The sequence below is a fragment of the Rutidosis leptorrhynchoides genome, chromosome 3, assembly GCF_046630445.1.
Source record: "Rutidosis leptorrhynchoides isolate AG116_Rl617_1_P2 chromosome 3, CSIRO_AGI_Rlap_v1, whole genome shotgun sequence".
Classification (NCBI taxonomy): Eukaryota; Viridiplantae; Streptophyta; class Magnoliopsida; order Asterales; family Asteraceae; genus Rutidosis; species Rutidosis leptorrhynchoides.
Genome location: NC_092335.1, coordinates 694,406,115 through 694,478,203, shown reverse-complemented (window position 1 = coordinate 694,478,203; position 72,089 = coordinate 694,406,115). Strand labels below are relative to the sequence as shown.

The 72,089-nt window shown below is 31.3% G+C and overlaps 2 protein-coding genes across 2 annotated transcripts; one reads left to right on the top strand and one right to left on the bottom strand.

Annotated features, from left to right (window-relative positions):
- Positions 1–36,276: 36,276 nt before the first annotated feature.
- LOC139899546 (sodium/hydrogen exchanger 6) lies at positions 36,277–44,950 on the top strand. The gene is made up of 22 exons (XM_071882376.1): positions 36,277–36,457; positions 36,731–37,127; positions 37,243–37,354; positions 37,473–37,497; positions 37,588–37,673; positions 37,776–37,887; positions 38,794–38,856; positions 38,978–38,997; positions 39,106–39,200; positions 41,013–41,041; positions 41,424–41,455; positions 41,547–41,594; positions 41,703–41,763; positions 41,858–41,955; positions 42,069–42,144; positions 42,245–42,264; positions 42,423–42,520; positions 42,637–42,746; positions 43,077–43,169; positions 43,686–43,792; positions 43,907–43,998; positions 44,590–44,950. The coding sequence occupies exons 2-22, from the start codon at positions 36,938–36,940 to the stop codon at positions 44,631–44,633; spliced, it is 1,611 nt and encodes a 536-aa protein (XP_071738477.1). The 5' UTR covers positions 36,277–36,457; positions 36,731–36,937; the 3' UTR covers positions 44,634–44,950.
- A 493-nt stretch (positions 44,951–45,443) lies between these two features.
- Positions 45,444–47,954, bottom strand: LOC139899545 (pentatricopeptide repeat-containing protein At2g13600-like). The gene has a single exon (XM_071882375.1). It carries the CDS (start codon positions 47,931–47,933, stop codon positions 45,813–45,815), a length of 2,121 nt encoding a protein of 706 aa, XP_071738476.1. The 5' UTR covers positions 47,934–47,954; the 3' UTR covers positions 45,444–45,812.
- Positions 47,955–72,089: the final 24,135 nt, after the last annotated feature.

Below are 72,089 nucleotides of genomic sequence, written 5' to 3'. Positions count from 1 at the left end.
ATCCATACACCAACGACCAAAAACACCTACAAACACTTTCATTCTTCAATTTTCTTCATCTAATTAATCTCTCTCAAGTTCTATCTTCAAGTTCTAAGTGTTCTTCATAAATTCCAAAAGTTCTAGTTTCATAAAATCAAGAATACTTCCAAGATTGCAAGTTTACTTCCAAGTTTTCTAAATCCATTCCAAGTAATCATCCAAGATCAAGAAACCTTTGTTACTTACAGTAGGTTATATTTCTAATACAAGGTAATAATCATATTCAAACTTTAATTCAATTTCTATAACTGTAACAATCTTATTTCGAGTGGAAATCTTACTTGAAATTGTTTTCGTGTCATGATTCTGCTTCAAGAACTTTCAAGCCATCCAAGGATCCTTTGAAGCTTGATCCATTTTTCTCATTTTTATTAGGTTTATCCAAGGAACTTGAGGTAGTAATGATGTTCATAACATCATTCGATTCATACATAAAAAGCTGTCTTATTCAACGTTATAAACTTGTAATCACTAGAACATAGTTTAGTTAATTCTAAACTTGTTCGCAAATAAAGTTAATCCTTCTAACTAGACTTTTAAAATCAACTAAACACATGTTCTATATCTATATGATATGCTAACTTAATGATTTAAAACCCGGAAACAAGATAAACACCATAAAACTTAATATACGTCGTCGTAGTAAAACCAGGGGCTGTTTTGGTTGGAATAATTAAAAGCTAAGAAGAACTTTGATTTAAAAGCTATACTTCTGGAAAAATGATTTTTCTTATGAACATGAAACTATATCCAAAAATCATGGTTAAACTCAAAGTGAAAGTATGTTTTTCAAAATGGTCATCAAGATGTCGTTCTTTCGATAGAAATGACTACCTCTTTCAAAAATGACTTGTAACTTGTATTTTTGACTATAAACTTATACTTTTTCTGTTTATATTCATAAATTTAAGTTCAATACGAAACTGTGGCCACTGGAATCACTAAAAACGGATTAGAAACGAAGAAATGGCGAGTAAAACAAGATTGATAAAAACTACTCATTTTACCTACGTGAAAGTTAGTAATAAATCTATTCCAACCATAACCTAATCAACTTATATTGTATATTATGTAATCTTGAGATACCATAGACACGTATACAATGTTTTGACCTATCATGTCGACCCATCTATATATATATTGCGGAACAACCATAGACACTCTATATGTGAATGTTGGAGTTAGCTATACAGAGTTGAGGTTGATTCCAAAATATATATATAGTTTGAGTTGTGATCAATACTGAGATACGTATACACTGGGTCGTGATCAATATTGTACATCTAACTTTGGACAACTAGTTGTAGGTTACTAACGAGGACAGCTGACTTAATGAACTTAAAACATCAAAATGTATTAAAAGTGTTGTAAATATATTTTGAACCTACTTTGATATATATGTACATATTTGTTATAGGTTCGTGAATCAACCAGTGGCCAAGTCTTACTTCCCGACGAAGTAAAAATCTGTGAAAGTGAGTTATAGTCCCACTTTTAAAATCTAATATTATTGGGATGAGAATACATGCAGGTTTTATAAATGATTTACAAAATAGACACAAGTACGTGAAACTACATTCTATGGTTGAATTATCGAAATCGAATATGCCCCTTTTTATTAAGTCTGGTAATCTAAGAATTAGGGAACAGACACCCTAATTGACGCGAATCCTAAAGATAGATCTATTGGGCCTAACAAACCCCATCCAAAGTACCGGATGCTTTAGTACTTCGAAATTTATATCATGTCCGAAGGACGATCCCGGAATGATGGGGATATTCTTAAATATGCATCTTGTTAATGTCGGTTACCAGGTGTTCACCATATGAATGATTTTTATCTCTATGTATGGGATGTGTATTGAAATATGAAATCTTGTGGTCTATTGTTACGATTTGATATATATAGGTTAAACCTATAACTCACCAACATTTTTGTTGACATTTAAAGCATGTTTATTCTCAGGTGAATACTAAGAGCTTCCACTGTTGCATACTAAAATAAGGACAAGATTTGGAGTCCATGTTTGTATGATATTGTATAAAAACTGCATTCAAGAAACTGATTTCGATGTAACATATTTGTATTGTAAACCATTATGTAATGGTCGTGTGTAAACAGGATGTTTTAGATTATCATTATTTGATAATCTACGTAAAGCTTTTTAAACCTTTATTTATGAAATAAAGGTTATGGTTTGTTTTAAAAATGAATGCAGTCTTTGAAAAACGTCGAATATAGAGGTCAAAACCTCGCAACGAAATCAATTAATATGGAACGTTTTTAATCAATAAGAACGGGACATTTCAGCTGGTATCCGAGCGTTGGTCTTAGAGAACCAGAATTTTGTATTAGTGTGTCTTATCGAGTTTGTTAGGATGCATTAGTGAGTCTGGACTTCGACCGTGTTTACTTGAAAAATGATTGCTTAACAAATTTTGTTGGAAACTATATATTTTTAACATGTGAATATTATGTGATATATTAATCTCTTAACGTGTTTGATATTATGTGATAGATGTCTACCTCTAGAATAAGTCCCATTGACTCCCCTAATAATAATGAAGAGTCAAATGTAAATTGGAATGATTCATGGACTGATTCACAAGTTCCCGAAGAGGAACCGGAAGAAGAGTCGGAACCGGAAGAAGAATCAGAACCGGAAGAAGAATCGGAACCGGAAGAAGAAATAGAACCAGTGGGGGAAATAATAAAATGGTTAAGTAGAAGAAAATCCTCAACCAACCGACCAAAGTTAATTATGGTCAATGGTGTTTCCGCCAAGGAAGCAAAGTATTGGGAGGATTACCAATTCTCCGATGAATCGGATCCCGACAAGGATTCCGATGATGTTATAGAAATTAACCCAACACAATTTAATAAGGCAAAAGAAAACAATAAGGGAAAGGGCATAAAAATAGAGAAATTTGATTCCATACCCGATGAACTTTATATGTATCGTCGACACCCGTATTTCTTAAGTTGTGACAATAACCCGGGAACCTCTAAACCACCAGGTTTTTCTAAAGTTGTGTAATGGCTGATCATCACGACTTGGTTACTGTTCTTGGTGTGTTCTTGAGTACACCAATGTTTCGAGTGGTTTGATTAGGTGGATATATATATATAAGGCTCGCCGAAAACCGACACCCGGGGCTCAAGATACGACCCGATGAACTTTTAATTAAAACTTATGGTTAATTATTAAAACTTATGATATAAATAATGATTTTCATTATTATTAAATTACTTATGATATAAAAAGTAATTATTATAATTTAAGACTTATGATATATAATTATTATATCATTATTTAATTACTTATGATTTAATTAAACTTTTAATTAAACTTATGATTAATAATACTTTTATTATTAATGGAAAATACTTATGATAAGTATTAAACTTATATTATGAGATTATTATTATAAGACTTATAATAAGGATTAATTAATTATTTAATTATTATAAGGCTTAGTTATTATGTAATTATAATTTAATTATTAAATACTTATGGTTTAATAATTATAATTAGAAACTTATGATATGATTAATAATTCATTATTAATTAATAATACTTATGATATGATTTAAAACTTATTATTAATTAATAATACTTATATTATGACTAATATTTAATTAACTAATTAAATACTTATGTTATATTAATTATATCATTTAAACTTATGTTAACTTTATTAATTCATTTTAATTTAATTAAACTTATGTTATGACATAATTATACATATTTAACTTTAATTAACATTATAACTTATATTATTATTACAACTTACAGTTTTAAAATTAATGTTGACTATGTTTGACCAAGTTTGACTTTTGAGTTGACTTTCAGTTGACTTTGACTTTCAGTTGACTTTTGTTGACTTTCTAATTAAGGAAACCTTCCTAACTCAAAATCTTTCTAAAAATAGAAACTTTCTAAATATGAAAACTTTCTAAATTTGGAAACTTTCCAAAAATAGAAACTTTTCAATAATAGAAACTTTCCAAAAATAGAAACTTTCCAAAAATAGAAACTTTCCAAAAATGGAAACCTGCTAAAAATAGAAACTTTCTAAAAATAGGAAGTGTGTGTTCGTACGCTGTTCCGATCAAACCGATGCATGTTGAGTATTGTTCTATGTCTACTTGCAACAAGTACTATAGCTATCATACTAAGACTTGACCTAAGTTAGTTATTTATATCGACCTGATTTATTTATAGGTCGGCGTTGTGATCATTCTTGATCACTTACTTCATTTGTTGCTCGCATTTTTGTGTGGTTACTTCGTTTGCTTTAAGGTGAGTTATAGTCCCAGTTTTTCTATTTTAAATCTTTTGGGATGAGAATACATGCAATTTATTTTATATTTTGGACAACTGAAAGTTGGTTTAAATTATTCATTATGAGTCGAACATAAATATTCCCTAATCTGGTAATTGTAATCACTGGTTTCTAATTGGAATGTTTAGTACTTCGTAATTAGTTGAAGATACACTTGTTCAGTGTATATATATTGTGTTTGGCAAGGGTAAATAAATGGTTAAGTGGTTACCAGGTGGCTCACGGAAAATGGAATAATGTTTTTATATGTTTTCGAGCATATAATTTTGTGGTCCAAAAAGGAGTTTTTATATTTTCAAACATAAATTTTTATGGTTTAAATTAAATATTGTTTGCAATATTAAACCTATAATTCACTCAACATTTTTGTTGACAGTTACTCGCATGTTTTATTCTCAGGTTCATGTTTGATTGCTTCCGATGTGCTTAGAGAATCTGCATATTTATGATGGCAGCTTTTGTTAAACAATAACTTGCATTCTATTTTGATACATTTAATAGTGGATGTTGTTGACTTTGTTTTGGTCAACTTTTGGTTAAGTAATAATGTATGGTTTTTCTAAACTTACATATTTTGATAGGTTTCCTTTATAGGAAATCATTTTTAAATAAAGAATGCAAGGTTATTTATTAAATTCATATAGAGTTATGATCAAGCTGTGGGACCAAGATAACGATGGTCGTCAAGTGTACTTTGACGGGTCATTTCAAAATCCGATTATGTTTTATTTGATTCGGGTGCGGATAGAAGCTATATGAGTAGAGATTTTTGTGCTAAACTAAGTTGTCCACTGACGCCTTTGGATAACAAATTTTTACTCGAATTAGCAAACAGTAAATTAATTACAGCAGATAATATATGTCGGAATCGAGAAATTAATTTGGTTAGCAAAATATTTAAGATTGATTTGATACCAGTAGAGTTAGGGAGTTTTGATGTGATAATCGGTATGGATTGGTTGAAAAAGGAGAGAGCAGAAATCGAATGTTACAAAAATACAATTCGCATTGTACGAGAAAAAGGAAATCCCTTAATAGTGTATGGAGAAAAGAGCAACGCGAAGCTAAATCTTATTAGTAATTTAAAGGGGCAAAAACTAATAAGAAAAGGTTGTTATGCTGTTCTAGCACATGTCGAGAAAGTACAAACCGAAGAAAAGAACATCAATGATGTTCCCTTCGCAAAAGAATTTCCCGATGTATTTTCGAAAGAATTACCGGGACTGCCTCCACACCGATCTGTTGAATTTCAAATAGATCTCGTACCAGGAGCTGCACCAATAGCTCGTGCTCCATACAGACTTGCACCCAGCGAAATGAAGGAACTCCAAATCCAATTACAAGAACTTTTAGAGCGTGGTTTTATACGACCAAGTACATCACCATGGGGAGCTCCTGTTTTGTTTGTCAAAAAGAAGGATGGTACATTCAGGTTGTGTATCGACTACCGAGAGTTGAACAAACTTACCATCAAGAATCGTTACCTACTACCGAGAATCGAAGACTTATTTGATCAACTACAAGGCTCGTCGGTTTATTCGAAGATCGATTTACATTCCGGGTATCATCAAATGCGGGTGAAGGAGGATGATATTCCGAAGACTGCTTTCAGGACGCGTTACGGTCATTACGAGTTTATGGTTATGCTGTTTGGGTTGACTAACGCACCAGCTGTGTTCATGGACCTCATGAACCGAGTGTGTGGACCATACCTTGAAAAGTTTGTCTTTGTTTTCATCGATGACATACTTATTTACTCAAAGAATGATCAAGAGCACGAAGAACATTTGAGAAAAGTGCTAGAGTTGTTGAGGAAAGAAAAACTGTACGCTAAGTTTTCAAAGTGTGCATTTTGGTTGGAAGAAGTTCAATTCCTCGGTCACATAGTGAACAAAGAAGGTATTCAAGTGGATCCGGCAAAGATTGAAACCGTTGAAAAGTGGGAAACCCCGAAAACTCCGAAGCAAATACGCCAATTTTTAGGACTGGCTGGTTATTACAGGAGATTCATCCAAAAATTTTCCAAAATAGCAAAACCCTTGACTGCATTAACGCATAAAGGGAAGAAATTTGAATGGAATGATGAACAAGAGAAAGCGTTTCAATTATTGAAGAAAAAGTTAACTACGGCACCTATATTGTCATTACCTGAAGGGAATGGTGATTTTGTGATATATTGTGATGCCTCAAAGCAAGGTTTCGGTTGTGTATTAATGTAACGAACGAAGGTAATTGCTTATGCGTCTAGACAATTGAAGATTCACCAGCATAATTATACGATGCATGATTTGGAATTAGGCGCAGTTGTTTTTGCATTAAAGACTTGGAGGCACTACTTATATGGGGTCAAAAGTATTATATAAACCGACCACAAAAGTCTACAACACATATTTAATCAGAAACAACTGAATATGAGGCAGCGTAGGTGGATTGAATTGTTGAATGATTACAACTTTGAGATTCGTTACCACCCGGGAAAGGCAAATGTGGTAGCCGACGCCTTGAGCAGAAAGGACAGAGAACCCATTCGAGTAAAAGCTATGAATATAATTATTCGTACTAACCTTACTACTCAAATAAAGGAGGCGCAGCAGGGAGTTGTAAAAGAAGGAAAGTTGAAGAATGAAATACCCAAAGGATCGGAGAAACATCTTAATATTTGGAAAGACGGAACCCGGTATATGGCTGAAAGAATTTGGGTACCAAAGTTTGGAGATGTGAGAGAAAAGGTACTTAAGGAAGCACATAAAACCAGATATTCAATACATCCCGGAGCGGGGAAGATGTACAAAAATCTCAAGAAACACTTTTGGTGGCCGGGTATGAAAGCCGATATTGCTAAATAAGTAGGAGAATGTTTGACGTGTTCTATGGTCAAAGCTGAACATCAGAAACCATCAGGTCTACTTCAACAACCTGAAATCCCGGAATGGAAATGGGAAAACATTACCATGGATTTCATTACTAAATTGCCAAGGACTGCAAGTGGTTATGATACAATTTGGGTAATAATCGATCGTCTTACCAAGTCAGCACACTTTCTGCCAATGAGAGAAGATGATAAAATGGAGAAGTTGGCACGATTATACTTGAAGGAAGTTATCTCCAGACATGGAATACCAGTCTCTATTATCTCATGTAGGGATGGTAGATTTGTTTCAAGATTTTGGCAGACATTGCAACAAGCATTGGGGAGTCGTCTAGACATGAGTACTGCAACAAGCATTAGGGAGTCATCTACAAACTGATGGGCAAAGTGAAAGGATGATACAGACCCTTGAAGACATGCTACGAGCATGTGTTATCGATTTCGGAAACAGTTGGGATCGACACCTACCGTTAGCAGAATTTTCCTACCATTCGAGTATTGAGATGGCGCCGTTTGAAGCACTTTATGGTAGAAAGTGCAGGTCTCCGATTTTTTGGAGTGAAGTGGGGGATAGACAGATTACGGGTCCGGAGATAATTCAAGAAACTACCGAAAAGATCATCCAAATTCAACAACGATTGAAAACTGCCCAAAGTCGATAAAAGAGCTATGCGAACATTAAAAGAAAAGATATATAATTTGAGATTGGAGAGATGGTCATGCTTAAGGTTTCACCTTGGAAAGGCATTGTTCGATTTGGTAAATGGGGGAAACTAAATCCAAGGTACATTGGACCATTCAAGATTATAGACCGTGTCGGACCAGTAGCTTACCGACTTGACTTACCGCAACAACTCGCCGGGGTACATAATTCTTTTCATGTCTCGAATTTGAAGAAATGTTTTGCTAAAGAAGATCTCACCATTCCATTAGACGAGATTACAATTAACGAAAAACTACAATTCATTTAAGAACCCGTCGAAATAATGGATCATGAGGTTAAAAGACTTAAGCAAAACAAGATATCAATTGTTAAGGTTCGATGGAATGCTCGTAGAGGACCCAAATTCACCTGGGAGATTGAAGATCAGATGAAGCTGAAATACCCTCACCTATTTCCAGAAGATGCGTCAACACCTTCAACAGCTTAAAATTTCGAGACGAAATTTATTTAACGGGTAGGTACTGTAGTGACCTGAACTTTTCCATGATTATATATTAATTTAAAACTATATTTGCATGATTAAATGTTTCCAACATGTTAATCAATCAAACTTGTTAGGACTTGATTATTTGAAATGAGTTTCATGTAGACAATTGACCACCCCAAGTTGACCGGTGATTCACGAACATTAAAACTTGTAAAAATTATATGATGACATATATATGATTATATATATAGTTAACATGATATTATGATAAGTAAGTATCTCATTAGGTATTTTAACAATGAGTTATATACATAAAATTGAGTTTATTGAATTAAGAAACTCGAAACGATATATATAACGATTATCGTTATAACAACGTCTTACTAAATACATATGAATCATATTAAGATATTGATACACTATGTTTAATCATGATAAATGATAAGTAAACATGTCATTAAGTGTATTAACAATGAACTACATATGTAAAAACAAGACTACTAACTTAATGATTTCGAAACGAGACATATATGTAACGATTATCGTTGTAACAACATTTAACTGTATATATATCATACTAAGATATATTAATATATCATAATATCATGATAATGTAATAATTTAACATCTCTTTAGATATAATAAACAATAGGTTAACAACATTTAATAAGATCGTTAACCTAAAGGTTTCAAAACAACATTTACATGTAACGACTAACGATGATTTAACAACTCAGTTAAAATGTATATATAGGTAGTGTTTTAATTTGTATTCATACACTTTTGAAAGACTTCAAGACACTTATCAAAATACTTCTACTTAACAAAAATGCTTACTATTACATCCTCGTTCAGTTTCATCAACAATTCTACTCGTATGCACCCGTATTCGTACTCGTACAATACACAGCTTTTAGATGTATGTACTATTAGTATATACACTCCAATGATCAGCTCTTAGCAGCCCATGTGAGTCACCTAACACATGTGGGAACTATCATTTGGCAACTAGCATGAAATATCTCATAAAATTACAAAAACATTAGTAATCATTCAGGACTTATTTACATGTAAACAAAATTACACATCCTTTATATCTAATCCATATACCAATGACTAAAAACACCTACAAACACTTTCATTCTTCAATTTTCTTCATCTAATTAATCTCTCTCAAGTTCTATCTTCAAGTTCTAAGTGTTCTTCATAAATTCTATAAGTTCTAGTTTCATAAAATCAAGAATATTTCCAAGTTTGCTAGCTTACTTCCAATCTTGTAAAGTGATCATCCAACCTCAAGAAATCTTTCTTATTTATAGTAATATATCTTTCTAATACAAGGTAATACTCATATTCAAACTTTGATTCAATTTCTATAACTATAACAATCTTATTTCGAGTGGAAATTTTACTTGAACTTGTTTTCGTGTCATGATTCTGCTTCAAGAACTTTCAAGCCATCCAAAGATCCTTTGAAGCTCAAGTTATTTTTTCATCATTTCCAGTAGGTTTACCTACTAAACTTGAGGTAGTAATGATGTTCATAACATCATTCGATTCATATATCTAAAACTACCTTATTCGAAGATTTAAACTTGTAATCACTAGAACATAGTTTAGTTAATTCTAAACTTGTTCGCAAACAAAAGTTAATCCTTCTAACTTGACTTTTAAAATCAACTAAACACATGTTCTATATCTATATGATATGCTAACTTAATGATTTAAAATCTGAAAACACGAAAAAACACCGTAAAACCGGATATACGCCGTCGTAGTAACACCGCGGGCTATTTTGGGTTTGATAATTAAAAACTATGATAAACTTTGATTTAAAAGTTATTCTTCTGGGAAAATGATTTTTCTTATGAACATGAAACTATATCCAAAAATCATGGTTACACTCAAAGTGGAAATATATTTTTCAAAATGGTCATCAAGACGTCGTTCTTTCGACTGAAATGACTACCTCTTACAAAAACAACTTGTAACTTATATTTCTGACTATAAACCTATACTTTTTATGTTTAGATTCATAAAATAGAGTTCAATATGAAACCATAGCAATTTGATTCACTCAAAACGGATTTAAAACGAAGAAGTTATGGGTAAAACAAGATTGGATATTTTTTTGATTGTTTTAGCTACGGAAAATATTGTAACAATTCTATACAAATCATATCCTAGCTAACTTATATTGTATTATACATGTATTCTAATATATTATGTAATCTTGGGATACCATAGACACGTATGCAAATGTTTTAACATATCATATCGACCCATGTATATATATTATTTGGAACAACCATAGACACTCTATATGCAGTAATGTTTGAGTTAGCTATACAGGGTTGAGGTTGATTCCAAAAATATATATACTTTGAGTTGTGATTTAGTCTGAGACGTGTATACACTGGGTCATGGATTGATTCAAGATAATATATATCGATTTATTTTTGTACATCTAATTGTGGACAACTAGTTGTAGGTTACTAACGAGGACAGCTGACTTAATAAACTTAAAACATAAACGTATTAAAAATGTTGTAAATATATTTTGAACATACTTTGATATATATGTACATATTTGTTATAGGTTCGTGAATCGACCAGTGGCCAAGTCTTACTTCCCGACGAAGTAAAAATCTGTGAAAGTGAGTTTCATTTGCCTTTTTTACCCTTTATATTTTTGGGCTGAGAATACATGCACAATTTTTATAAATGTTTTACGAAATAGACACAAGTAATTGAAACTACATTATATGGGTGAATGATCGAAGCTGAATATGCCCCTTTTGCTTGGTAACCTAAGAATTAGTAAACCGATCTACTAATTGACGTGAATCCTAAAGATAGATCTATTGGGCCTAACGAACCCCATCCAAAGTACCGGATGCTTTAGTACTTCGATGTTGTTTTTATCATGTCCGAAGGATTTCCCGGAATGATAGGGGATATTCTTATATGCATCTTGTTAATGTCGGTTACCAGGTGTTCACCATATGAATGATTTTTATCTCTATGTATGGGATGTATATTGAAATATGAAATCTTGTGGTCTATTATTACAATTTGATAAATATATAGGTTAAACCTATAACTCACCAACATTTTTGTTGACGTTTAAAGCATGTTTATTCTCAGGTGATTATTAAGAGCTTCCGCTGTTGCATGCTAATATGTGGACAAGATTTGGTGTCAGCATGCTTGTATAATATTGTTTAAAACTGCATTTGAGATTTATTTTGTTGTAACATATTAATATTGTAAACCAATATGTATTGGTAGTGTGTAAGTGTGATATTTTTAGATTATCATTTCTGGATAATCTAGGCGGTATCTTTTTAACCTTGTCGATAAAATAAAGGTTATGGTTTGTTTTAAAAACGAATGCAGTCTTTGAAAAACGTCTCATATAGAGGTCAAAACCTCGCAACGAAATCAATTAATATGGAACGTTTATAATTGATATGAACGGGACATTTCAATTTACAGGTTTTTTTTTTGTTCATAGCATCAGGTGCGTTTTGTAAAGCATTTTGTTTATTCACTCTGAATTATGAATATTGACTTCATATATTTAAATTTGTTCAGTATTAGTCAAGTATTTTGTATAGCCACTGCGACATGCTAGAGGCGAACTTTATAGCGTGAAATTTATCGTGTGACGACCCGGGAATTTATGACCAAATTTAAACTTAATCTTTATATAATTTCGATACGATAAGCAAAGTCTGTAATGTTGAGTCTCACAAATTTTTGAACTGTTTACATGAATTCATTTAACCTTTAACTACTTCCGATGATTCACGAACCATTAATTGTAAATAGAAATGTATATATGTATATATGTATATATATATATATATATATATATATATATATATATATAATTACATATGTAAATAATTATATATTACAAATTAAATTATTATGTGATTTAGTTATAATGAAAGATAACTTAAGATAAATTTAAAATCTATTATTTAAAAACTGTTCAGTTAATTATAGAGAGTATATTGAATGTAAATGAATTTGAACATAAATTATGAACGTTAACAAAATATAAAAAATATAATGTTATACTTTAAGTTTAATTGTCTTAATATGTATAATTAATACGATCATCTAAGTAATAAAAATTTGACATTTAAAAACATAATTATATATAGAAGTTTGAATATATATATTACATAATTATTATTGTTTGTATATTAATAAAATATATATATTAAATATATGTTACTATAAAAATATTAAATATTACATGATTAATAAATTGTAATATTAATATATTAAACATAATTACAAGGATAGTTGTCATAGTAATATTATTATTACTTTCATTTTCATTATTAATATTAATTGATATCAATATCAGTATTATTAATATTATTATTATTATTATTATTATTATTATTATTGTTATAATCAAAAAGTTATGATTATTAAAATAAAGATGTTAAACATAAATATTATTATAAGAATGATTAAAACTATAATTTTAAATATTATGATTATTTTATTATTATTTATTATTATTACTAAAAATTAGCATTTAAAAATATTATTATTACTTTTACCATTATCTTTATTGTTATAATCATATTATTATTATCTTTATTATTATTAGAAATAACATTATTATTACTAATTATTATTATTATTATTATTATTATTATTATTATTATTATTATTATTATTATCATTATTATTATAATTTATTATTAATATTAATAGAATTATTATTATTAATACACTTATATTATTATTTAGGATACTGATTAAAAAAAAAGAATTGAGTCAGTGTAACATCCTTATCCAGCTTTTACGTTTTGTTGTTTTTGTCTTTTACTTTATAAGATATAATTGAATCAGATACCCACCGTGATCTAGCTTTTTATTTTATATTATTTTCTTTTTTTTTTCCTCTGCTCGTACGATCTTGTCTCAATATTGTTACGCGTCCATATCAATTTACAATGCAAACAAATTAGGGTCGATTATAAGTGTTAAAATTCGTTCATTCACTCAAACCCATTCAATATTCACTATAATTTGAGAATTAAACAGAAAATAAAGAAGCATCCTCTGTTCTTAAACTTTTTGGGCAAATCGTGATTTTCGTATTAAAGTTCAAAATGTATTAAAGCAGTTGTATTTCTAAACTCTATTTCAAACTATCTGTAAAGCCTTAAATCCCAATTTCTATTATCGAATACGAATTTTGATGTCAAAGTTTTTGAACTAAAAAGTCAAACATTGTTCTTCAATCAAATTCGAGTTTTCTGTTGCAATTCAAGTTAAATTAATAATTTGTAAAGTTTACAGGTGGTATTTGAAACCTACTTTATGTTGTAAACATAGTCTATTACGTGCTCGAATTCAAAAGTCGATTTTTTTTTCTGAATAACCGCGACACAGCAGCACCTTGAAGTCTTTTATATTTTTTTTTTCCTTTTCTTTTCTTCAATCCATTTAACCACTCATTAATTGTTTATGTATCTATTTTAAATACTAAAACCAGTTAGTAACACAAGTAATCAGTTTGATCCTTTGGTCGATTTACTATTAAAGAAGAAGATGAAATAGGAACACGAGAGCAAGGGTTATAATTAAATGGGTTGGATTAATTTCAGAAAAACAGGGAATGGAGGAGTGGTCGTGGGGGTTTTCGGGTGAGCGAGAGGTCTCGGGTTCGAGCCCGGTTCAGAGAAATTCTTTTTAGAGCAATTTTTTAAAGGGTATATGTGACGACCCGTACAAATCCATCTGGACGAACACGTCATTCATTGATTTCATTGCGAGGTATTTAACCTCTATATGATACGTTTTGTAAACATTGCATTCTTTTGAAAAGGCACACCATAAATGAATATTTAAATCAAAGGTTTTCGACATATGATGATTTCTACATATAGACAATCACCATAAATAATAGTTTACAACAGTATTTCCGTTGACAATGCAGTCAAAATAAGATACATGGTGATGATTTGGTGAATGCAACGTTTCCTTGAAAAATATGTCATGTAAGACTCCATGCACATAGCTTGTCTAACATCTAAGCAAACAGCGGAAGACTTCTAGGGAACCTGAGAATAAACATGCTAACAAGTGTCAATACAAAGGTTGGTAAGTTCATATTTTTAATGTTTTGCATAATCTGTACATAAAGGTGGATCACAAGATTTCAGTTGTTTCATCCAGAAACGTTTATCAAAATATTCTACGAAATTGACCACCCTGGTAACTAAACTTAACGTATATATAATTTATACCCTTTGTATAATCATCTTAATAATACACGCAAACCAACGTGTACGCTTCTCAAATAGCATACGTCCGTTAAAAGGCTAGTGCTCTAGCTCGGACGGGGATATCAAGCCCTATGGATCCATATACTACTACTCGCGCCCACCAGTTCTTATAACTGGCAGTTAACAGTTACCAAAGCTAAGGGATTTTCGGTTCAAACTCAGTGTAGAATTTAGTATGTACTTGTATCCATTGCGTTTAAAATAAAGTGCATGTATTCTCAGCCCAAAAATATAGATTGCAAAAACAATTAAAAAGGGAGCAAATGAAACTCACCTTAGCAGCATATAAAGTCGTTCACCAAAATGTGATCGAAACACGGATTACCAAATAACCGTAGATCTCAACCTAGAGAACATATGTTGGTCAATAAATGTCTATCAAGCTAGGTCAGGTCATAGTGTATCACAATCCTAATGCTCGATATTGACATACAAAAGTTATCCAATGTTGTTTCAAAAAGTCAATTTTGACAATAGTTTAACAAAACGAGATGTACCTTATATAAGGATTCATTTACTCGGTTGGTAATATTCAAAAATCCAATTTATCAATCTCGTAAACAAGTTGTTTAAATCTTAATTGTAGATTCAAAAGCAATTTCAATTAACTTCAATCATAATTCAGTTGCTCATATCTTTTAATCCGTTCATCGAAATTATTCGATATCTAAATGAAAAGCTATTGATTTTTCGTCAGCTTTCCAAAAACATGTATATCATATACCTTTTACCAGTAATATATGTATTTAATTTGTGGTACATCATAAACTGTTTAGCGACAAAATTTAGCATACAAGCATGTATAAATATATATACTCGAGCACTAGTCATGGATACACTATTAATATATAAAAGATAAAATATAAATGCTTACGTATCAATATTGTGATTCAATATTTCAGAAAAGTACGTAGACATAACGGAAATGATAAACACTAGGTTTGATTCACAAATATACCCCCGAACATTACCCATAACCTCCTTGGCAATAACTCATAATTTCCTTAACTCTGCCCCGCTCGTAAAACCCGTTTTTAAATTACTCGAACAACACTCCGTCGTAGTATTTTATGTATAATACTAATAATAATAAGATTAATAATAATGTTAATCTTAATATTAATTTTAATAATAATAATAATAATTATAATAATAATAATAATATAAATATTATTAAAATAAATAACAGAGGGAGGTATGTGTGTGTGTCAAATGCCAGAACTCGATCGCGTTTTATAATGTTTCCTGAATCTTGATCCCATGCGATCGCATGGGTAATGTGGGTTAGTGCCATGCGATCGCATGGCCAGCTGTTTGGCACCCAATCTGTTTTGTTTTCATTCTGTCGACATATTTATATATATTATATAATATATATATATATATATATAATTTAAATAATTAATTATATATTATATTAAACTCACGTGCATAGTTGACTTGTAATTTTCGTCCCGATAATTCGTACGTTGTCACTTGACTTATGCCCCGGTTCCGGTTTCTCGAACGCATTTTCGTATGCTTAGAAAACTATCACTTTACGTTTCGTGACTCATACCTTTGTCAAAATATCGTCTTAAATTATCAATAAACTATACCACTCGAGGTATAACTTATACATTTGAGTGTTTTGGTCATTTACTTCTATAAATCATCGTCTCGCTATTTGTTAATATATATATATATATATATATATATATATATATATATATATATATATATACATACATTTTTCATTTTGAAATAGTGTTTTACTGTAGCAAAGTAATTTTTACTGTAGCAATTCACTGTAGCAAAGTAAATTTTACTATAGCAAATAGTGATTTTCGAAAACACTGTAGCATTTTGGGTAATGTAGCAATTTGAAAATACTGTAGCAAATTAGTGTTTTACTTGTTTATCTTAAACGCTTTAGTTAACTTATCTAAATATCAATCGAATCAATAAACGAATGTTACTATCGTTTACTAAATAACTTGAAATTATATATATGTATATATACATAAATCAGTTTTTAAATACACATTGGAAGTTATTTATAATTAATTTTAATAATAAATATTTCAACTTATCATATATATTCAAATAGATATTTAAATCAATAAGTTTAATGTACGATATCAAACAATTATTAAATAGTTACTTTTTCAAGTTATAGTATATATGTATCTATTTACATATAATTGTTCGCGAATCGTCGAAAACAACCGAAGGGTATTTAAATATATAAAGGTAGTTCAAAAATTTTGAGATTCAGTTTTACAGACTTTGCCTATCGTGTCGGAAATGTTAATCATACAAAGATTAAGTTTAAATTTGGTCAAAAATTTTCGGGTCATCACAGTATACAATTCTATTTTATTTTCTAATTATTATTATTATTATTATTATTATTATTATTATTCATTGTTAATATTAATTATTATTATTATTTTGATTATTAGTAATGTTGTTATTATTATTAGTATTATAATTATTAATATTTTTATTAATATTACAAATACAAGTATTAATTACCATTATTAACATTATTATGATTATAGTTACAAAATTGAATATTATTATTATTATTGTTACTTTATTTATTATGATTACTAACATACTACAATTTATTATTATTATCATTAAATATTAGTAATATCATTATAATTACAATTGTTAGTATCATTATTATTATTAAAAGGATTATTGCAATTAGTATCATTATTATTATCACTAGTAATATTATCCCTAATATTGTATTAGTATCATGTTATAATTATCATTGTTATTATTATAAATAACATTATTATTATTATCATTAATACAATTATTAACAATAATACCTTATTTAGTAATATTAAGTATTATAATTATTATCATTTTTACCAATATTAATAAAATTTTAGTATTACTAAAATTACTATTTTTTAACAAATAAATGATAAATAACATATATAAAAATATATTTAATACAAATAACATAACAAAATTACTAGTTTTATATACAAAATGAATATATGAGGCGTATATAAATTATTAATATAAAAATGATATAATTAGTAAATCATAGATATATAAACTTATTCGATTACGATTATACTTTTTAATATATATACAAATGATATAGGTTCATGAATCCAAGGCCAACCCTGCATTGATCAGTTTCGTCGTATCAATATTTTTACTACAAAATATTGTAGAGTGAGTTTCATTTGCCCCCTTTTTAAATGCTTTTGCAATATATATTTTTGGGACTGAGAATACATGCGCTGCTTTTATAAATGTTTTATGAAATAGACACAAGTAATCAAAACTACATTCTATGAGAATACATGCGCTGCTTTTACACACGTTTGATTTCTTTTATTATTATATTATTATTTTATTATTATATTATTACTTTATTATATTATTATATTAATATATATATATATATATATATATATATATATATATATATATATATATATATATATATATATATATATATATATATATATCGATCGATCGCAGAAAAACACACACACATACAATTTACATACTTCGTAAGAATTATTAATATTTATTATTAATAATATTGTTATTATTATTAATCTTAATATTATTATTAATCTCATATAATTATTTATTAGTTATGTATACATAAAATATTACGACGAGGTCATGAGCGAATTATTTTTAAAACGGATTTTCGAGCGGGATGAAGCTAGGGAAATTATGAGTTATAGCTATGGAGGTTATGGGTATTGCTTGGGGGTTATGATCATAAGTCAAAGGTCAACCTAACGTTTATCATTTCCGTTACATCTACGTACTTTCCTGCAATATTGAATCACAATATTGATACTTGAGCATTTATATCTTATCTTTTATATATTAATAGTGTATCCATGTCTAGTGCTCGAGTATATATGTTTATGCATGCTTGTATGCTTTAATTTTGTCATTGGATAGTTTATGATAAATCACGAATTTGATACATATGCTACTGATATAAAGTATATGATATGCATGTGATGTGTGCGAGGTGTGGTACGAAATAGTATTATTTTTACTACAAAATACGTTACAAATTACACAAGTTTTAATTATTTATTTACAGATGGGATATACCTAAACTTTGCTACAACACTATAGGCAGTGTACCTAATCGTAGAGTAGTATAGTTTTTAGTAAGTTCGGTTCATTCCACAGGGAGCTGGCTTATTTCACACTATATTTTAATTAACTATATTTGTACAAAATATATATAATTATATATAATAATATATAAAAGGGGGGTTTACCATTTAATGACCGGTTTGTCGATTTTATATTTTAAGCGAAGCGTAAAGTAAATTACGATATTTAACTAACAATATAAAATAAATAACAATAATTAAAATGACAATAAATAAAAGTACGAGGAAATATGAAATAAAATATATTATGCTTATTTAAACTTCCGTAACCATGATGTTTGACGTGTTGATTTTAGTTTATTCCCATGAGTTAATTGTTCTTTGTCCTGGATTATTTAATATGTCCGTCTGGTTTTTATCCATAACAGTCCATCAGTCATAAATATAAAGTGCGAGTGTCCTCGTCAAATTATCCGTATACCCGAAGTTAAATATTCCAACTAATTGGGGACTTAAACTGTAAAAAGGTCTTAATACTTTGTTTAATAATTACACCGGGATATCGACTGCGTGTAATCCAAGGTTTTAATACTTTGTTATCAATTATGCCAAGTGTCCTTGTACATAATTTCACCCCTGTTTTAATAATTCCATAGACTATTAATCCATTCCCGTGTCCGGTTAAATGAACGATTATTCGTACATATAAATATCCCACCCATCGTGTCCGATCGAGTGTATATGGTTATTTATACGGACGTCCAATTGTAAATCTTTATATTAAAATTAACAAACTATCATTTAGTTAAACAAATATAAAGCCCATTAATAGCCCATAGTCTAATTTCCACAAGTGTCGTTCTTTTGTCCAAACCCCAATTATGGTACAAAGCCCAATTACCCAATTTTAGTATTTTAGCCCAACATCATGATTACTTCATTTTAAATAAGCATAATAATAACTTAGCTACGAGACATTAATTTAAAAAGGAGAACATAGCTTACATTGATTATTTATCGCGTAGTGTTACACGGACAGAGCTCCGACTTTAAAACCCGTAAAATAACCTTTGCATAACCCAAAACTAATCTAATATAAAACTACACTATACTATATATATAATATATATATATATATATATATATATATACATATATATATATTATTACAGAGGAGTATTATTATTATTATTATTGTGTTGAACTCGGCAGCAAGCTCGTGCCTTTTATAGGAAATTTTGATCCTGGTGTGCTCCGCGATCGTGGAGGTTTAAGCCTTCAGAGCTCCGCGAGTGTGGAGCTTCAGAATCCAGCTCACCAAATTTTGGATCCTAGCTTTGTCGACATATTTATTATATATATATAATATATAAATAATTTATACAATTATTTAAATATTATATTATATTCTTGTGCATAGTTGACTCATAATTTTTAGTCCGTTGCGTCGGGCGTTGATAGTTGGCTCAGGTCCCGGTTCCGGATTTTCGAACGTCCTTTCGTATAATTTAATATCTTGTACTTTGCGTTTTGTAACTTGTACTCTTGTCATTTTTAAACGTTTCTCATCAATAAATTGAACCACTTGGATTGTATCTTGTACATTTGAGCTTTTTGGACATTTGCGTCTTCAATTCGTCGTTCTCGCCTTTTGTCTTCGCACTTATTTAATATAAACGATTGCAACTTAAAATAGGACAATTACAACTAAATAATTTACATATTGGGAGGATATTGCTACTAAATATATGTTCATTTGGAGCACTATCAAATATCCCCACACTTGAGCGTTACTTGTCCTCAAGCAATACAGAACTTGAAATTAAATTACACGAATCACTTCTTTATTCTTCACACTTTATACATCAGTGATTTTGATACGGCGTTATAAACAATGATAGTAACGGTGTGGTTTACAGTCCCACATGACTATTAAAAATTTAGATCCTTTAAGGAAATTGGATCTTTATGAAAACATTTGATCTTTTGAAAATTCAATCTAGCTTTTACCCTAGATAAGTTTTTCGGAATAACCCTTCACCGGTGTTGGCAAAATATTTTTGTGGGTTTTGTGGGTTTCAGATTTTAACATTTTAGCTCAAAACTTACGGTTTTGTGTCACCCACTTGCTAACCTTGTATTAGGAAAGCAACACGTCCAGTATACTTGCTCCGTATATTACCTTTCGATAAACTACCGTCCGGTTGTAAAGAAAAGCGTTGAACAAGCAACTGTTAAGGCAATGTCCCCTGACATGCTTTTAATTATGGCCTATAACGTGTCGGATGCAATTACTATCCTTGGTAGGAGCAATAGTAAAGCTCACCCTTATAATTTTTCGGTCTGGCACAAGGTCATGTCTTTGACCATGCTATGCAACCACCGTTCTTACGGTTGACACCCGATTTGGTTCAGGTGACCTAATGAATTCCAGGTGAATTTCTAGGATTTTACGTTCAATGAACGCATTGAAAATGGGTTTTCAGAAAACAAATCGGTTTTAATTTGATCAAAATATTTTTTCGTCCAAGCTCGAGTTTAGATATCATCGAATTCCATGAGTTTGTAATTCTCAATCTTTAAGGTCAATCTCTAGGATTGAGTAATATCAGGCTTAAAAGCTGATTTTTGATCTTTTAAGGATATTATCCTTTCTGGAGATCTGATTCATTAGTCTTATCTAGCTAATTTGCACGGCATTCTCCCCATTTTACAAGACTGATCCTCTCATGGTTAGGATAAGTCTGACCACTTGGCGACCCTGTTTGATGCTGAGGTCCGTGGATTTCCTGCTGATTTTAGAGATGACTTTTCTAGATTTTTCGTCAACCTACAGCTGGTCTGGACGACAACTTCTTGACCTAAATCAAGAAGCGCGTGTCTTTTACGGAAGACTTTACTTCTTTTAATGATGGAATTGATTCATCGTGTAGATCCATCTTTCTTTCAAAAGTATTACAATAAATCGGGTAAAACAGTTAATTTAGTCCAAAACAAAAGCACCTGCAATAACTTTACAGAAAACATGTGATAGATAGTTTTTAATTGAATAACTTGGTACATTCTCCCCACACTTGGCTTTTTTTCATGCGTCTTTTTATATCTTAATAAATAAATTCAAGCGTTTTAGTTGTTTCTCAATTTATGTCCTTTCCGAGGTAACGATAATTTCGGTATTAACACCTAGTTTTCATCGTTCATAAATATGTATAAACATGATTTTGAATTCATTTAGTTGAAAAATTTTAAAATTTTCACAATATTTAGAAAATAAGCCAAGTATAAACCCGAGAGAATTTATAACCCTTCCCCAGACTTGAGATCATGCAATACCCTCATTTGCATGAAATCAGACTCTAATTATAAATTCATGAGGGTGATTAGTGTAGAAAAGTGATTGAAAATACCTAGTTTGTAATTACAAAGCTCGTCGAATGATAGATGGCGCGCCTCATCGTTCATTCCTTCTTGTTTTATCACACATGTTTTTTTCAAGAATGGTTGCTTTTCTGAACTGTTTGCTAATTTTTTGAAAATGCGTCTTTTACCCTTACTCATCATGCATGTTTATTAACGAGTTATGCACTAACCCGAACCCCTAATTTAACGTTAAGTGGGGTTAGACTTCCCCACACTTAGCTGACGACATGTGAAGTCGGTAGAATAAGTTCCACGAATTAGAATAGTGAGCCAGTTATTTACATCTCGGGTGGTGTATAATATATTAATGGGTTTAAAGTTTAGAACCACCCGATCATCACTACTTAATTCTTTTTTTAGTGTAGCTTTTAGTAAATGGATATGTCTCTTTTCTGGTTCTTGGTCAAATGGATTGATATACACCGATATACATATTTCTATAGGGTGGACAATTCCTAACATTTCCTTCCGTTTATTCTCTGGATCAAAGTTTTCACCTCTATTACCCAATTGGGTGAAATTCGAGGTGTCAATATCTATTACAGCTTGTAGTTCATCTTCGGTAGATGACTCGTCTAATGAGAATATTGGGTTGGAAGGTTGTGGAATGGTGAATTTCGGGATCGAAGTAGATTCTTCTTCATTAATGGTACTTATCGGTCCCACCAATTTGGTCTCGGGGGTAAAATTTTTAACGTTATCGTTTTCCCAAGAGTACAAATTTGTCTCCCTTACTTCTTCTTCATCCATAGATGGATTGATGATTTCGTCGATAGAGGCAAATGTGTCGATATGTTGTGAAATTGGTAAAGCTGAATAAAAAGTATCATCGGGATAGTTGGTGATTTCGGAGCTCTCGAATTCATCAGAATTCGATGATATGAGATTTTCTTGCACAATACTCCTCAGATCAACAGGTGTGTAATCTGATTGAGTTTCAGTTTGCCTATTTACAAACTCTCTCATTTGTTCATTTTGAACATCAAGTTCTTCGAGTTTGATTTTCATATAATCTAAAGAATTTTCAGACACATACTTTTCCTCGTCTTCTGGTTGTTGAGTTTGGATATATTCTTGGGAATAATCCCAATTAGAATTGTATTCATCATAATCATTCCATTCAGGTTCCATGGGTTCATAATTTTCCATAGGAACGTAATAATAACATTCCCATGTTGAATGATAATCTCCACAGATTTCACAACCAGTTATTGTTTCGTCATTCGTGATCCAAGATTGATCGAACGAATTGTCATCAACACTCGTTTGAGAGTATTGATTAAATTGATTTCGGATGTCATAAAGAGTTTCCAAGATATTTTCGAGATTTTCCATAATGCGCTTATTACCAAATTTTAGCTACAATGTGGTGCATTTACTAATTATCCTATTAGTTATAAAACTAAAAATTATATAAGTTATCAAATTAATAGACTTTTCTGCTTTTGCCCACGTTTCGAATAGCCAATAGATGCAGCAGGGAGCCAGAACCCTTTAAATCGGAAGCTCACAACTCAGCCACTAACAAATCCAACTATTACTACGAAGCAGAAAATTTGGATGTCTATCAATTTAACCGCTTAAAATAATTTTTCGTTTTGAATTATTAGAGAAGAAATAGAGAAAATTCTAAGTCCTAAAAACTAGAGCGGCGAGAAATAAGAAAGAAAAAGAGTAGCGTCGAAAAACGTCGAAAAATAAAAATGAGAAAGAAAAACTTCGAAACTTAAAAGTCTAAAAACTAAATCTAAAAAGTTGCGCCTAAAGGTATTAAAACTTAAATGCAATTCTATAGGAAATCGGTAATTACGTTATTAGGCACTAAAATCTATAACGGCGTCGCAAAATTCTAAAGCGCCTAAATCTTAATTCTAAAGAAAAAGCACTTAAGGGATTTTACGGCAAAGCCTAAACATCTAGAAATAAAAATAGGCTACGGCAAAATACTAGAACTTAAAACTAGCTACGAACGATAAAAATACAAATTTTACGATTAAACAATTAAAAAGTTACAATTTATAAAAAGAAGCTAAAAATGAAAAATTTATTTATTTTTATAAAAATATTATTTTTATATTTATTTAATAAAAGTATTAATTTTTATATATATTAAAACTAATTAAAACTAATTATAACTAATTATAACTAATTAATTAAAAAAATTAAACTAAATTATAATAATAATAAAGTAATTAGGGTTTATAATAAACAATAATAATTAATACTCCGTAATTAATGCTGAATTAGGTTGATCAGGCGTGTCAGGCCAAACTCCGTGAGTGCGGATCCTAGCTGGCAACAAACTCCGCGAGTTGCGGAGGGTGAAAATTCGTTTGACAGGTTTACTTTTTTTTTTTTTTTAAATTTTATATTGTTTTTCTAAAAATATATTTATACAAATATATATTAAAATTATAGCGTTTCGCCGAGTCCCCGGCAGCGGCGCCAAAAACTTGATGTGTGCGAGGTGGGGTACGAAATAGTATTATTTTTACTACGAAATACGTTACAAATTACACAAGTTTTAATTATTTATTTACAGATGGGATATACCTAAACCTTGCTACAACACTATAGGTAGTGTACCTAATCGTAGAGTAGTATAGTTTTTAGTAAGTCCGGTTCGTTCCACAGGGAGCTGGCTTATTTCACACTATATTTTAATTAACTATATTTGTACAAAATATATATAATTATATATAATAATATATAAAAGGGGGGTTTACCGTTTAATGACCGGTTTGTCGATTTTATATTTTAAGCGAAGCGTAAAGTAAATGACGATATTTAACTAACAATATAAAATAAATAACAATAATTAAAATGACAATAAATAAAAGTACGAGGAAATATGAAATAAAATATATTATGCTTATTTAAACTTCCGTAACCATGATGTTTGACGTGTTGATTTTAGTTTATTCCCATGGGTTAATTGTTCTTTATCCTGGATTATTTAATATGTCCGTCTGGTTTTTGTCCATAACAGTCCATCAGTCATAAATATAAAGTGCGAGTGTCCTCGTCAAATTATCCTTATACCCGAAGTTAAATATTCTAACTAATTGGGGACTTAAACTGTAACAAGGTCTTAATACTTTGTTTAATAATTACACCAGGATATCGACTGCGTGTAATCCAAGGTTTTAATACTTTGTTATCAATTATGCCAAGTGTCCTTGTACATAATTTCACCCCTGTTTTAATAATTCCATAGACTATTAATCCATTCCCGTATCCGGTTAAATGAACGATTATTCGTACATATAAATATCCCGCCCATCGTGTCCGATCGAGTGTATATGGTTATTTATAGGGACGTCCAATTGTAAATCTTTATATTAAAATTAACAAACTATCATTTAGTTAAACAAATATAAAGCCCATTAATAGCCTATAGTCTAATTTCCACAAGTGTCGTTCTTTTGTCCAAACCCCAATTATGGTACAAAGCCCAATTACCCAATTTTAGTATTTTAGCCCAACATCATGATTACTTCATTTTAAATAAGCATAATAATAACTTAGCTACGAGACATTAATTTAAAAAGGAGAACATACCTTACATTGATTATTTATCGCGTAGTGTTACACGGACAGAGCTCCGACTTTAAAACCCATAAAATAACCTTTGCATAACCCAAAACTAATCTAATATAAAACTACACTATACTATAATATATATATATATATATATATATATATATATATATATATATATATATATATATATATATATATATATATATATATATATATATATTATTACAGAGGAGTATTATTATTATTATGTTGAACTCGGCAGCAAGCTCGTGCCTTTTATAGGAAATTTTGATCCTGGTGTGCTCCGCGATCGTGGAGATTTAAGCCTTTAGAGCTCCGCGAGTGCGAGCTTCAGAATCCAGCTCACCAAATTTTGGATCCTAGCTTTGTCGACATATTTATTATATATATATAATATATAAATAATTTATATAATTATTTAAATATTATATTATATTCTTGTGCATAGTTGACTCATAATTTTTAGTCCGTTGCGTCGGGCGTTGATAGTTGGCTCGGGTCCCGGTTCCGGATTTTCGAACGTCCTTTCGTATAATTTAATATCTTGTACTTTGAGTTTTGTAACTTGTACTCTTGTCATTTTTAGACGTTTCTCATCAATAAATTGAACTACTTGGATTGTATCTTGTACATTTGAGCTTTTTGGACATTTGCATCTTCAATTCGTCATTTTCGCCTTTTGTCTTCGCACTTATTTAATATAAACGATTACAACTTAAAATAGGACAATTACAACTAAAAAATTTACATATTGGGAGGATATTACTACTAAATATATGTTCATTTGGAGCACTATCAGCATGTCATTGGAAAGCTATCGAAAAATTAATAACTTTTCATTTAGAAATCGCGTGATTTCGATGAACGGATTAAAAGATATGGTCAACTGAATTATGTTTGACATTAATTGAAATTGTGTTGGAAACTGTAAATTAATATTTAAACAACTTGTCTATGAGATTGATAAATTGGATTTTTAGATATTAATAATCGAGTAAATGAACTTCTATATAAGGCACGTCTCGTTTTTTTGAACAATTGTCAAAGTTGACAGTCTTATCATGTTTTAAAGCTTTATAAACATTATAATCTGATTTTACAAGTATTGAAAAACTATGTGAAATAATAAAATATGTTCGATTGCCATGATAATTCAAATATAATATAGCTCATGAAATAAATAATACTTTGAGTTTGATAAACTATAAATTCATTCAATTATCAAGACTTATATTATGTTAATAAACATGTATAGATTTAAAGATTATATTGGGTCAGGTTGACTTTTGATTTATCTTTTGTTAACATTTGCATGTCAGTCTCGAGAATTAGGATTGTGATACACTATAACCCGATCTAGCTTGTTAGACATGTATTGACCAACATATGTTCTCTAGGTTGAGATCTACGGTTATTTTGCATTCCGAGTTTCGGTCACATTTCGATGAATGACCTTATGTGCTGCTAAGGTGAGTTTCATATGCTCCCTTTTAATTGCTTTTGCAATCTATATTTTTGATCTAAGAATACATGCACTTTATTTTAAACGCAATGGATACAAGTACATACTAAATTCTACACCGAGTTTGAACTGAAAATCCCTTACCTTTGGTAACTAGTAACTGCCGGTTATAAGAACTGGTGGGCGCGGTTGTATATGGATCCATAGGGCTTGACACCCCCGTCTGTTCCAGGTATAGAAACCCTAGCCTGAACTATAAAACAGACGTATGCTATTTGAGGTTAGTACACGTTGGATTGCGTGTATTGTACATGTTGGTTGCATGTATGTTAAAACAGTGGTACTTATTATAACGTTAAAGCTTAGTTACCAGGGTGATCAATCTTGTAGAATATTTTGATAAACATTTCTGGATGAAACAACTGAAATCTTGTGATCCACCTTTATATACAGATTATGCGCAACATTAAAACTATGAACTCACCAACCTTTGTGTTGACACTTGTAAGCATGTTTATTCTCAGGTTCCTAGAAGTCTTCCGCTGTTTGCTTATATGTGATGCAAGCTATGTGCATGGAGTCATACATGCTTTATTCGAGAAAACGTTGCATTCACAAAATCATCACCATGTATCTTATTTTGACTGCATTATCAACGGATGTAGTATTGTAAACTATTAATTACGGTGATTGTCTATATGTAGAAATCATCAATCGTCAAAAACCTTGGAATTTGATATTCAATTATGGTGTGCCTTTTCAAAAGAATGCAATGTTTACAAAACGTATCATGTAGAGGTCAGTACCTCACTCTGAAATCAATGAATAACGTACCGCGTCAATAACGATTTTGGCGGGTCCTTACACAAAGAATGACGTGAAGCCATACACTGATGAGATCTTTAGTGAGTTGAAGGTGAACTTCGTTATTTCATTATCATATCTTTCAAGTTTTTTATTATTATGCCAAGACATTCATTCTGTTATGTACATGACAAAGAGGGACTATGAAGCTTCATGAACAAACAGAAGAAGTTCAATCTTTGCAAGGGTATACCAAACAAGAAACTTTTGAGCTAACATAGCAAATGCATAAATCATACGAAGATCAGCTTAAGAGAATCACATAAATGGTATACTCACTGTTATTGCTTTGAGTCATCATATTAATCAAAATTTTAGCTTAAGTGACTGATGTTCTATCTTAATTAATAATGATAATACCACTAGCATACAAAAAGAATGGTTGCATCAGGCTTCTAATTGGTACATAGGTTCCATTTTCAACTTACAATATTTTAGATAAGATTTTTAACTAAAGAGATTCCTATAGGCTACTTAAGGTTTTGCTGCAAACCGTTTGGCTGTATTTCAGCCCCAACTTTATGCCAATTTAAAAGATAATAGAAATTGTTCCTTCTTTTAAAACCAGTCTTTGATAAAAGATGTCGAGTATCTAAAGTAAACCTGGAGAAGGCATCATGTAGCTTGGATGAATGCATTTACTGCTATGCCATTTTAATCATTATACATTTATCTATGTGTTTTGTTTATAATAAACATATTAGCCGGTTCATGCCTTGACCCAATCTTTGCCTTCAGTGTCACCGGGAATTGCACGATTGGAACCTCAGGGAAATTGAGAAGAAGTTAACCATAGTTATTGCATTGGACGATTAAAACCTCGGGGAAATAGAGAAGTTAACCATGGTTGTTGCTGGAACAAGCTATAATTCTTTGTACCATACGTTATATGCATATGTATGCTTAAACACGATTACCGCAACATCGCACCATGGGCCATGAGTATAAAACTCATTGTTTAAGAAACTTGGTGACAATCACTTTTAACAATTAATTGTTGCATTGTAACTGTATTCATTAATAGCGTTTAGGATATTAATATTTTCAATACATTTGCTTTGAATACAAATAAATAATGAATGATTTCGTCATTGTAATTGTATCATACAGAAGATAATCAGTATGAATACTAACGATTAAGAAAACTATCTTTAAAGCTGCCGTGAAACGCACGGGCTCTTAAAATCTAGTATAAATATAAATCGTTTACTAAAAATAACGAACTCGATCATACCCTTGAATTGACCATATTAGTTCAATTAAATCAAGTTTTTTAGTTATGGTTTGATATTTTGATCTTTCTTATGACCTAAAGATACATGTATATTGATTTATTTATGAAAAATATAATGAATGATGTTGACTAATATTATTTTTGTATGTGTTTGATTTACAAGAGCCAATTAAATAGTTGTTTATAAAATTAAACCTTTTACTAAAACATAAACCATACTGTAAAAATTATGAATAATGACTTTCTTAACTTATTATAAATCAACTAAAAGTTTTGTTTACTTATTATAAATCAATCACAATTATTATATTTTGACTTTTTAATTATTACTACAAATCAACAACATAACTTTTCACTTTTTAATAAGGGTTTAAGCTACTCATTAGCTATATGTATATTTTTTGTCACAATGTAGGCTATATACCATGAAAAATACCATTGTAGGTCATATATTTTTAAACAATGTGTTATTATAAACAAAGATAACTTATTAACTTGTTATTCAACACATCTGCAACCATTTGTCTGTTTTCTTCAATATGAACCTGCATATGCTTTTGTTATAGCTACAAAACTAAAGCTGATGCAATTTGACTTCAAAATTAATTGCATCTGTCTATCTCTAACTCGTTTCAATTTATATGCACACAGAACAATCTTCAAACTCGTTGTATTTATATTCCACATTTCCTTTTCTTCTTATATTATTAGAACGGAATAATCTTCGCCTTTTGGGTGACGGCAATGGTTTAATTCATCGAGATAGGCTCAACTTTCATGATCTAGTTCCATTTCCATAGTATCAACATCGAGCAGTAGCAGCGATGGTAAAGGACATGAACTCGATAATTGAAATCACAATGTAGTTGTTTTTAGGTCATGAAATCTTCATGAAATAATTTGCAAATCCTTCAAAAATGCTCGAAAATCATCGAACACACCTGAAATAATACAAAAATCTCGAATTGATTTGTTGTTCATACAATTGACTTTTTATCCGAAACTTTGACCACGATATTAGAGCTCGATTTTGAGAGTTAGGATCTGAGATTTTGCATATAGTTTCACGGTGAGATTATGAACATTTCTACAATTTTACTTTTCTCAAAATGTTGTTGGATCAATCCGAAGACAAAAAACAGATCTCGTTTTCGGTTGATGATGAACCCGGATCAAAAAGTGATGAATCTGATTTTGTTAATCACGTTTAATGATTTGTGAAGTATAGGTTTATGATAAGGAACGAGATTCTGAACCTGATTTGGATCAACAAACACTAATTGAAGAACCGTAAGTGTAATTTTTTCAATCTAAAAAAATGAGATATACTCAATTTAACCGGTTTAGCAGGTAACTGGTCATATTTTTTTACATTAACATACTTTTTTAAAATACATAGCTTACAATAGTATTTTTCAGGCTATATAGCCTGCATTGGGAATTGAAAATATAGCTACTAAGTAGCTTAAACCTTTTTAATAACTACTCATTTTTATTACTATTACTATTTTTTGTTTGTGAGCGATAAAACTCTCCTATGAACGAGCACATTGACTCCCCCATATAAGGTAAAACCTTGGGTAATTAGCCCTCCGACCGCGAGACCTGGTACCGGATGAATTGCACATTATGCACACCCTAGTCACACTTCTTTTTTGAACAAATTGACATAGCCGGAAATTGAACCCGGGTGGTGTGCTTCATTAGCCAACTCAAACATAATCATTATTTTGTATCGTTCAACTTGTTTATTTATTACAAATCAACTACATAACTTTTCAATTTTAATAAGCGCTTATTATATTATATTATATTATATATTATATTATATTATATTATTATTGTATGTTGTTTTTTTCTATTTTATTAAGTAATTTTATATCAATCGTGGAATCGTGGGTATATATATTTTGTAAACTGTTTAAATTATAAAATAAAATTATCTTCTGCATCGTTACTGACTTTGTTCACTCTTTTATTACTCTTAAGGAATAATGTTAGCATCCACCCGGGTTCGAGTTTGAGTTCCGCCTCGGCTTGTTCAAAAAGGGAGATGACTGGAGGGATGTCGAAAGACAATTCACCCGGTAGCGGGTCTGGCACTCAGCGGGCTCGTTCCCCCAGGATTACCCTCTGCGGGGGAGTCAAAGATTCGTTCGTAGGGGGGTTTCTGAGTAAAAAAAAAAAAAAAAAAAATGTTACCATCCCACTATTTAATGGAATTAAAACGTGTGTTTGTTAGAATAAAGAATAAACAGTAAGTTTGATAAAATTTGGCAAACAAAAGATGAACAAGTGGCCTGGTAACGCATTTTTCCTTGTGAATTTTATATGCTACAAAATAATCAAATAATTAAACAATAAATAATAATTTAAAGTTTTATTTTCACCAATAAAACACGTGATTTAAATGTGGACATCATTTGATATCAAAATATTATGTGAAACCTGTAATTAAATATGAATGGCCGAGGTTATGATTTAGAGCTATTTAGTTTTTCATTAACTTCAATATTTACATATTTTACATATTAACTAATACACAAAAGTTATGAATAGTACCAGAAACATTTTCGACTTTTCACTCCCTCTTTTTTTTTTTTTTTTTTTTTAACTAAATTTCATTTTATCAGCAAAGGCCCCACACTTTTTTTTAAAAAATCAAATCGACTCAACAAACAGGGGGTAAAGTGTCAAATAACCATTTTCATAAAAAAACTTAAATAAACTCCACCCAAATATTCAACAGGTTATATCTTCTCGCTCGCAACGAGTTAAATTTTTCCGACACTATCGTTAAACTCGAAATAATTTTAGGAACACAATGTCACTAGCTATACGCAAAGCGGACGCTTTTTAAAAAACGCTAAATATTTGGGGTACTTTTCATACACGTTGATTTTGCGTTAAATTTTTAAAAATCGACAATTCCATAGCGAAATGCGGAGATGCACATATATTGTTAATTTAAAATAACATTTAAATCTCTCACGGGTTATACCTTTTAGTTCGACTCGAGTTGCGCTTCAACGACATCATCGTTAGCCACAAAATAATTTTACTAAACGCAATAAAATAAATTAAAAATCAAACCCCCGGCGCGAAGCGAGAGTTCAATAACTAGTCTATATCAATATGTCAATCAATATAAACATAATAATATGAATATGGGGCATATGTAATGAATATGTATGAGAGTATAAGTTAAGTTGTTAATGATGTATTATTGTTTACTTTTATAATTGTATGAGATGGGGGGAATATTGTAAATTTATTGTGTGACGTGATAATATTGTGAGAAATAAATTGTTATAGTAAAGTAATATCGAGAAAAAAGGTTATGAAATATCGTGGACGATGTGATAAAATATGATGTGATAAAATATGATTGCTAGTTGAATGAAAAAATGAATAACTAATTAACTGAAAAAACTATAACTAATAAAAAAAATCTTTGATTTTCGTTGTTGAATATTTAGTTAAAGGTCTCACGCCCGGAAAATGTTGTCCCACAACCCCTCACAAGGAGTGTTATGGGCATTGTACGTAGGTCACGTCGCACAACGAAAATGATACCACACCCTGTAGGAAGTCGTCTTGTGAAGGTATTTTTTTTAGTACTTTGGTGATTTGATAAAAACAAATTAATTATCATTTAAATTGATTGTATTGCTAATGTTAATTAGTAGGCAGTAGATAATAATAAAATGATACTCCGTACTTCTTAATAATAATCTATAATTTCTATTATATTGCTAAAATGATAATGTCATTATTAGGTTAATTCCTTTGTTAAGAAAAAATCAAAAAGAAAAATAAAAAAATCTAATCATGGTGGGTGATGTCATTAATTTAAATAATTTTGAATTAAAATTAAATCTTATTAATTAATTATTATTATTATTATTATTAAATCTTATTAATAATTATTTTAATTATTAAAATTAAATAGTTTTAAATTATTTTAACTAATTATTTTGAATTGAGTACGAGAATGTATAAAAGTTAGGCAGAAGGAAACCAATTCTACATTTATATTTTGATTTACACTTTTAAAATTAAATGACAACCGATATTATCTCTTATTATTGGATGTGGATTGTTATATATGCATTTTAGGTGTTTGATGAAATGTTCAGCTGACGAGTTTCTTAATCGTACTATGTGATTCCACGGGTCATAAAACTAAATAACTTTAGCATGTACGTTCACTTAATACCTATCATTAAACTGTTTCGTTTAAACAAACCCGTGGTTTCACGAGTCATTTCACTTGTATATAAAATATTATGGTTTTATACGAAATAATTTGTATGCTTATTATCAACCCCATCATTTTCAAATTTTCAAACTATAAATTGAGAAATAGAGGATGGACGACAAGGAACAAGGTTAATGAATGAATGGCAATCAATTCAAAGCAAATAAATCGAAAGAGGGCTAATAAAGATCTTTATGGCAATTGAAAATTAAAAAGGAGTGAGAGCAATACATGACTAAAAGGAATCGTAAAGATCTTGTGGCTATTGGAAACGTGATACAAATGGCGATCTCATACTTTATCACAAACTTTTTGAAGCGCTAGTGTAACTAATGATGCACTGTGGAGATTGTTCAACAAGTTTGGTAGAGTAGTGGATGCTTTTTTAGCGCATAAAAAGCTTTGTGTGTTTTAATTAAATAAATCAAATACTAAATTGAAAATTAGAAACTCAATGAAAAACTTGAGAATGTTTGGGAGGGGATACGAAAATGCATATTAATAAAACAGGGTAAACATCAAATCATATTATCTTGATTAGGAACTCTAATTTGCCTCACCATAAATATGATTCAAATGATGATGGCAGAAAGTTATGTTGAGGTGTTAAGAGGCTAACCAATTGTTATTTTGGAGTTAGATATTTTAGGTATTCACTTTGAATACGTGGACAGACAGCTACCTTATTGGAGATGTGAGGAACTTTGGAGTTTTAATTTGAAAAATTAAATGCATGGTCGTCTGTAATATTGATGGGATGGGAGATTGAAGTACTATACATCTCAGGGGATTATCCGTTTTAATGGAATGGCCGACCAAAGAATCATCTAAGAAGTTTTCTCAAATTGTTCATATACTTTACATGACTATATGTAATGTATTTAATTACGGGTCCCAAATTGAAAACAAAATCATTATTAAGACGGGAAATATACTTGAATGTGATTATTCATGCCTGGAGAGAAGTAAGATTCTTTTACACACTCATATTACGTAAACCATTTCAAGCTTCTTTACGATTGATTTTGGGAAAATAAAAATGAAACCGAATAGTAACTAAGGAGCCAATAGATCCAAATATTGTTTTTTTTAACCGACGAATGATAGTATTTACATGACAAAATTCCACATATCTTTTGTTTGACGTGTGAAGTTACTTTCTTTGTTTTAAGGTTAATTCGTTGCAAGTGTTGCTGGTAATAACGGCGTTGTTGGTTGTAGACGATGGCGACGACTGTGGTGATGAATGATATGAAGGAGGCGATAGTGATTGGAGATATTTTTTGACAAGGGGTGAGAAGAAGTGTTTTTGTTATATGATGTAATCCCGTTAACATTATTCTATTATTGTTACGGTATTTATATCGGTACTGGGTAACCCTATAAAATCTTAATGGACCAAAACTCACAAATTGGACTTGGGCATAATTTATCATCTAATACTCCCTTGTAGTTCGAAATTTGAAATGACGAATGTTCAAACTGGAAGAAAACGTTGATAATAAAAAACAAAGTAACTTATTTTCCTTATTTGTTGTACCGAATTGACTGATAATCACCGATTGGTTGCATTTCTTGACTATGTATTCCTTTTTTGTAACGTTTTTTTTACGTCGTGATTTGCTTCACCTAAGAGTTGAGCATACAACCTTGTCGACGATGACAATGTTCTTTAATGCTGCAGAATGAGAGTTTGTTCAGGGTTTGGAACCTATTAAAGCTAGGTGGCCCATTCTCACATTTTTTTTTTTTTTTTTTAAGACAAACTGGGGTGGCAAGTTGAGCTGATGGTGAAAGATGACAAAATGGGCTAGAAAGTTTGACTTATTGGAGATAGGCCAAGAGCAACTTGAATCAATTGGTTGTATATTGTATATCATAAAGAAATAAAGAGATAAAATAGAAAGAAAATACATAGTAATACATGTGGGGTCGTTCTCACCATGTACTTTGTGTCATATGATAGAGAGATGTCATGAATTCGATCCTTAGAGATGTCATAATTTTCTTTAAAACAATTGAACACCAATAATGGTGTATATATTAGCACTATATGGAGGTTTAACCGGATTCGTTCACGAACCTCTACCCAAGGACACTGCCCGAATGGATGTGTTCCCGGGTACCGTCGATCGAATTCAGGTTTCCATCCGAACGTGTGTGATACGTGCAAATGATAACGATCTACTGATGCCAAACAAATCGTCGTTAAAAAAAATACATTTAGGTTTTAGGCTAGAGGAAAGGTATATATATATATTATTTTACTTCACAAAACATGAAAAAAAAACGTTCATATTTTTCACCAACAATATTATTTTGAATGTTATTTTTGTCGATCGTTTTCCCGCGTAAATAATAACATTCATCACGAAGTGTCTCTTCTAAATGTTCATATTTTCGTGTGATCTTGATGCCGAAAAAAAAAATTTCAAAAAAAAAAAAAAAAATTTTGCTTCCCCCGATTGGTTACTTCACCATTGATTTTGCCCCTATATATATATATATATATATATATATATATATATATATATATATATATATATATATATATATATATATATATAAGCTTGAGAATATTTCTTTTCTATAAAAAGGAAAAAAAAATGGTGTGAAATTTGGAATTTCTAGAAATTTGAAGAAATTGAAAAAAAGCAGTCTGTGGGCTCGTGGCGGACAAACGAGGTGATAAAAAAGGTCACGTGAGATGCACATGAGATAAACAAAACTGAAATCCGGTGCAAGTTCTAACCCTAGAACCGTTGTCGTCGTCATCATCTGCTCGTCGTTGCATTTTGATCTCACCTCCGGTAACACGTATGTCTTTTTTATTGCTCCACGATCTTGTTATATTTTCATTAGTATTCAGATTCGTACATTGAATTACGTATGTTATAGCAAATTGTTTTGTGAACCCGGTTTATACTATACAGTACTATTTTTAATTTAATAGGATTTTGGATTGGAGTTGGATTTGAGATCATTTATTATTTAATCTTTATTACCAGTACTAGCTTCCTTTTTTCCCTTGTTCAAGCTTATCATCAATTTTGATTTATTTTTTACTGTTGATTCTAATTCTATATGCAGAGGAATTGACTGAATTCTCCTTCAGTTTCATCCTGTGCATTCTACTCCATTAAATTCCCCCAAATCAAACGTAGCCCTAAATAAATATAAAAAATAGGGTTGAAGAAAGGAACAAGGATTGAAGTGATCAAGCAATTAAGTGGTACTATCGTATCGTGTGCGAGATAGAGAAATCAACAAGGGAGGGAAGTGAAGTGAAAGGGGGGAATGGATGAGTTGCAAATATCTCCTGCTGAACCGACACATGGTGGGGGGAGCCCCGGCAATGATCAACAAGCGGCTGGTGTTGGTATTCTTCTTCAAATTATGATGCTTGTTCTTTCATTCATTCTTGGCCATGTTTTACGTCGTCATAAATTTTATTATCTTCCTGAAGCAAGTGCCTCCCTTCTTATTGGTAAACTAAACACCTCTCTATATTTCCTTTTTATTATATCTTCTATATTCTATATATGTTACTCCTGTTATTTAATTATAGTAGACATTTGAGTTGAGGAGGTCGCTTTTCACAGGGCTAATTGTTGGTGGACTTGCAAATATCTCAAATACTGAAACTAGTATCAGGGCCTGGTTCAATTTCCATGAGGAGTTCTTCTTCCTTTTTCTGTTACCTCCCATCATATTATATCCTTATTATATCACTTATTATTATTATTTGTTTGTTGATTAATCTATCTATCTATCTATCTATCTATCTATTGGACCCTTGGTTGTTGTTTCTCTTGACCTTTTGTGTGTTTACCCAATCAGGATTCAGTTTAGCACCTGTAAGTTATCATGACTACTCAGTTCTCTTGTTATGTAAACATACATTTTTGTACATTTTTATTAATTCTCTTGATATCGTCTATATTCAGAAACCATTCTTTTCAAACTTTGGAGCGATTGTAACATTTGCTATATTGGGAACATTTATTGCTGCAATCGTTACTGGTCTCTTGGTGTGAGTATTCCCATTGACCACTTTTAAGTAGAATAATAAGAATAATGTTAGTGAATGTATTTCATTTACTCAAAAATTAGAAGTATTTTTTGTCCTTTAAAGGTACCTTGGCGGTTTAATGTATCTCATGTACCGTCTTCCATTGGTTGAGTGTCTCATGTTTGGTGCCCTTATTTCTGCAACCGATCCTGTCACCGTTCTCTCCATTTTTCAGGTAAATTAAAGGTTTACTTTTCTATCGCCTTTGTATTCTTTATCTATAACATTCAATAGGGTGACTTGTTTCTCTTTTCCATGTAAGATGGGCAAAACTACTGGTTATATCCTGTATAGAACACTGCATGGGAGGGTATCAGATGCTAGGTAGTGATTGTGTACTTAGGCTGTTTTTGGTTTATGGGAATTGGATTGGATCTATGGGTTTCATTCCCTTTCAAAGTGTTTGGACTGTGAAAGTGGACAAATAAATTTGGGTATTAAACCCAATAAAACCGGACTACTCCAAATCCATCAATCGAGGCAGTTAGGTTAAATATTGATCCCTATTCTACACTGAGATCCTTAATAATTCCCACTAACAAACAAAACACCCCCTTTATAGGGCATGAAAGGGATGGCACATTTTTTTTTTCTTCAAGACCTGTCGAGGTGTTTTGGGTTTCTAGACCTACATATCTCTTGGGATAAGATATCATATTGATTGAGTTTAACACGATAGATATCTTAGTGACTGTGTGCTGTTATATCTCTTTTTAGTTCCAACATCTATGACATTAGTGTATTGCAGTCTGCATTTAAGTTCTTACTAGTAGGTTACAAAAAGAAGCGTTTCGTGATTCATCTAAATACTTAAAACCCTAGTCTCCCCACACACTTAGGTATCAATTCCCATTGTCCATATTAATCCATATTAATCCATATTAATCCACACTTAGGTATCTTCTTCTTCCTCCTCCTCCTCCTCCTCCTCCTCCTCCTCCTCCCCCCCCCCTCCCCCTTCTCCTCCCCCTCCCCCTCCCCCTCCCCCTCCTCCTCCTCCTCCTCCTCCTCTTCTTCTTCTTCTTCTTTTGCATTGTTAAACTTAACTTGTATATGAACATAATTGCTATGTAATCTACAGGAGCTTGGGACTGACATGAATCTCTATGCATTGGTTTTTGGTGAATCGGTTTTAAATGATGCTGTAAGTTTGCGTTTGAAATAATATCTATTTTCCTACCTCATAATATGGGACTCCATTTTTTCTTACTTTGATATTATTATTGCTTTCATGTGCTCTTTACATATGTTGCACAACCTTGTAGATGGCAATTTCTCTTTACAGGTTTGTCTTACTCTCACTTCTAGATATAATATTTACGGTGACACACTTATTTTTTGTTATGTTATAAGAAGATACAAATACATAACCTGATAGAATGTATATTCACAGGACAATGTCATTGGTGAAGAACAATTCTTCTGGACACAATGTCTTCATGATTATCGTCAGGTTTCTTGAGACTTTTGTTGGTTCCATGTCAGCAGGTCAGTTAACGCAGGCTTTAGATTTTGTTGATGCAAACAACTTTTTTTTATTGTCACTTATGCTATACCTATCGGTGATAAGAATATTCCAAATTTTGGTTTCCTTACTTTAATGAGACTCATCTCTGGTCCACCTGCACTTGATTCTGGTTCAAGTGAACTTCTCTGATTGATCTTTGCCTTCTTTTCATCCGGTTCAAGTTGACTACTCTTCTTCTTCTTCTTCTTCTTTGAGCACTCATATCTCATCTGTCTGCAATGTCTTCAGTGAGTTCAGTCTGGTCTAGTTGCAGTTATGGTTGACTGTTATGTGCCCTAAATCACCTCATCAAGCAAGTTGTATACCTAAAAAAATGCAGATCATCGTGACATAATCAGCAACTAGCAGTTCCCCAATTAATACCTTCTAGTCAAGTTCTCATTGTGGTGTCTCAGTTCTATGGTGACATTTCTTTTCCTGAGTATCACTAGCTGTAAACTTGATAGGATAAAAATTCTACCTTGTTTTCAACCAATTCCCGTTTCCTTTCTGGACATAGATAATTTGAATGCATCACTAGCTAAATTATTGGATTTTCTGATCCCCACTTATGCTACATAGGAACTAAATAATCTCTTTGTCATGGTATGGATTATCTATTCCATGGAATATAATAGAATTTATACTTTTTTACATCTCTAGATATGATAGTGTATCTATATAGAGTATAGGACGTTGTCAAGGTGAATCACTCAGACTTGGAAAATGCCTTCAAAGTATGTGGACCCAAGATGAAGTACAAGTATTTTCGACATTGTTCTTCAGAGGTCACTTGCATTTACCGTTGATAATTTTTACCAATAATGATATAAGCTCTATGAAACTGATCACGTTTATTGGTGAGTGTCATAAATATAAGGTTCATCGATACAAGGAAAGGTTGTGTAAGTTTCATGGTTGTGAAGAAATTTACCACAACTGGGTTTTGATGGAGTTTTTTTTTACACCACCGGTGATTGTTTATTAGGTCTCATAAACAATATAGATTGGGAATTATATAAGTATGGGATTTGGTTTCTATATCTATATATATTTACCTGTGAATTTTGTGATCATTAGTCATTATTAGGATGAAAGTATAGTCTTTCTTTCATACATATAGCATCTCCGTACACCTTTTGGATTTCCTTAACTGTACATCATCACCTCTGATACTTGGATACTAAACAATGTTGACATCGAATACTAACATCCTTAAATCAAAAGGTGGCTTGTTTTCATGTTCTCTTTCACGACTATTCCTTATTTGTTTGCCTTATCAAATCACTTCATATAAACTGTAGAAGAGATCAATGAGATGAGTTATTTTATACCCATGGCATAACACATATGCTTAATTATTCTTCCATCTTCTTTATTAAATTTAGTTGTTGGGTTCCAAAATGTAGTAAATAGACTTCTAATGCTGTTAACGTGAATCACATCTTTTCTTTCCTCCCTGTGTAGTTCATCCCATCTCTGCAATTGCGTTTCATCATATCTTGACCTATTATTTTCAGTGTCATGCTTGTTGTAGCCATGTAATAAGTAGGGTGTCATGATTCTGTATCTCTATGTGCTGAAAAAGGGATTTATAGAATACGATGTGGGCTTTGGTCTCTGGCTTCACTTGCAATCAATGACAATGAAAACAATAACCAGACTTAAATGTTAAAGCTTAAAACATATGTATCATGTGTATACAAAATATATATCTCTAATAATTTGTGTTTCTTTCACTATTGTATTTCGTTCATTGAGATTACTTAGATTGTCTCATTCTTCTGTGACAGGTGTTGGAGTTGGATTTACTTCTGCTTTGATATCCTTTTAGTAGTAACTAATATTCTTAAATATGTATTGTTTCTATGTGTTTATTGTTGTGAAATATTTGGGATAAAGGGTTTTACTTAGGCAATCTGTTATAAACTATATCTTAAAATTTACAGTGCAAACCTATAAACCCCTTAAAGAAATGAGAAGCTACCCAGTAACTTATGTGGCGTTGGACAAACCCATGCTTGGGCAACTACCACACATCCTATGATAAACAAGTTCATAGAGAAAAAACATATTTATATTTATAAACTACAAAATCCACCACTTATATTTCATGCATCTGGATCACCCAATATCCTTGGCTCTTTGGACATTAGCCGTCAATTTTATCTTGAGTATTGGTGTAAAACCTTGACTGCAGGAACCTATTTAAGTATGCAGGTCTTGACATTGATAAGTAAGTGCCTCGTGTTATGATGCCATCATGACACTACTGTTTCCTCTTAGAAGATTTGTACTAACTGCTGAACCCATTATTCATATTTCAGTCTGCAAAACTTGGAATGCTGTCTGTTTGTCCTTTTTCCATACTTTTCGTAAGCTCCACTACATATATATACTTACATACATTTACATACTGTTAAATGAGTAGAGTCTACACTGTGTATTTATATGTGATTTATGGTTTACTATTTTCAATTCAGGTACATGCTGGCAGAAGGGCTTGGTCTGTCTGGTATTGTGTCAATTTTGTTCACCGGAATGGTTAGTTAACACATTGTTTTAGTTGTTCGAAGCTCTATCTCATTTTGTCAGAAAGATTCTTATTAGCAAAAATGTTGTGGCATTTTTTGGCTAGGTGATGAAGCATTATTCCTTCTCCAACTTGTCTGAAAACTCTCAGAAATTTGTTGCTGCTTTTTTCCATCTGATATCATCTTTAGCAGAGACATTTGTGTAAGTAAACCCCCTTTTTATTTCACTTTTTAGTATTAGTTAATCTTCTAAACATTTTGTTGTATTTTGTTTCCTTAAAACTATACCTACTGATTTTTGTTGATTTGTTGCAGATTCATATACATGGGTTTTGACATTGCTATGGAACAGCATAGCTGGTCCCACGTGGGATTCATCTTCTTTTCTATTGTATCCTTTTTTGTTAGTCAAAGATGTCGTTAGATTCATATGGTTCGTGCTAGCAAATTCTATTTTTTTTTCTTCCTTAACTGACCCGTGATTGTCCCAGATAATTATTGGATTAGCAAGGTACGTTTAGTTTATTACCTGAGTAGTGTTTTATGCTTTTATTTTGATTGTTGATTTCATTTGATGCTGTGTTTGTTTTGTGATACTATCGTTGTGAATTAGTTGCAACAGCACAGAAAGTAGTTACTGATGGATTATTTTTTTTTAATCTTGTGAAGGGCTGCAAATGTGTTTTCTTGTGCATATTTGTTGAACTTGGTTCGACCTGCACAAAGACAAATACCCAAGACACACCAGAAAGCACTTTGGTACAGTGGTAAGCAGAGAAATAAAAAAAAGTTCCATGTTTAAAAAATGCAATGCTTCTTCACTGATTTGGTTACAAAGAAGATTTATTTACTGATTCTTGTATGTATGATGAACAACACACAGGGCTTAGAGGGGCTATGGCTTTCGCCCTTGCTTTGCAATCACTTCATGATCTCCCAGAAGGACATGGTCAGACTATATTTACTGCAACCACTGCAATTGTTGTGTTAACGGTATGAATCTTGACGTTTGTTATACAATTCTAACTGTAGGAATCCCGACTTTTTTTAAGAAAGCAATCCCTGTACTTGTATGCGAGATAGTTCAGACATTGCACTTTACTTTATACTATTCGGCTTATTTTTAACTATGATGAGGTCGCATAGACTACATAAAATAGAGAACTAGTTTATTATAGCCTAATCATTTTGATCTTTGAGTGAAAATGGCTCTCAAATTCTCGTTAAGCCTGTATGCAAATGCATTAGATTTGGCCTTTCGGTATTTATATTTCTTCTTCTAACAGAGTATAGTATTTAAGTTAATTTAATTTAATAATGCAGGTTCTACTTATTGGAGGGTCAACAGGTACTATGCTAGAAGCTCTACAAGTGGTAGGAGATACCCATGAGGTCCACTTGGATCACTTGAGTGATGTGAGTACGACTGCCTGCTTTTCTTAATATTATAATCATGTACTCTACTACTTACTTAATAATAGCACTACTATAGCCATAATTGGTATTTTTTTGTTAGCCTTCATGTTATATCTCAAGTAATGTGCCTTTGGCTTCATATGTCTTCTATTAAAGTACTCTTTTTTCTTCCAAGTCACATTTTATTGAACCAAAGCAATGTCTTTTACAGTATCAGTACTGAAACTAATTTGTGAATATTCAGTATCATGTATGTAAAACTATTAATATGGCAAATACCACTTGTATTACTGCTTCAAGATTAGACTCTACCAAGTCTCTTGTGTAAGTTAAAAGTTGCAACTCAAAAATGAAATTCATGCATTGCAATAGTAGTATATTTTAAAGTATTCTGTTTTGAAAGTTGAATGTTTAACAGACTATAATCGTATTAATTGATAAGAGTATTATAGTTATCATTTATTTATTATTATGTGACTTGTAAACTCTCTCACTCTCTTCTTCCTTTGGGTATAGACCTTTGAAGCTAACAACAACGGTTACGTGGCTCCTTATGATGAAGAAGAGTCATCATCATCATCTGGGAACAGACTAAAGATGAGACTTAAAGAATTTCATAGAAGGTTAGGTTATTGAACACCTTTTTTTTTTTTTTTTTTTTAAATTGATTATAATATTGTTTGTTTATCACTACTTGTTTGGAGGACTAACGTTGTTGGTTGGTTGGTTGGAAGCAGTGCGGTATCTTTCAGGGCATTAGATAGGAACTACCTTACCCCATTCTTCACTACTCAAACTGGTGATAGGGATGACACCGATGACGCTCATGGTAACTACCACTTGACCTCCACACATTTTATTTTATTTTTTTTGTCTCCACCAACGTTGCCTTAAAATACTTTCATTCATCAAAGCCTGGTCAGTTGACATTTTTTTTTACCCTTATGTATATGTGTTTACTATCCGAATCAATGCATGCAGTTTTTGTATTAAAGTGCTCTGCTTATTAAATTTAATTTATATTTATATGGCTGTGTTATTAGTGTTCCTAGATCATTTGTTCATTTCTGCCTTAAGTTGATCACCCATAGTGATAATCTTGCACACTGACAGCAACAATAGGAGGATTTAATAGCCCACTTATTTACTCTAAAATTGTCTTTAGGTTGTCCCTAGCTAAGCTTATATGAATGCACTCTCTAATAACACCTGATATCCTTAATATTTTTTTGAGATTTCCATTTTACTGCTATGAGGTGTAGACAAAGGCATTAAGCCATTAATCTGTGCTTTGAATATTTTGATTTTGAAGCAATTTATGAATAATCTATAGGTGCATTTTTTTCGTAAGTAGGGGAACTTATTTATATTGCTTTTAATATGTTGAACTAACGTCTTTTTTTTGTGTATATATTTCCAGCTGAAGATTCTTTACTAAGGTCTAGAAGAGAAGGGTTCCACTAACTGAGATGAGAATATACATATAATTTGTTTCTGGGAATTGGATAATGGCTATCTTACTTCATTTTGTATTAGTTGGGGCTGAGTTGTAGATGGGTGGGTTTAGATCGAGTCAAATTGTTCTTGTATAATATAAAAACAATATATAGGTTTTTAATAAACTTTTTAACCATCTAATAAGAAAGTAGTAAGATTCATGTAGCTGCTTGAATTACCCAGGTCGCAGCCTGGTCGTAGGAATTTGTGCAGTAATTAAACCAATGATTTGGGTGTGTTTGCGTCTTTTGCATACCAAAATGAACCTAGAGGCAATGACTCTTCTAATGCAACTTAAAGGTGATTTTGGAGCTCAATATCCATAGAATGGAGACCATTTCATGCTTTGATATTATTTTCAATTAGCGTTGATTGTTCTGATAACTCAAGAAAATGGTGGAGTAGTCTAGGCATATTTTCTTAAAACAAATTACGGTTTAAGGGAAGTGATGCTTTCTCTAATAGTGTAACGTTTAGTCGATACATTAAAAAATTAGTTAAGGTCACATTAGCTTTTCATACAACCTTTGGTTGACTATTTATTTACTTTTTCTTTTATTAAGAAATATGAGTGTTAATTAATATATTAACTTGACAAAAAGAAAAAAGATAATGAATTCATAAAATGCGACATTAAAACACCGTTAGTTTGGAACATTTGCGTATACTTCCAACAATGTGGACGTATTGATAGATTTATTATTATTATTATAGTTTCTTTATAAAAAAAAGGCGAAAAGTAAATAGGAATCTGAGGTAAAGAATTTACTACGGTGTTTAAGAGAAAAAGAACAGGAATGCACATGGATGGATACAAAGGTTTATAACTTGGTTTAATATTTGACGTAACTAAAAGGTCTGATACTCTCCATCTATGAGTTCAGTACTTCAGTTCTATGGAGACTGCACCTGTTGATGTAGTAGTATTTCACTAGTAGTTTGGTACTCAAACTAATTAATGGAAGACTAGGGGCAGCTACGACCTTCTTCGATAATCTGTTGACAAGTTCTACAACAAATCTCGTTTTCTTGTTATCTTTGTGGGCTCATTCAGAATCGAACGTTGAAGTGTATATATGCTCAAGGAAGAACAATGGAATGCTTTATAAATGCCAATAATCTCATACTATAAAACTATAATGTGACTTAATTGTAGAGTTGTGGTTCCAATGAATTTGTATCGGAACACTCCTCCTCTTCATCTGCCTCCAAATCTCGAGCAGCATTAGGAACATAATATCCCCCCAATGACTTCATAGCTTTACCAAGTGTTTTCAACATCAAATATATTTCTTTCTTTTTACCTAACTGTCGTCTATCTTTCACCATAAAAACATTAACTTTTCCCTCAACTTCAATCCAACTACAACCCGGTTGTTTAACCACACCCCGTTGCTTCATTAGCTTTCTAACTCTTTTCACATCCTTCCACTTTCCCATTTCAGCGTACATATTCGAAAGCAATACATACGGACCCGAATTATCTCCATCTATTTCTATCAACTTTTCAGCCACATACTTCCCCAACTCTATGTTACCGTGAACTTTACAACCACCGAGCAAAGACGCCCATACAACAGCATCCGCTTGCATCGGCATTGTCTCGATTAACTTCTTAGCTTCTTCAAGACAACCAGCTCGACCAAGTATATCCACAATACACGCGTAATGATCACTCATTGGTTCTATTCCATATTCTTTACTCATCGAGTAGAAATAATGACGACCCTCGTCAACTAAACCAGCATGACTGCAACCAGAAAGCAGACCAATCATAGTAACATGATCCGGTTTCTCACCAGATGCCAACATTCTGTTAAATAAATCAACCGTTTCAACCCCATAACCGTTTTGAGCCAACCCAATTATGATTGCATTCCATGATACCCAATCTCTGTCAACCATGTTTTCAAACACTTGTTTTCCATCTTCTACAGATCCACATTTAACATACATATCTATCAGAGAGTTCCCTACAAATATACTATCACTTTCGGGTCCGGATTCAAATCTAAATCCGTGTTTTAAAACATGTGTGTGAGCCTGCTGCCCTAGTCTCAGATCAGCCAGGTTTGCACACGCACTAAGAAGATTCCCAAAAGTGTAATGTGTTGGAAATACATTATCACGTTTCAGCTTCCGAAACAGTCCTAATGCGGTTTCGTTATCTCCATTCTGCGTGTAGCCAGCTATAAGTGCGTTCCACGAAACTATATTCCTATCCGGCATATTAACAAAAATAGAACGTGCGGTGTCAATATTAGCAGACTTTGCATAACCACTAATGATAGAGGTCTCCGTTATAATATTTTTAACTGGCATTGTATCAAAAATCCATCTTGCTTCAACTATTCTACTGCACTTTGCATACAAATCAACCAACGAGTTGCATATGACAATATCATCCCTTAGTTTATCAAACTTAATAACCCTGTTATGAATTTCCCGACCCAAATCCAACTTGGATAAGCTTGCACAAGCACTTATGACGCTCGCTAAGGTGACCTCATCTGGTTCAATCCCAAAGTCCATCATCTTTTTAAAAACTAAAAGAGCTTCATAAGCCGGCCCATTTTGTTCATAACATGTGATCAAACTATTCCAAGAAACTACATTACGTTGACTCATTCCATCAAACACTCTTTGAGCACAACCCACATTACCGCATTTCGAATACATGTCTATAAGAGCACTACCAATATAAACGTCTCGTTGGTAAGGAGACTTCAAAACAGAAGCATGAATCTGAGTACCCATTTTCATATTTCTCAAGCCCGCACACGAACTAAGAGCACTACCATACGAATACTGGTTATGCACAAAATCCTGAACATGCATACGTACAAAAAACTCAACAGACTCATCAAACCGATCATGTCGAGCAAAACCTGACACCATAGAATTCCATGAGCACTGGTCGGTCTCAGGCATAGACCTAAAAACTTTATCCGCTTCATCTAACAGACCTGCATTCGTGAGTGTAGATAAAACAGCATTCCAGGAAAATATGTTTCTGTCAGGCATTTGACCAAACACCTTGTATGCATCATCAACAAGCCCGCACTTGCCATACACATCAATCAATCTGTTTAAAATGAATGTTTCTTTACAAAATCTGGATTTAATAATCCGGGCATGAAGTCGTAGTGTATGATTAGATGGTGATTTTAGTTTCAAGCATAAGTCTAATAAATTTGCTAAAGGTGAAGAGTTAAGGAGATGAAGGTCGTTGACAATTGGCTGCTTACCGAATACATATTTCGCCATTTCATATCATTATTAGTGTAAAAACAACAATGTTGTATCTAATGGTAATACAACGTACAGTACATATATTTATGTTATCAGCCTTTGCTCCCTGTGTATTACTGTATTGTGCCGTCAAAAAATGATGATGAACTAGATTCGTAAGCCCGCACGTTGCTGCGGTTCTCAACGTTTTCGTCATAACGTTTTTGCAATAACGTGTTTTGACAAAACATTTGTTGTATGCATTTAGCATTTTAAAGCTAACGTCGTAAAGATAATTTGAATTAGATTTAGCGTTGATTATTTACTCATTTATCCTCACTATAAATTTATAGATGTTATAATTCAGTAGGTTTATAACTACCTTTAGTGGCCTATAGATTTCTATTGATGTAATGTAGAGAGAAAATAGAGAGGAAGAAAAATATATTTAGAGAAAATTGTACACCATTTACAATTGCATTTGATGCATATTTATAGTATATAACTTACTGTACAATGCTCCTTATTTTCAATATGTAAACATCACAAGATATAGTCAAATATATTGTCGACCACTTTGCATGACTTTTGATTTTCATAACACTCCCCCTTGGCTGACAATTTTATTTAGAGAGAAACTAGTACTGCCTCATTAAAAACCTTGCTAAAGAAAACCCATTGGGAAAAAAAACTTTAGCTAAGGGAAAAAGAGTGCAGCATAGAGTTGACTCCCCCTCAAGTAGACATCGTTGATCTTTTACATCTTTTGAACATGTCTCATTCCAATATTGTGAACGTGTGTTATGAAAATAGCAGTTGGGAGTGCTTTGGTAAAAAGATCAGCAGAGTTTTTGCTGGATTGAACATATCTCATTTCAATCTGGTTGTTCTTAATGAGATCTTGAGTGTATGAGAAGAATTTAGGAGGTATGTGTTTTTGTTCGGTCACTTTTGATATACCCTTCTTTCATCTGTGCTATGCAAGCTGCATTATCTTCATAGATAGTTGTTGGACTTTTATCGCGTTTTAGTCCACAAGAATCAGTAATAAGTTGTGTCATTGATCTCAACCAAAAAGATTCTCGAGTAGCTTCATGTAATGCAATCACTTCGGCATGATTTGATGATGTTGCAACAAGTGTTTGTTTTAAGAACGCCATGATATTGTGGTGCCTCCATTTAGGAATATATATTCAGTTTGAGATTTAGCTTTATGTGGATCAGATAAATAACCTGCATCTGCATAACCAACTAAATCTTGTTTTGATTCGTTAGAATAAAATAATCCTAAATCAGTAGTTCCTCGGAGGTATCGAAATATTTGTTTGATCTCATTCCAGTGTCTTTTGGTAGGAGCTGAGTTGAACCTTGCCAACAAATTAACTGCAAAAGAAATGTCAGGTCTCGTACAATTTGTAATGTATATAAGAGCTCCAATTGCACTAAGATATGGAACTTCTGAACCAAGAACATCATCATGTTCTTCTCGGGGACGAAATGGATCAGTGTCAATATTGAGTGATCTAACCACCATAGGAGTACTTAATGGTTTTGCCTTGTCCATATTGAAGAGTTTTAAAACCTTTTTGGTATAATTTGTTTGATGTACAAGTAAACCATTAGGCATATGCTCAATCTGTAAACCAAAGCAATACTTGGTTTTTCCGAGATCTTTCATTTCAAATTCTTTCTTTATAAGTTGAATGACTTCATGAATCTCTTTATTTGTACCTATGATGTTAAGATCATCGACATAAACAGCTATAATTATATATCCGGATGTTGTTTCTTAATGAAAACACATGGGCAAATAAGATTATTTGTATACCCTTTGCTTATCAAGTAATCACTTAATCGGGTATACCACATGCGACCCGATTGTTTCAACCCATATAAAGACTTTTATGATTTAATGGAATACATTTCCTTGGTTCATTAAATGCTTTTGGATACCTTAAACCCTTTAGGTATATATATATATACATATATATATATATATATATATATATATATATATATATCACTATTAAGTGATCCATATATATAAGTAGTAACAACATCCATGAGATGCATTTTTTAAGAAACTGCCACGTTGATTAAGTATCTAAAAGTAATTGCATCTATTACAGGAGGATAAGTTTTTCTCATAATCCATTCCTGGTCTTTGAGAGAAATCTTGAGTTACAAGTCTGGCTTGACCTTGTAAGTTCATTTTTCTTATTTTCTTTTCGAATTAAAATTCATTTGTATCCCATACATTTTACATCTTTAAAAGTGATAACTATTGATCCGTAAACTTTTCTTTTATTGAGCGATTCAAATTTAGTTCGTATTGCTCCTTTCCAATGATCCCGATCATGTCTATTTTGACATTCCATGACAGATTTTGGTTCTGAATCATCATCATCATCATTCATGATGTCATATGTAACATCATATGAAAATATCTCATCAAGATTTTTCATTTCATTTCGGTTCCATAATATTTTTGAATGTACATAATTGATTGAAAATTCTGTATTGACATTATCAATCTCCTCTGCAGAAGGAGTATTGATTTGTGGTTCTTCTTGAACATTTTTTTTTACCTCATTATCAGCTGATTTTATTTTTCAAAGATTTTTATCATTTGAACCAATTGGTCTCCCACGTTTCTGGCGTGACGAAGACTCATGAGTGACATTATTGCCAGCTTTTGGAATTTCAATTCTAGCTTAAGCATTTACTGCTGGTATATATATGATTTAGTCACTCTTTTTTTTGTATCTGTAAATGCATCGGGTAATTTATTTGCAAGTTCTTGCATATGCATTATTTTTGAACTTTTATTTCGCATTCTTTTGTGCGATGATCAAGATACTTTAATTGATGTTCACATCATGAAACATCATTTTATTTTATTTTTTCATTTCTCCCCCTAATCTAGGGAACAATTTTTCAATAAAATGACAATCAGCAAAAACGTGTTGTAAAAACATTACCCGTCATGGATTCAATATATCTTATGATTGAAGATGTTTCATATCCAACAGATATTTCAATCCTTCTTTGAGGAACCATTTGTTGTGGTGGTGCAATTAAAAATACACTGCACAACCAAATGTTCTAAGATATAAAATATTTGGCTCTCGACCAAAATTAAGTTGGTAATGGAGAATATTTATGACTTGCACTTGGTTTAATGCGAATTAATGTCGCATCATATAAATTTACATGTCCCCATAAATATTGAGAGTTTTGTACTCATTACCAATTGTCTAGTTATTAGCTGCAAGCATTTATCTATTGATTCAGCTAAACCAATTTTGTGTATGCACATGAGCAACTGGACGTTCAACAACAATCCCTATTAAATGCTTGATATGTTAACTCACCAGCATTATCAAGTCTCATCCTTTTAATGGTGTAATCAGAATAATGTCTTCTCAATTTAATAATTTGTGCAAGAAACTTTGCAAATGTCATATTACGGCTTGATAACACACAAATATGAGACCATCCGCTAGATGCGTCTATTAGAACCATGAAATATCAAAATGGTCCACATGATGGATGAATTGGTCCATATATATAACCTTGAATTCTTTCAAGAAATATTGGTGATTCTTTCTCAATATTCTTTTCATTAATCACCATATGTGCTTTTCATTAATCACCATTTGTGCTTTTTCATTAATCACCATATGCGCTTTTCATCATATATCATTTTCACCATATGCGCTTTTAATCATATGCGCTGCGCTTTTCATCATATGCACTTTTAATCATATGCGCTCCGCTTTTCATCATATGCGCTTTTAATCATATGCGCTGCGCTTTTCATCATATACGCTTTTCATCATATGTGCTTTTTATCATATGCAATTTTAATCATATGCGCTGCGCTTTTTATCATATGCGTTTTTCATCATATGCGCTTTTCGGTGCTACATAGATATTTCTCATTTCCGGTTATCATTGACTGATAATCATATCCATTATGATATATATCAGAGAAACTTAACAAATTTCTCTTTGATTTGGGAGAAAACATGGCATTGTTTATCAAAAAATTCGTACCATTTGGTAATATGAATTTTTTGCCTTTTCCGTTCCTTATATCAAGTTTGCAAGACCTGATATAGTATTTATAATTCCTTCATTTGATTTAAATCAATGAAATATTTCTTAGATTTGATCATAGTGTGTATGTTACCACTATCTGCAATATATAGGTCTTTACCATTTAATTGATATTGTATTTCAGCAGGATTCATACTAAAACTTCAAATAAGATAAGTAAATAATGAGTTATATTTCAGCAAGATAATCAAATTATATTACCTGCAAACAAGTTACAATATGAAGTACATAAAAGATAACACTTAATAAAATATATGCGTTATGGTCTAAAACCATTTATTTATGAGTGATACATAACAAGCTAGGCATCTTAGAAAATTCAAACCATTCAAGTTTCAAGGTAGCTCAGGGTTTATTTGATCAAGATTTTTCAACAGATTCACTATTGTTTTCTTTTCTTTTGGGACTTATTTGTAGAGCTAAACAAGATGTTCATGTATTCAAGAAATACTAGACTGATGATCCACGTTACCAGATCATTAATAAGAATCTCCGGGATTCTTATAGGAGCGTCTACTAACATCTTTAATTTTATTCTTTCATGGATCACCGTTATTTCTTGATAATTAATATCGTATCTATCTTTGAGTATTTTCCATAATATACTTGGATCTTCGATCATATAATATGTAGATTCTAAGGACTCGTCAATATGTTTGCTAAGAAAAATACTTGCTATTTGTGACGACCCGGAAACTTTTGATCAAATTTAAACTTAATCTTATATGATTCTGACACGATAAGCAAAGTCTGTTTAGTTGAATCTCAAAATTTTTAACTATGTTCATGTATTCATTTAACCTCGACCAAATTCCGACGATTCACGAACAATTATATAAATGGATATGAATATGTATATATATATATATATATATATATATATATATATATATATATGTGTGTGTGTGTGTGTGTGTGTATATATATATATACATATATATATATATACATATATATATATACGTATATATATATAAACATATATATATATATATATACATATATATATATATATATATATATATATATATATATATATATATATATATATTATAACTTGAAAAATTAACAAAGTATTAAATGTATAATACTTTACGTTAAATGTATTTGTCTCAATATATATTTGATATATTTATCTACGGAACTAGAAGGTAATACCAATGATTGATTTAGTAGATACTTCAACAATTATAAATCCCGTAAATATTATGATATGGTTATATGTCACTGTTGTGAGGTCCACATTGATTTGAGAAATCATTCCTTTTAACTATATACAGAATAATTGGTAAAGTAATCTACAAGTGGAAATGTGGAGTGTAAATAATTGAGATAATGGATGTCGAGAAGATAAGCAAATTGACGTGTCACATTAAAATAATTTCATACATTTATTTATTCGTTGAACTTTAACCTTCAATTCACAAACAACCATTTGTTAATGGATACGTATATATATATAAACATATATATATATATATACATATACATATACATATATATATATATATATATATATATATATATATATATATATATATATATATATATATTATAACTTGAAAAATTAACAAAGTATTAAATGTATAATACTTTACGTTAAATGTATTTGTCTCAATATATATTTGATATATTTATCTACGGAACTAGAAGGTAATACCAATGATTGATTTAGTAGATACTTCAACAATTATAAATCCCGTAAATATTATGATATGGTTATATGTCTCTGTTGTGAGGTCCACATTGATTTGAGAAATCATTCCTTTTAACTATATACAGAATAATTGGTAAAGTAATCTACAAGTGGAAATGTGGAGTGTAAATAATTGAGATAATGGATGTCGAGAAGATAAGCAAATTGACGTGTCACATTAAAATAATTTCATACATTTATTTATTCGTTGGACTTTAACCTTCAATTCACAAACAACCATTTGTTAATGGACATGTGTATATATATATATATATATATATATATATATATATATATATATATATATATTACAAAATGATAAAATATAATATTAACCTGGTTATAAAACGTTTAGATTTTAAATATATATTAATAAACAAAGAGAAGTTGATTTAATGAAGCAAATGACCAAAACACTCAAATGATTAAGTTATACTTCGGGTAATATAGTTTATCATTGATTAAGTCTAATTATTGATAAATGTACACGTCGCGAAACTTAAAGTGTTAGTTTTCTAAGCGTACGAAAGGACGTTCGAGAAACCGAAATCGGGACATAAGTCGAGTGTCGACGTACAAGACAACGGAACTAAAGTTACTAGCCAACCATGCACGAGAATATAATATAATATATAATTAATTAATATAAATTATATATATTAAATATATTTAATTATGTCGACAAACTAGAAGCCAAATGATGCATGAGCTGGATTTCATAGCTCCGCGATCACGGAGCATATAGGCATAAAACCTCCGCGATTAAGGAGGTGTCAGTGTCAGGATTGGTGTATAAAAGCCCAACATTTTTCTGCCGAATCCATCTATTTTTTTTCAATCTCTCTGTCTCTTAATATATTATTTATATTTATTAAAATTAAAATTATTATTATTATTATTATTATTATTATTATTATTAAAATTATTATTATTATTATTATTATTATTATTATTATTATTAAAGATTATTATTATTAATCTTATTATTATTGGTATTAGTATTATTAGATAGCGTTATTATTAGTATTATACATAAAATATTATGACGAGCTTATGCCCAAACGATTTCAAATCAAGCTTTTCGAGCGGGATAGAGCTAAGGAAATTATGAGTTATAGCTATGGAGGTTATGGGTATTGCTTGGGGGTTATGATCATGAGTCAAAGGTCAACCTAGCGTTTATCATTTTCGTTGCGTCTACGTACTTTCCTGCAATATTGAATCACAATATTGATACGTGAGCATTTATATCTTATCTTTTATATATCAATAGTGTATCCACGTCTAGTGCTCGAGTATATGTATTTATGCATGCTTGTATGCTAAAAGTTTGTTGTTAGATAGTCTATGATGAATCACGAATTTGATACATATGCTACTGATATAAAGTATATGATATGCATGTCGTTGGAAAGCTATCGAAAAATTAATAACTTTTCATTTAGAAATCGCGTGATTTCGATGAACGGATTAAAAAATATGGTCAACTGAATTATGGTTAACGTTAATTGAAATTGTGTTTGAAATTGTAATTAATATTTAAACAACTTGTCTATGAGATTGATAAATTGAATTTTTAGATATTACTAATCGAGTAAATGAATTTCTATATAAGGCACGTTCTGTTTTGTTGATCAATTATCAAAGTTGACTGTCTTATCATGTTTTAAAGCTTTATAAATACTATAATTTGATTTTACAAGTATTGGAAAACTATGTGTAATAATAAAATATGTTCGGTTGCCATGATAATTCAAATATAATATAGCTCCTGAAATAAATAATATTTTGAGTTTGATAAACTATAAATTCGTTCAATTATCAAGACTTATATTATGTTAATAAACATGTATAGATTTAAAGATCATATTGGGCCAGGTTGACTTTTGAGATGACTTTTGTTAACTTTTACATGTCGGTCTCGAGCATTAGGATTGTGATACAATATGACCCGACCTAGCTTATTAGACATGTATTGACCAACATATGTTCTCTAGGTTGAGATCTACGGTTATTTTGCATTCCGAGTTTTGGTCACATTTCGGTGAATGACCTTATGTGCTGCTAATGTGAGTTTCATTTGCTCCCTTTTTAATTGCTTTTGCAATCTATATTTTGGGCTGAGAATACATGCACTTTATTTTAAACACAATGGATACAAGTACATACTTAATTCTACACCGAGTTTGAACCAAAAATCCCTTAGCTTTGGTAACTAGTAACTGCCGGTTATAAGAATCGGTGGGCGTGAATAGTGGTATATGGATCCATAGGGCATGACATCCCCGTCTGTTCCAGGTATAGAAACCCTAGCCTGAACTATAAAACAGATGTATGCTATTTGAGTTTAGTACACGTTGGATTGCGTGTATTGTACATGTTGATTGCATGTATGTTAAAACAGGGGTACTTATTATAACGTTAAAGTTTAGTTACCAGGGTGCTCAATCTTGTAGAATAATTTGATAAACGTTTCTGGATGAAACAACTGAAATCTTGTGATCCACCTTTATATACGGATTATGCGCAACATTAAAACTATGAACTCACCAACCTTTGTATTGACACTTGAAAGCATGTTTATTCTCAGGTTCCTAGAAGTCTTCCGCTGTTTGCTTATATGTGATACAAGCTATGTGCATGGAGTCATACATACTTTAGTCGAGAAAACGTTGCATTCACAAAATCATCACCATGTATCTTATTTTGACTGCATTATCAACGGATGTAGTATTGAAACTATTATATACGGTGATTATCTATACGTAGAAATCATCAAACATCAAAAACCTTGGAATTATATATTCATTCATGGTGTGTCTTTTCAAAAGAATGCAATGTTTACAAAACGTATCATGTAGAGGTCAGTACCTCACTGTGAAATCGATGAATAATGTATTCGTCTAAAGGGATTTAGATGGATCATCACAGTTGGTATCAGAGCTTAAGGTCATAGGGAACCAGAATTTGAATTAGTGTGTTTAACTGGTAATTGTTAGGATACATTAGTGAGTCTGGACTATGACCGTATCTGTTTTTACCGAGTTTTGCTTATCATTTCTTGTCGAAAATTACATGCTTATCATTCTTAAGTCTAGACACGTTTTCCTGCATTTATTGCATGAATAGTGTATAGACAAAAATTCATATCTTAGCATATCTGCTAATTCATATCTTAGCGTATCTGTTACTGTAAACTTTTCCTGACATCTTCCGAAAATTTCTCCGTAATTTATTGGATTTTGGTATTATATATACATATGTAAATTATGTGTTGAAGAATACCAATCTAAGTCCTATAATCTATTTCATATCAAAAATCAATTCCCTGATTATACAAGATGGATCACGTATCTAGTTCAAATTCCTTAGATTCTGACAACTATTCCGATATGGATTTCCACTCGAGCTCCGAAAGCAGTGTGACTGAAATAGATCAACCAATTAGCCATCATCTATTCTGGATGAATTGGGGATGGGTTCGTAGTCTACTTAATCATTGGATACAAGAAGAAGGCGATCTCTTCCATCCACCACATTCCCCTCTTGGCGAAGAACATGAAGCATTTACCGGCAAACCTGTTCGTAATACCATTTTCTCTCTCATTTCCAGAGTATCTCGTCATGATTATATACTATCTCAAATTCTAGATCTTATTCGTCCGCTTGTCTGAACTGACAATCACCCCGGTGTAATAGAAGAAGTCAACGAGCTTCGCGCTCGGGTAGTGGCTTTGGAAAATATGGTGCAAAGGTTACAAGCTCCAGCAGCATCACCGGCATCAGCAGTACCACCATCATCAACACCAATAGTACCATTACCACCACCAACAACAACCTCTGCATCCCACACCTCAACATCACAATTTGTACCTTGAGCATCAACATCATAAGCACTGTAGGTACCAAGGAATACCAACAACAACAAACGATGAATTATTAATTTATAACTTCATTGAAGAAATATTCTACGGCGATTAAGTAATATCTAAGGTTTTAGAGATTATATATTCTAGTCCTAGTCGAAAATCAGATGAGATTAATATTATGTTAACTCATTAAATACATGATTACATCTAAAGAAAATATATATGTAGGTATATTTTCATAAAGATTGTAATTAAGAAAATTCTTTTATACAAACTGTTAATGGTGAGAATATTTTAACGGATAGGTAATACCCGAGAGATATATAAATTCACAATTAATATGTTACATTCTTCAATTCTGATTCAACAAATCATCAACTATACTCACTACTTTCATAACGAGATATATTCTTTCATAGAAATCAAAACAACCATACTCATTCAAATTCAATTACATATTCTGATTTTAACATATCAGAATCCAAGTTGAGATATAACCGATATCATCACTCTTAGATACTTACATCTTTCAAAGCTGTACTTTGATTTCAAAACTGTGCTAGAACATCACTGCTATTCATAAAACCCAGAAAAAATAATTATGAACATCATATGACGATTACAATCTGCGTTCAAACCCTACATATTTCTTGAAAACATCTCAATTAAGAAACAACCGAGAGGATGATCCAACCACACGTTACAGACAAAAGGAAAGACTTATGCATATAGTCATGCACCTGGAAAACTCCCGAAACCTAAGTAGAAGTTTAACACGAATCTGTGATCTATTGGCGTTGTTATTACCGAAAATAACCTTGCAATCCCTTTTCAAAATTAGTCAGCTTTATCACATCTCCAACAAATCAACATCGACCTTCCATTCGAATAAGCCTTATTATAACTTTGATATATAAGTTTGCCCTTCTTCATCGTTACCGGGGAACCGTTTATATCCCACCACATTAGCAGTAAAACTATCAACAACTTTATTGATCTTTGACTGTCCGAAAAATCATTATATTCATTGAAACCCTATCATGTACTCATCTGCATCTTGTAACGGTAATTGTCATACCAAAAAGCTTCAATCATTATTCTCGAATGTCGCAGCAATTCTACGCCAACAGTTATATGTGTACATATAACATCTATCTCCTAGACTTACGTACTTCAGTTGTGAACTTTTGAAAAGCACCCTAAACTATGAATTAGTTCTTCGAATTTTTGAAAAATGCTGATGAAGCAGCAAAAACTGTAAATGACCTTAACAGTCAAAAGTTTGATGATAAAGAATAGTGTGTTGGCAAAGCTCAGAAAAAGAGAAAGTTTGGAACTGGAAAACGGAATGAGCAAACCATGAAGGAGGCTGTGGACAAATCACAATACTAAACCTGCCTTCAAAGAATCCAAATGATTCAGTGTCTGCTGAAGTCATTAGCGAATACCTTGCTCCTGACTCTAAACCTTTGCGGACAAATATTCTTCATCACCTTTCGATCTTAGAAATTCTAAGATATCATCGTATCTTTCATTATAAATATCCTCGATATTTCTGAAGATATTTTCGTAAATATTCTTATCTGAAATCATTTATCTCTTCGCGATATCAGTATTACATCAGAAAGGAAACTGTTTTAGTTTCTAATTCTGAAAAATTCAAATTTTAAATATGAATGTTTTTGAAGTAGTGTTGGGAAATGAAGCATGAATTAGTATAATATAATGACACTTGATCAACGTGATTATATTATGGTAAGCCATGCTGAGTTTCTAATGAAACGTGATAAAGGTTCACAGATCATACCCTCATCATGAACCATGTTACATAACTCTTTCATTCTATTTAACCTCTAAACTATCAAGAAAATATTTTCTTGATGATTCGGTCTTTTCCGGATATTCTGGTAATTTGACAAATCAAGATCGTGCCATTACGATTTCCTTCTTAGAACATTAACTATGTTCATTCGAAACTCCATACCTACGAATTCTGGACCATTACTTGCTGTGCTTAATGGATAGAAGAGAAAATAGAGCATGAAGCTCCAAAATAGAAATGGGAGTATAAATCGCAGCAAATAAGAGAGAGCATTAACTGTGGATGTCAATAATTATGGGAAGACAAGAGTAGGGACTCCGAAAAATAAGGAAAGATATAAAGCCCGATGACAACGCATAAATTACAAACCGTGTATATCAATAAGTATTGCAACGTAAAGACACGGGAGAACTAAAAACACTATAAAACCAAGAGTATAGTAGAAGTGAATAGATTCCTCCGGTGGCAGATGAAAAAGAAGAATGACAGATATTAAGGTTAGAAGTATATCAAGAATCAGAACTTGATGGAGCATATTGACGAATGCTTTTAAGTATGAGTTGAGGGAGAGGATAGAAGGTATGAGCTATGGAAATAAGGAAACGAAGGGAGTGAATTTATAATGAAATATCCGACAAAGCAATCAAAACAGATTATCGCATTTAACCAAAGCTGATCTTATTTCCTTAATTACCGAAAAATCAAATCTTATTTAGATTTCGAAGATTTTCTTTAATTTCCTTGAAATCCGGAAATCCGCCGTGACTACGTCAAAAGTTAAGACGAATTTTTATTTTCTCATTTCACTCTTCTGCGATAGCTGCATTCATACGCTTCGAGTAATCGAATTATTTTATTCATATTTCTCAATCATGATAAAACCCCACATATCGACTCATATTCGTCATAATAACATTCCTATTGTTAGCCATGACGACCTCGATCAAATTTCGGGACGAAATTTCTTTAACGGGTAGGTACTGTGACGACCCGGAAATTTTTGATCAAATTTAAACTTAATCTTATATTATTCTGACACGATAAGCAAAGTCTGTTAAGTTGAATCTCAAAATTTTGAACTATGTTCATGTATTCATTTAACCTCAACCAAATTCCGACGATTCACGAACAATTATATAAATGGATATGAATATGTATGTATATATATATATATATATATATATATATATATATATATATATATATATATATATATATTATAACTTAAAAACGTTAACAAAGTATTAAATGTATAATACTTTACGTTAAATGTATTTGTCTCAATATATATTTGATATATTTATCTACGGAACTAGAAGGTAATACCAATTATTGATTTAGTAGATACTTCAACACTTATAACTCCCGTAAATATTATGATATGGTTATAGGTCTCTGTTGTGAGGTCCACGTTGATTTGAGAAATCATTCCTTTTTAACTATATACAGAATAATTGGTAAAGTAATCTACAAGTGGAAATGCGGAGTGTAAATAATTGAGATAATGGATATCGAGAAGATAAGCAAATTGATGTGTCACATTAAAATAATTTCATACATTTATTTATTCGTTGGACTTTAACCTTCAATTCACAAACAACCATTTGTTAATGGACATGTGTATAATATATATATATATATATATATATATATATATATATATATATATATATATATATATATATATTACAAAATGATAAAATATAATATTAACCTGGTTATAAAACATTTTAGATTTTAAATATATATTAATAAACAACGAGAAGTTGATTTAATGAAGCAAATGACCAAAACACTCAAATGATTAAGTTATACTTCGGGTAATATAGTTTATCATTGATTAAGTCTAATTATTGATAAATGTACACGTCGCGAAACTTAAAGTGCTAGTTTTCTAAGCGTACGAAAGGACGTTCTAGAAATTAAAACCGGGACATAAGTCGAGCGTCAACGTACAAGACAACGGAGCTAACGTTACTAGCCAACCATGCACGAGAATATAATATAATATATAATTAATTAATATAAATTATATATATTAAATATATTTAATTACGTCGACAAACTAGAAGCCAAATGATGCATGAGCTGGATTTCACAGCTCCGCGATCACGGAGCATATATGCATAAAACCTCCGCGATTGCGGATGTGTCGGTGTCAAGATTGGTGTATAAAAGCCCAACATTTTTCTGCCGAATCCATCTATTTTTTTTTTTCAATCTCTCTGTCTCTTAATATATTATTTATATTTATTAAAATTATTATTATTATTATTATTATTATTATTATTATTATTATTATTATTATTAAAGATTATTATTATTAATCTTATTATTATTGGTATTAGTATTATTAGATAGCGTTATTATTAGTATTATACATAAAATATTACTACGAGCTTATGACCAAACGATTTCAAAACAAGCTTTTCGAGCAGGATAGAGCTAAGGAAATTATGAGTTATAGATATGGAAGTTATGGGTATTGCTTGGGGTTTATGATCATGAGTCAAAGGTCAACCTAGCGTTTATCATTTCCGTTGCGTCTACGTACTTTCCTGCAACATTGAATCACAATATTGATACGTGAGCATTCATATCTTATCTTTTATATATCAATAGTGTATTCACGTCTAGTGCTCGAGTATATGTATTTATGCATGCTTGTATGCTAAAGTTTGTTGTTAGATAGTCTATGATGAATCACGAATTTGATACATATGCTACTGATATAAAGTATATGATATGCATGTCGTTAGAAAGCTATCAAAAAATTAATAACTTTTCATTTAGAAATCACGTGATTTCGATGAACGGATTAAAAGATATGGTCAACTGAATTATGGTTAACGTTAATTGAAATTGTGTTTGAAACTGTAAATTAATATTTAAACAACTTCTATGAGATTGATAAATTGGATTTTTAGATATTACTAATCGAGTAAATGAATTTCTATATAAGGCACGTTCTGTTTTGTTGATCAATTGTCAAAGTTGACTGTCTTATCATGTTTTAAAGCTTTTTAAATACTATAATCTGATTTTACAAGTATTGGAAAACTATGTGTAATAATAAAATATGTTCGGTTGCCATAATAATTCAAATATAATATAGCTCATGAAATAAATAATATTTTGAGTTTGATAAACTATAAATTCGTTCAATTATCAAGACTTATATTATGTTAATAAACATGTATAGATTTAAAGATCATATTAGGTCAGGTTGACTTTTGAGATGACTTTTGTTAACTTTTGCATGTCGGTCTCGAGCATTAGGATTGTGATACAATATAACCCGACCTAGCTTATTAGACATGTATTGACCAACATATGTTCTCTAGGTTGAGATCTACGGTTATTTTGCATTCCGAGTTTCGATCACATTTCGGTGAATGACCTTATGTGCTGCTAAGGTGAGTTTCATTTGCTCCCTTTTTAATTGCTTTTGCAATCTATATTTTGGGCTAAGAATACATGCACTTTACTTTAAATACAATGGATACAAATACATACTTAATTCTACACCGAGTTTGAACCAAAAATCCCTTAGCTTTGGTATGTTAAAACAGGGGTACTTATTATAACGATAAAGTTTAGTTACCAGGGTGCTCAATCTTATAGAATAATTTGATAAACGTTTCTGGATGAAACAACTGAAATCTTGTGATCCACCTTTATATACGGATTATGCGCAACATTAAAACTATGAACTCACCAACCTTTGTATTGACACTTGAAAGCATGTTTATTCTCAGGTTCCTAGAAGTCTTCCGCTGTTTGCTTATATGTGATACAAGCTATGTGCATGGAGTCATACATGCTTTATTCGAGAAAATGTTGCATTCACAAAATCATCACCATGTATCTTATTTTGACTGCATTATCAACGAATGTAGTATTGTAAACTATTATATACGGTGATTGTCTACACGTAGAAATCATCAAACGTCAAAAACTTTGGAATTATATATTCATTTATGATGTGTCTTTTCAAAAGAATGCATTGTTTACAAAACGTATCATGTAGAGGTCAGTACCTCACTGTGAAATCGATGAATGATGTATTCGTCTAAAGGGATTTGGATGGATCATCACACTATTGCTTTCTCTTGTTCGGAACAATTGTTATTTTCATTCAGGGTTTCTAAAATACCGATTGATTCGAGATGTTTTTCTACATTCATAACCCATGTTAAGTAGTTGTTCCCACTTGATTCTAAATGAACAAATTTAAGCCTTTTCAAATTCGACATTTTCTATTATCAAAAAGATGAACAACATAAATCATAATCATAATCAACTTTTATTTATAGACAAATAATAAAATGTAATTAGAATCATTTTAAATTCATAAGTAGCAAACAACAAAATAATGGCATGATTACAAATGATAAAACCACAAGAGCAGGATAGAATATAGGTTCACCCTATGGTAAATTAGCAACAATGATGATAGTTAGTATGACCAATACAATAGGAAAAATCATCCTTGTGTGAATCATCTATATAAAAAACTTTTTGAGAGTGGTAATCTGAGAAAATGAAGATTGATTTGTGAAAATGTAAAAACTGATATGTTTATTTTATATTTGAAAAATATAGTCGTTGTAACGTCGTCAGTTGATGTTAACAACCGTTATATACATATGACCGTTGTAACGTCGTTAGTTGACGTTAACGACTGTTACGTACTCGTTGTATTAATAATAATTTTAATAAAAGAATTTTATTAGTATAAATATGATTACTATAAATACATTTAGTATAAATACGTTTAGTATAAATGCGAAGATTAAGAGAATAAACATATTATGCATAAATAATAAATTTTAAGAATAAACATTAGTATGCATGAAATAAATAATGATTAATTGCATAAGTAATCATAAATGTTAGATAACATAAATATAAATGTTAGTGAAGTTAATAAAAGTTAGATTACAGAAATATAATCCAGGTGGTATAACCGACCATATATAACTTAAATAACATAAAAATAAATGTTAGTGAAGTTAATAAAAGTTAGATTACATAAATATAATTTAGGCAGTATAACCGACCATATATAACTTAAATAACATAAAAATAAATGTTAGTGAAGTTAATAAAAGTTAGATTACATAAATATAATTCAGGCGGTATAACCGACCATATATAACTTAAATAACATAAATATAAATGTTAGTGAAGTTAATAAAAGTTAGATTACAGAAATATAATTTTACATATGATGATAATAATATTTACCTTACTAATAAATAATAGAAGATATTGTTAAAGAATTTCTTACCTTGATTAGTGACGTGTGCTTGCTTATATAAACCTTGATTATACGGAGCACTTCGCGCTGATAACGTGTTATAATTCAGTAGGTTTATAACTACCTTTAATGGCCTATAGATTTCTATTGATGTAATGCAGAGAGAAAATAGAGAGGAAGAAAAATATATTCGAGAAAATTGTACACCATTTACAATTGCATTTAATGCATATTTATAATATATAACTTACTGTACAATGCTCCTTATTTTCAATATGTAAACATCACAAGATATAGTCAAATATATTGTCGGCCACTTTGCATGACTTTTGATTTTCATAACAATAGACATTTATTTTTATTATGTTTTTGAGAACAAAATATATGAAAAATGAAAGGATAAATTAGAAAACTAAAAAGTAAAAGGGAGAAAAATAATGCGACGGCCAACTGGACTCCGTATTTGGTAGCTACATGATTTGGTCAACAATTACTTTACTACCATGTCTTACGGGGTTTCTTAATCGGGTTCGGGTCTGGGATTACCTAAACCCGACCCAAACCCGAACCGATGCCATCCCTAGTCTTACCCCTTTACTCTCTCAGTATTTCATCTCTTTTTTTTATTTCTACCTATTACAATTTCACCTCCTCATCTTCTACCAAAGAAAGGGATTTTTTCTAGTAACTACCACTACCGCCATTGTAACCACAACCGTCAAAACATCTCGGTACCACCATCGCACGCATTTCTTTCTATGGAAATCTACCCAATATCGCTGCACTTAAATTCTTGCCCGATAAATAGATCTGATTGTCATTCAGATCTGAGTTTTTCATCTGATTGTCTTTCAGATCTGAGTTTTTCATTAGATCTGTGGTTTTTTTTACGTTGCTTGAAAATAAGTATATGGCGACTGTGCTTTTTCCGCGTGGGGCACTCACCAAAAAAAATAAAAAATGCTACAATAAATTGCTAGGATTGACGACATTGGTTAATTGAACGTTTAAAAATAAAGCAAAGAAAAATGAAGAAACACTTGTCCTTATTATTATCACTTATAATAATAATATAAAATATAAATATAAATATAAATATATAAAATACATCTAAAAAATATGAAATGGGCTAAAGATGTATGGACTTGTTTTTGAATTAAATTTACATAAGTGGTTAATACCTCTTAAAAATAATACGGATAATTTATTTACTTATAAAGTTGCTCTCATTTTTTTATTCTATATATCTATTTTATAAACTAAATATATAATATAAAATATGGAGTAATTTGTATTTGTATAATCTTAATTAAATTACTGGGTGGAGTTTATTGCATGCTCTACTTGTACCGTACACCTACCAAAACAAACTCTCCTCTTTCTCTTCTATCTATGTCAGATTTTATCCCATATACTTTGTATTTCTTTGTACATGTGGATGTGGGTCTCATTTAAACGTCTTAATATCTTAATAGAAATTAGAAAATAAAAATAAATCCATATACGCTCTCTCACCCTAACATCTTTCACCTCTCAAAATCTGTATTCCGATTTTTCACTTTGAATTATCTTCACATAGAAATTCACCACCATACTCAAATTACTCAGCTCATAATTTCGATCACAACCTGACGTGTCTAGTCATTAACAACGTAGCCACGCGCCGCCACTGGTGGCTACTTGTGAGTTATTTTTTCCGGCGACTTTAAATGCTCCACCGCCACCGTAGCTAGTTGTATTCTTACCACCACCACCGTACTATTTTTGGTCAACAGAAACTTTTCGGCGAGTGGTCCCTCTCCCACACCATCACTCCTGACTCTGTCTTTTTGTTACTTTCCACCCAGATCTGGTGTCTCCATCGTTAAAAAAAACCCCAGGTGGTTATGGTGGTTTGTTGCTATAGATCTGTAAATAATAATTCTTCCTTCGATGGCATGATCTGAAAACTTTTTTTATATCCAGCAGCTAACATTAGTTAGCGATGGCTGACGGCTGTCGACAGTACTCGCTGACGGTGTTTGTTGCCGGAAGTGGCTACCGATGGTGGTTAATCATGGTATTTTGGTAGGTGAAAATTCCACTACTGCCAAAACACATCCCAACAACACCAATCACAAAATATTAACGGTAACACCACCTCCCAAAATACCACTTGGATCTTCACCATAAATATTTTTGTTTATTTATTTTTTATTGTAGATCTGCATTTTTGTTTATTTTTTCTATTGTAGATCTGCATTTTTGTTAATTTTTTTCCTCTACTTTAGATCTCTTTTTCTTTGTTTGTTATTTTTATGGAATGATTTAATTAATTAATTAATGTTTAGATATATATTTTATTCATATTCGTGTTTAGATCAATACGTTTCTTGGGTTTGTTGCATAGTAGATCTATGTATTTTGTTTGTAAATTTAGTTGGCAGTGGTGGTAGCCGGCGGTGATTGTGATGACCCGGAAATTTCCAATCAAATTTAAACTTTAATCTTTATATGTTCCCGACACGATGAGCAAAAATATGTAATGTTGAGTCTCGAAAGTTTTGAAAACTATATTCATATAATCAATTACCCTTTGACCATGCCAAACGATTCACGAACAATTATGTGTAAATAAATATACATGTATATATACATGTGTGATTATTAAATTGAGATATATTAGTAAAACATTGAACGGATTAGTTAATATGAAAATAAGCTATGAGATCTATTTTATGAACTTGGAAATGCTATCAAGGTATTAAATGAATAATACTTTATATGAACGTATTTGTTCGATGTAAGTTTATCGACGAGATTAAGAGATAATATTAAATGATTGAATTATCAGATACATTGAATTATGATTTCGAGTCTCTGTTATGAGACCCACTTTGAATTAGAAAACCCTTACTTTTTAACGGTATTCGGAATAAATGGTAAATTGATTACAAGTAAGAACAAAGTATCACTTATTGGGAGTTAGACAAAAGTTAGTGGAGAATCGAATTTCATAATACTCGATTTATCATATAGAAGGAATAATTGGGATAAGATTCGTTGACTAGATAAACCCATTTGATATGTTATATTAAGATATATTATTTAGAAAGTTAAAGAAATTAAACTAAACATTTACGCATAAAAGAATGAAATCAAATTAAGTTTTAAAGCATAAACGTTATAGGATTTTTCGATTTTGTAAAGGATCTTAAATTATATAATTAGTTTTGAAAGGATAACTAGTATGTTATTAGATGAATATTTTAAAAATATGTATAAGATTATAAATTTTAATTTAAATTAGTCATAAAACGTTTTGATATTAAACTAATATTAATAAATAGGCTTTGATAAATAACAAGATTATGAATTATAAAAGTAAATGACCAAAACACTCAAAAGATTAAGTTACACTTTGAGTGGGTTAGTTTTTAATTAATTTAAGTCTAGTTGTTAATAATGGTACGTGTCACAAAATGTTTAATTTAAAATAAAATATTTTGACAAACAACGAGACTTTGATTTATTGAAGGAAATGACCACAACGCTCAACTTTATAAGTTATATTTTTATAAAGGTAATTTATTGTTATATAAGTCTAATTTTTGTAAAAGATACATGTCACGTAACGTAAAAGGCTAGTTTTCTAAACGTACGAAAGTGCGCCCGAAAAACCGAAAGTGGTACATGAGTCGTGAGACTATGACCGTGTCATTTTTGTAAAAATTATATTTTTACCATGAGCGTAAATATAATATAATATTTAATTAATTCTAAAGATTAAATATATTAAATATTAAATAATATTAAATCTATATATAAGCTAGTTTTTTTGGACGTTCATATGTATGTATGTAAAGTTAGGCCTTTTTGGACAATTCATATATGCCGCTAATTACGGTTGCTTTTTCCTTCATCACTCCAGTGAATGGGTCCCAAAACATTCTATAAATATCAAACACGTTTTGGTTAATTTCACAATTCATATATCCACTTATCTCCCTGATTACTCTGCAATATTTATTTAATTTAATATTTTATCTATTATTAAAGATTATTATTATTAATCTATTTATATTAATATTAGTAGTAATATTATCAGTAGTATACATAAAATATTACGACGAGGTCATGAGCGGGTCATTTCAAGACAAGTTTTATGAGTAGCATAGGGCTAGGGAAATTATGGGTTATGGCTATGGAGGTGATGGGTATGGTTCATGGGTATGCCCGTGAGGTCAATTTGGTAGTTATCATCTCCGTTGCGTCTACGTACCTTTCCTACAATATTGAATCTCAATATTGATACGTTCGTGAATCCGAGGCCAACCCTACACTTGTTCAATGATGTTATATGTATTTTTACTACAAAATACAGTATGGTGAGTTTCATTTGCCTTTTTACCCTTTATATTTTTGGGCTGAGAATACATGCGCAACTTTTATAAATGTTTTACGAAATAGACACAAGTACGTGAAACTACATTCTATGGTTGAATTATCGAAATCGAATATGCCCCTTTTTATTAAGTCTGGTAATCTAAGAATTAGGGAACAGACACCCTAATTGACGCGAATCCTAAAGATAGATCTATCGGGCCCAACAAGCCCCATCCAAAGTACCAGATGTTTTAGTACTTCGAAATTTATATCATGTCCGAAGGAGGATCCCGGAATGATGGGGATATTCTTATATATGCATATTGTTAATGTCGGTTACCAGGTGTTCAATCCATATGAATGATATTTTTGTCTCTATGCATGGGACGTATGTTTATGAGAAATGGAAATATGAAATCTTGTGGTCTATTAAAATGATGGAAACGATTGTTTAAGTTAAACTAATGAACTCACCAACCTTTTGGTTGACACTTGAAAGCATGTTTATTCTCAGGTTTGAAAGAGATCTTCCGCTGTGCATTAGCTCATTTTAAAGATATTACTTGGAGTCATTCATGACATATTTCAAAAGACGTTGCATTCGAGTCGTTGAAGTTCATTAAAGATTATTATTAAGTAAATGACAGATTAGGTCATTTATAGTTTGGATATTATGAAATGGTATGCATACATGTCAACTTTCGATGTAATGAAAGATTGTCTTTTAAAAATGAATGCAATGTTTGTAAAATGTATCATTTAGAGGTCAAGTACCTCGCGATGTAATCATATGTTATTGTATTCGTCCCTATGGATTGGGTCGGGTCGTCTCATGTGGTATCAGAGCGGTGGTCTTAGCGAACCAGGTCTGCATTAGTGTGTCTAACTGATAAGTCGTTAGGATGCATTAGTGAGTCTGGACTTCGACCGTGTCTGCATGTCAAAAGTTTTGCTTATCATTTTGTGTCGAAAATCATCTACTTACCATCCTTAAGAAATTACCTGATTATTACTCTTTAGTCTAAACGCGTTTTCTTGCATTTATTGCATAATAGTGTATAGACGAAATCTTATCCTGGCATATCTGTTACTGTGAACTTTGAATGACATTTTTCAAAGATTCTTCCGTAATTTATGGGATTTTGGTAATATATATACATATGTAAATTATGTATTGAAGGATACCAAATCTAACCCCTATAATCTATCTCATATTAAAAATTCATTCCCTTGATCATACGAGATGGATCCCTCAACCAGTTCAAATTCCTCAGAGTACGATAGCTTTTCCGATATGGAGTATCATTCGAGCTCTGACAACAGTGTGACCGGAATGGATCAACCAATCAGCCATCATCTATTCTGGATGAAATAGGGATGGGTTCGTAGCCTCCTCAATTATTGGAGACAAGAAGAAGGTGATCCTTTCCATCCATCAAATTGCCCTATTGGCAATGAACCTGAAGCACTTACCGGCGAACCTGTTCGTGAAACCATTTTCTCTCTCATTTCCAGAGTATCTCGTCACGATTATATCCTACATCAAATCCTAGATTTTATTTATCCGCTCATCCCAACCGACAATCATCCCGGTGTACTAGCAGAAGTTAACGAACTTCGCGCACGCGTGACGGCTTTGGAGCTTATGGTGCAAGGATTACAAAGACCATCAGCAGCACCAGCAGCATAATCAGTACCGCCAGTAACATCAACATCGCAAACCTCAATACTCTAGACATCAGCAGCATCACTGGCATCAACGGTATCATCATCATTAACACCAACAGTACCATTACCATCATCAACAATCACATTCGCATCACACGCCTCAACATCATAATCTATACCTCGGATATCAACATCACACGCATCATAGATACCACGGAGTACCAACAACAACAAACGATGAAGTATTGATTCATAACTTCATCGGAGGAATATTCTACGGCGATTATGTAATCTCTAAAGTCTTAGAGATTATCTATTTCCACCCTAACCCTAAATCAGATGAGTGAACCAAAATGAGTCAAGGAAGAATCGAAACCCTAACAAGGATGGTGCGCGATTTACTTGTTATACATGCATCACTAGCAATTACCGGAAGTATCATCAGCAGCAACAGTACCGTTAGCATCACCAGTATAGTCAGTAACGTCAGCATCGTCAGAATCAGCAACACCTATGACATCACAAATCCCATTAGTTCAAGAATCAATGTGGAAATCGTTACCAATCAACAACGAATATGTTGTATCAACGAGTTATATAGTATTAACTCATTCCTTCTGAAGAATTATTATATATTTTATATATATGAATTCTGGAATTATAATAAATCTTTTTGTATTAAGCTATTAAGTATGAATTGAAAAAGAGTAGATACTATTCGTTTAAATTCATATTACTAATATCCTATGATGTACATCCTTCATTAACAACTTAATCATCGTTAACCACAATCTCTGTTTCAATCTAATGAACTTCGGTTCATAATAAATCAAGTGTATCATTAAATAACATGTTTGATTATACACTTTCATCTTCGATATACCCGAAATTTACGGGAAAACAATATTCGTATCTTGCGAAGTTAGCAAGAGTTCTATGAGCATCAGCATGATTCACTAAGGAAATACATATAAATATTGAAGCATTGATTACATTAGTGAAATACTTCGCAAAGATTATGTAATCTCTAATGTTTTAGAGAAAATTCATTTCTAATTCAATCCGAAAATCAAATGAGCTTAGTATGATATTAACTCATTGAATCTGTACTACATCTGAAGAAAATATACCCACATATATTTTCATAAAGATTGTAATGAGAATTCTTGTTCAAAATATTATTTGTGAAGTTTTTTTTAACGGGTAGGTAATACCCGAGAGATATATAAAATCACAATTAATATGTTACATTCTTCAATTCTGATTCAATAATCATCAACTAAACCAATATAAATTCTTCTATAGAAATCAAAACAACCATACTCATTCGAATCTAATTACATATTCTGATTTTGGGAATTTCAGAATTCAACTCGAGATACAACCG

Excerpts from the sequence above, each read along its gene's own strand:
- LOC139899545 (XM_071882375.1), bottom strand. The coding sequence starts at position 47,933 with ATGGCGAAATATGTATTCGGTAAGCAGCCAATTGTCAACGACCTTCAT.
- LOC139899546 (XM_071882376.1), top strand. The coding sequence starts at position 36,938 with ATGGATGAGTTGCAAATATCTCCTGCTGAACCGACACATGGTGGGGGG. Across the intron at positions 39,201-41,012 it reads TGTTGGTTCCATGTCAGCAG|GTGTTGGAGTTGGATTTACT; the intron begins GTCAGTTAACGC and ends CTTCTGTGACAG. Across the intron at positions 41,456-41,546 it reads GCAGGTCTTGACATTGATAA|TCTGCAAAACTTGGAATGCT; the intron begins GTAAGTGCCTCG and ends TTCATATTTCAG.